This window comes from Carya illinoinensis, chromosome 5 (genome assembly GCF_018687715.1).
Source record: "Carya illinoinensis cultivar Pawnee chromosome 5, C.illinoinensisPawnee_v1, whole genome shotgun sequence".
Classification (NCBI taxonomy): Eukaryota; Viridiplantae; Streptophyta; class Magnoliopsida; order Fagales; family Juglandaceae; genus Carya; species Carya illinoinensis.
Window position 1 is genome coordinate 35,971,827 of NC_056756.1, and position 72,089 is coordinate 36,043,915.

Consider the following 72,089-nt stretch of genomic DNA (forward strand, 5'->3'; position numbering starts at 1 on the left):
ACCCCGAAATCATACATAGAATCAAAAGTGTCTCCCATTTCCCCCTCATTTCTTTTTATTTATTTATTTTAGTTGCTATCATTGTGATTGTATTGTTTGTGTCTTGGGTTGTTATCTAATAATCTTATTTGCCTAAGAAAAGACATTTAGGTTGTGTTTAGTTGTTGAACTAAATTCAACTCATCTCAAACCAACCATTAATGAGAGTTACTATTTTTTCAACTTCTTATAAAAAAATGAAACTAATCTCAACCTATTTTATATATTTTAATCTAAAAGGTTACACACATGATCTTAATCTAAAAAAAAAATTAAATATATTTCAATCAGACTCATAAAATATTACTATTTACAACTCAACTCAATTCATCTCGACATCCCAACATAATCTTTGGCTTCAATGTAATTAAACCAGCATCGATCAGGACCAAAATGGGGCAGTTATTATGACGCAGCATGCAAATCAAGATCCGAGATTATTACACCTCATTGAGATCATATATTGACTCTTCAGTAAATCACAAAAAATTCAACCCCAAGATCATCACAAAGATAAAGAAAAATCCTCTCACATTAACGTATTTTCATTATAAAATTAGAATACTAATAATTAATCAGCACACTTTTAAGACATGACCGATGATGGGAATGGTCGTTATATAGGTTCACAATCAAAGGAATTAAAAATAATAATTTTAAATGAGTAATGCTTATCCAACAGATAAAAGGCATTTGTCGCCACTAATTATTATCATTATTATTATTTTTTATTTAATGATTAAAGAAATATTTTTTTAAAAATATTATAAATAAAATTAAAGATTTAAAAAAAGTATAAGAAAATGAAAAAAAAAACTTTACCTAATTTTTTTAAAAAGAAAATCAAAGTCATGCTATATATAAAGCAACTGAAAATAACAATTATTTCGTTTCTAAAAAGTCTTAATTATTTGACATACTTGTTACAAACTAATTATAACTAAGACATTACTAGAAATTAGAATTAAGAAATGGAAAAATATAGTTGCAAGCACAATTATGTACTAATCTGTGTACTAATATGATGTGATTGGTCAAAAAATAGATTTTATTGAAAATAGTATTAATTTAAATTTTAAATATGAATAAATCAGTATTAATATACAGATTAGTGTACAACTCTTAAGAAATAAAACAAATTTAAAAATGGTCTCCTACGCTACGCATTTAGCTAGCAAAGTAAATCAGTCGCAGGTTTTCCTCGATAAAATAGCATGCGAGTGTCTGTCTAGCGAATGTTATTTGACACAACGTACGAGCTAGAATCAAGTAGAGTGTGGACTAAACTGATCTTGAATTGGATTATTTTTGTACGGTTTTATTCTCTTTTTTAAGTATTTTTCATACTCTAAATTCCTTTATGCTTTTGATAGGCATACCACCGGCACCCTTTCCATTTAAAAAAAAATGGCTTCCATATAAAGGCAATCCCCTTCTCTATATGCTTTCGCATTGGCTGACGAGTCAAGAACGGGGAAATAGAAACCTAACCAGAACTAGACATTTAAAGCACAAAAATGGAATGATTCCATTGCATAACACTTTTTTTTTTTAAATATTAGTAAATTATTTATAAATAATAGTAAAATAATCTGAATATATCTAAAAATAATTATATATATTACCAAACAGACCCTAAGACGCAATAGTGATGGGACTGTACTGTTGAAGGATGGACGCTATATATGCTAAACATCATATTAAGAGCACTAGTAATGGGATCAATAAAGTTAAATTATAGCCAAATAATAGCTAAAATATGAAAAATTATGCTACAATAGGCTCAATAAATCTACAGTAAATTTGGCCATCAAGTAGATGGCTAACCAAATTTGTTGAGGGAAAGACACTAGCCAAATATTATTTTTAGGGTAAAATACTTCTTCCAGTTCTCTCCCGCAATAGCCGAATATTACTACACTTCCAGTTCTCTCCTGCAGTAGCCGAATATTACTGCCAATTTGCCGTCTGTTGCCCAATTTGGATTTTTGTTATAATTTTTTTAATTTTTTTCAAATAAAATAATGTTATATACATTACTTTCATTTATAATAATTGAAAACCGGCTAGCTAGATAAGAAGATTAATTAATATTTAATATAATCATATTCAAATTATAATTAGAATTAAAATATATAAAAAGTTCAAAATTAATATTTTAATAAAATAGTAAAAAATTTGTTGAGCCTATTATTTGGTATTGTAAAAAATGACTAGCTAAAATTTATAAAAGTAAATTTTCTAACTAAATTTTAGCTAAAGTTTGTTGAGCCCACTATTAATACTCTAAGACTCCGTTTGGATAACGAATTATTGTGATAATATTTTATTATTTTTTATTAATTATTATTATTATTCATTACTATTTAATTTTTTATTATTATTTTGTTACTACCATTCACGAAATATCTAAAATCACCTAATTATTTAAATACAACCAAAGTCGCTTGAGCTAAACAATTTTTTATAGAAGACAACCTATTAGCAACAATGCACATGGTGTCAACAATCCAAAAAAGAGAAGAAAAAGAAAAACACTGCACATGGATCATTTCTATCCCTCTTTATTTTTATTTCTTTCTATCTGGGGGAGAGGCCACATGCCGCACTTTGCTTTTTAAGTAGACTATATGTGAGTTGTAATGATAACGTAATCTCTTCTCCAAAAGCTTTCGTAGATCACAGATCGATGACAGATCACTGTGAAGACATCCAAATTACCGTTGTTCTAACAGCAAAGCATCATATTTTATTTGTTAAGAAGAAATTAAAACTTGGCTCTCTTTTTTACCTATTAATCACTTAAATACTCGCAAATACTTCCTCAAATGAAAATTATTATTTATTTAATCTTAGAATATTTATATTAGACTGAACAAATTATTTGCATAGATTTACTCAAAACTCATATTTTCTTATTTTAACAACTCATCTTTTCAAAATCTCTCACATCTTTAAAATAATTTTAAAATGATCTTTTTTTCGGTATTTATTTTTTTTGTTTTTCGATAAAAGAGTGGAAGAAGATTTTTTAATTTATTTCTTTTAATATTTTCTTAATTATTTAATTATTTTCCCAAATGGTCATTTAAAAAAAATAGATGATCTCAATAGTAACATTTTTTATGAATTTCAACATAACAAATATGAATATAAAAATAAATATACTAAAATAAATATCAAGAATCAAGAACCATACAATATTTTACTACCTAAACTAATCTAAATATATTAATCAATAATGAAAATTATATATAATTATTAAATGTCAATAGATTCCTAAGCTTTGGTAATAATAATCTATAACAAGCAAGCATGCCATACAAAAGCAAAGATGCTGGTATATTTACTGCACATATTACCTGTAAAGGCACTCACCATTTTTCTTTTTCTTTTTTCTTTTTCTATTTTTCTTTTTTATAAGAAAAGGGCTTCTCAATTACCCAAACCTTCAAATTTCCCACTTTTTTTTCCTCTTTTTTGATAGATTCCAACAAGGTACCACAATGTCCAAAATACATCACATTTCATGACTTAAAAAGTGTCAGAAGAAGAATAAATGAATATGTAACAGCCACGATGAAAAAGTTATATAAGAATCACCCTTTTCTTTTTGATTTCTAGAGAGAAAGAACGAGAGGAAGAGGACTCTAAAAAAAAGGGGGTAAAAGCCTAGGCAGCTGCTGAACAATTTACATGCAATTACAGTCACATTAAACCCACTCTCCACCTTACAAAGTTACAACACCCACCACAGAATTAAAAAAAGACAGAAAAATTAAAGAAAGTGGATAAAGATAAGGATAAAGTTTAACAAAAATTAATTAAAAAAAAAGCAATCAATTAGCGGAGAACTAATACGCCTAATACGCCTAAAAAAAAAAAAAGAAACTAACTGTCTCTCTCTCTCTCTCTCTCTCTCTCTCTCTCTCTCTCTCTCTCATTTTGATCTCTGAGGTAGCTCAACACCCAACCGGCTCCACGGCCGGCTTCACCTTCGGTGGCCTTCCTCTCCCTCTAGGAGGCCCACCAGACGGAGCTGCAGCCGAAGCCGCAGCCGTCTTGGCCTTCTTGGGTGGACGACCACGTGGCCTGCCACTCCCGGAGGATGCCTTCTTTGCTTTGGGTACCGGGGGCGGCGCGAACGGGTCCCTCGGCTTTGGAGGACGGCCCCTGGGCCTGGGTGGCGAGACGACTGTTCCGGGTGGGAGCGGCGCCTTGGGCTTTGGCGGGCGGCCTCGTCCACGCTTCGGAGGCGCGTTGGGGTCTGGCTTCATGTAATTGTTCTTGACCAAAACGAGCTGGCCGCCCTGCTTTAGCTTGCTGAGGTGGTGGGAGAGGAGTGTCGAGTGAGCTGCCGGCAGATCCGTGTAATTCGACTCGATATACCTGGAGATAGCCGACTTGTTCAAGCCGTTCTTGTCGTTGAGAACCTCGATCGCCGCCATAATCATCTGGAAATAAAAAAGGAACTCAAAATCATCAAACCCAGCTGAAATCAAACACAAATAACAACCCGCCGAAAGCGTTTGCATGGTGAGAAAAGAAAGCTCAAGAAAATGGAAGAGAAAACGTTGGTACCTCGGGGTACTGAGGGGTTGAGGAAGCTGGGGCAGGAGGCTGAGCTGGAGGAGGGTTATTATTTTCTTCTGTAGCCATGGGAGCCTCGAGAGAGACAGCGAGAGTGTGTGGGTATGTGTGTTAGAGAGAGGGGACTGTAGGTTTGGTGGGAAGAGGAACGTAAGTAGAGTGGCCAAATGGGTTGGGATTTAAAAGGGTGTTTCATGAGGTTCGGATCGAGGGAAAAGGGAAGGCGATGTGAGCCTAAGGTGGGGGGATCGGGCGGCTAGGGATAGTGAGTTCAGATGAGAATCAAACGGCTGAGCCTTCATTTTTATGGGATCACACGGATCAATGAGGTGGGCTGGGACTAGTTTGGGGTTGTCAAATTCATTGGATGCGAAGTTACGATCAAGCCCTTCATTTTGAATTGTTCCCGAGCGTTACGAATCATTTGGGCGGAGATAACACGGGGTTTAGCCTAGCAATTGCTAACACGTTGCAGAATACTATTGGTACGAAGATGGAAAGTATAGAAGCGGGAAATTGGATTTTAGGAACTGACGTATGAAATATCGACACGACATCAAGTACATGTATGCTTGAGTTCGTTATAATTTTGGTTGTCCGAGATTCAAAGGGCTCACACAGACGGAGATTAGCATCCGAGTGCGAAAAATGGGACCCACAGGTAGGCAGGGAGACAGAGGTGCGGTTTTTTGTGTGTCGGATGTGTACGTGAGCGAATTGAAGAACTCCGAGTTAAGAGGATGAAGGGTTATATACTGAGAGTCTGAGTGTTGAGTTGACTTTGTATCATGGAGACGTACACCAAAGAAGTACTACATCACAGCCCAGCCCCGTCCAGTCCAGCCAGTAGCTGTGGATCGTAACGAAACAATCGAAATCCGTAAAACATCCCCGCACTGTACTTTCTGTCTTGATGGTGGCACTGGTGGTGGGCCCTTTGCCCTCGCCCACCATGTTGGGTTAGGGACATAGAGAAATTTATTTATTTTTAATTTAAATGATTTATTTATTGTTATAAAATTAAAAACATTTGAAAAATTACAATGTAGAAAACAAGCCCTTTGGCTCAATATTATTCACCTCAAGTTTTTTATGCTACAAATAATCATTCAGATACTCTTTTATAGATGAAAAAAGCTATTTATTATTATAATTCTTATCATTTCTTCATCGTCATATGATGTGACATTAAATGATAAATTTACAAATAAAATATAATAAATAATCTCTAATCATTTAATGTCTAATCAAATAATGATGAGAGGATAATGAGAATTAAGATGATGAGTAGCATTACTCTTTTTTTTTTAATTTTATATTTAGTCCATTTTAAAAAAGTATCTTTTGTAAGCTTTCAAATTTCATTTTTTTTCAAAAAATCAAAAATCAAAACTAAATCATTTATTGCTAATTTACTTCTATACTAATATTTAACTTATTTTGATATTAGATTTATACTATAGTGTCTAATTACATATTATTATATTTTAATAAATTAATATTGTGTGTTATTAACTTATTATACTAGACTTATTAGTTATTTCTATTAGAGATGGGCTGCAGGGTCCCCCACCGCGCTATCCCGCCCCGCCCCGCCCCCGCATGGCAGGGAGGGTAACACCGCCCCGCATCTAGTACCGCTAGCGGGGGCAGGGAGGGCCCAACCCCACCCCGCCCCCTATATATGTTATATATATAAAAACATAAATATTTATATATATAAAAAAATATAAATATATTTTTATATTTTACAAATTGTGTATATATAAATATATATATTACAATTTGTTAGATTTGTTTACAAAGTATGCTTGGTAAATTTAAAAACTATATAGTTTAAAATTATACACTACAACTTACATAAAATATGCACTAGTAAAATTAAAAATTACATAATTTTTAAATTATAGTCATATTTACAAAATTTAAATTTATAATTTGGATCTAAAAATATATTTTTGATTACTTTTAGATCTAGAAATAATTTTTAAATATAATAAAATGTAGTTTATATTTAAAGTGAAAATGAGGCGGGGCGGGTATCCGCTCCACACCTCGCCTAGCAGGGTGGGGGACGGATGGGAAAACCCCACCCCCGCACCGTATGGTACGAGTAGCACCCCTAATTTCTATGCTAGTATCTAATTTATTTCTACACAAGACTTGTATTATAGAGTCTAGTTACATTTTTTTTTTATAGAGCCTAGTTACATATTATTATATCTTAGTATTACATGTTATTTTACTAATATCTAACTTATTTCTAACTTAATTATATACTAGAAATTAGTATATATGTTATGAACTTATTATATTATACTTATTTAAATTCTAGTGTCTAACTTATTTCTATATTTGATTATGTATGATATTATGATATTTATATATACTAAACTATCAATAGTCTATTTATATTATTTTATAGGAATATTATTTTATAATAATTAGTTCATACTAGTATATTATTAAATTCAACTATATAACTTATACTATTATATATAGATAAATAAATAGTTTTATAATATATGTACAATATCAGAGTCGGATATAGAGTTGAAGAGGAGTTGGATTGGATCATAGTCGGAGTTGGTCCAGTGACATCTCCGACTCTGACTTTGACTTCGATTGAAAATAAAAATAAAAAATAAAAATCCAACTTTGACTCTGTTTTGTCGGAGTCGGAGCAGAGCCAATTTCGAAGTCGGATTTTTGAATGGATTTTCAAATTTTTGCTTAGCTCTAGCATATGATGTGAAAAAAAAAAATGAAATGATCATATATAGTAATGAATCTATCAACTCCAAGAATTGATACATGAATGAGTTAGACTTATAAGAAGTGGAATCTAAATAGTCATCCACTAAGTTCATGTATGTATTTATAATACTTCCTCTTGGATGATCATATACAAAGAACATGTCTTGTTAAAAGCTTGCCAACGAAAAGCTCGATGGGAAAAAAAAAAAAAAAGGACCAATGGTGAAGGAAAAAAAAGTACAATATTCTTGTATACATTGGAATACTCTAAGATTACCTTGTTAAAACTTCTTAAAGGTTGTAGTTGGTGATGCTTTAATGAATAAATCCATCAAGTTATCACTTGATCATATTTGCTTGACATCAATATCACTAATCTTTTGAAAAAAAAAAACCCATAGCAAAAGAAAAGAATACATTCCGTATGATCATTTTTCCCCCCTCAAAGTAGTTGATGATGCTTTAATGAATAAATCAGTCAAGTTATCACTTGATCATATTTGCTTGACATCAATATCACTAATCTTTTGAAGAAAAAGCCATAGCAAAGGAAAAGAGTACAATTCATGTGATAATTTCCCCTCGTCAAACGTATGTAAGTTTCCATAGTTTATGATGAAAGATCATTGAGTTGATGCATTCCAATGTTGTATATCAACTTTTTAAAGGTTGTAGTTGGTGAGTCTTTAGTGAATAAATCCATCAAATTACCATTTGATCATATTTGCTTGACATCAATATCACTATTTTTATGAAGCTCATGCGTATTAAACAATTTTGGTGAAATACACTAAGTTCTATCACCTTTAATATAGCATCTCTTGTTTTGCGTAATACAAGCAACATTATTTTCATATAATGTTGTCCGACTTTCTTTGATTGGATAAACCACACTTTTATCGAGTGTGATGAATTACTGATCTTAACCAAATGCATTCCTAGCCTACTTCCTGAATTGTAATAATCTCTAAGTGATTGTAAAAAGTAACAATTAATGTTTGTTTGATAGATCTCCATGAAATAATAGCACCGACACAAGTGAATAGGTATTTTTATTTGTGATCCTTATTTATGGGGACTAAAAGTGTGTCCATATTGTGGTGCCCCTGGCCCCCGCTTGTGGTTTGACAGTAGCGACATAGAACCACAATCAAAACTACAACTCAAGCCCAACACTTCGCATAATTACGCATATCACAACAACAAAGCCCAAGTCAAGATTTCACAATTCCAATGACAAATATTTCAAGCATAGTCTAAGAACCACTTCAGTGTGGAGGTGAACTTTCTGGATGATCAAAGTGTCCCGAGTTCTATTCCTAGTCGTGGGCATTCTTGTTAGTAGGTGGCACAGAGGTCTCTAGGGTGGTGGTGTGGGTAACTCGGGCAGAGGTTGAGACCGTGTGTGTGTGGTTGTGTGTGTTGCTAAACAGTGGAACAGAGAGTAGGAAAGAGGGATAGAGGCCACAAGAGAAGTAAAAAGAGAGCACAAAAAGATAATAGGTGTGAGGGAGAGCAATGAGCACAAGAAAGGGGCAGTGGAGATTGGGTGGCCAATGGCTTGAAAATTTTAGGGAGGTAGCAAGTGGTGGAGATAGTGGGGAAAAATAGAGGGTACGTGTAAGGGGGAATGTGGGGTAGATAGAGATAGAGAGATGGTTCTCACTTAAAGAACGCCGGATAGGGAGGGGTATGGTGGGGGCTACCCACAATTAAGGCTAGGGTTTCTAGTCCAAAGCTTTGGGCTTCAGGACTGATAAAGGGTGGAAGAACAAAGGTAGATAATGGAGGCAAAGAAGTGGTCAACACTTACCCCGTGCATATGGGTGATGATGGCGGCTGGCGTGGTGTTGGACTTGGGATGTAGCACACGACAGCTATGAAACAAATGGTAAGATGAGGGAAGGTTGAGATGGCAACGGAGTGAAAGTAAGAAGTCAATAAGAGAGAGGATGGCTAACTAGTGTAGTGGGGCACGGTGGCGATGTGACGGAGGGGCTAGACAAAGCAACTTGCAAGTGCAAGGGGAGAGAGAGAGAGAGAGAGAGAGAGAGAGAGAGAGAGAGAGAGAGAGAAATCGAAGGGGTTGCTCAACACATTGGAAAGGGAGGCTAGCGTGATGAACATAGTAGTGGAAAGGGAAATAGAGAAACAGAGAGATGGTTGGGAGAGAGATGGGCAGGGGTGTTTAGTGCAGAAGGGAGAGAGAGAGAGAGACACACACACACACACACACACATAGAGAGAGAGAGAGAGAGAGAGAGAGAGAGAGAGAGAGAGAGAATGGTAAAGAAAATAGGGTTTAGAGTTTTTTGAGATCCAAAACAACATCATTTTGGTGCGGCCTGGGCTTTGCCTCTCTTATAGGTTTTCGGCTGAAATGGGCTAGGCTTCACATCCTCCCCTTTTAGTAAATTTCCTCTTCGAAACTTGCTTCTCGTAGCTATAACTAATCCTCAATTATTGATGAAGTCAATAGTTTCTACCTCTACTTCCATAAGTTCCTCCTTTATGACCATAACTAGTTCTCTCAATAGCACATCACACCTAAAATTCCAAGGTAGATCATGTAGTCCAAAACCTCTAGTTCCAAAAAGGCATTTTGTAACTCTCCAGTCCTGAAGAGGTTAGAGAGTTGCTTTTGTCACTTAAACTCACATTTCACAGTGCAAATATAGACCCTAATTTCTCAATCACACATAGATGTCATTGTTTCAAATCAACTACTCTAATATAAATAATCTAAAACACCAAAAAATCTAAAAAATAAAAGTCGACATTCCAAAATGCCAAGTCATCAGAACATGACAAGATTACTGGATAAAATCCTCCAATAATCATGGCAACCATCTATGATTAATTTACCATGCTTAACTCATCTCACCCATGCTCCATAATCTTGACCCTCAACTGAAATATTCAAATTGTCTGAAAAATATTGTGGATATAAGGTGTGAGTTATGAACAATTTAGTAAGCAGGAAACATATACTAATATGTAAACATGAGAATTTGCAGATTTTAGAATGCAGACTAAAACATTTTTACTTTCATAATACAAAATCAAAACATGTTATAAAACATATCAAAGTAAAAGTTCAGAAATATTCTTATTTGAAAGTGTCATTTGGCATAGCATAATTGAGCATCATCATCATTATATCAAAGCATCATATCAAAACAACAGCCATGTTTAACCCCCGAGGTAAGTTTGTGCATTTGCGGATAGCTAAGTAGAACATAAATTACTTTGTCACCAAATGGTGTGCACTCAAACAGAAGCCACTACTATAACTCGTGACAGTGTCGTCTACCACTATTATCATTCATGGCAAGGACGTATACCACTATTATCACTCGTCGTAGGGCCGTATACCACTACTATCACTCGTGGCATAACCTTAACAGAACAGAATAGAAACAAAGTCAAAACGTTATGCTAAAGGCTTTTCAAATGCCACATCATATCAAAACAAAGTTTTGGATAGATTCATATCATTTTCATGTAATCAAAAATAGATATAGACCACTTATTCATGCAAAAAATTTTAGATTTCTTATTCACTACTTTTGCAAAGTTTAGAAACAAAATGTCAAAATAAGCTCATGTCTACACTTGTCGTGATAAAAATACTTTTCTCTTATACGGGGTTCCATGAGTGATGCAGATGAAATGACCGAGGTTGTTTTCAAGTTTTCTTTTTCATAACAAAACATGCGTATTTTTTATAGAATCAACCTTAGTCAATTCGTTTTATGCAAAGTCTAGCAGAGGAACCCCACTTATCTAGGCTCTTTAATTTCTCTAAATTTTCTCATAACAGTGCCAAGGGAATATTGATCATCACCTATAAAATAGTCACGCATAACTTTCGTAAATTTTCAATAGAAGACATACTTCATAATTAACACCCAAGTTAAACAAAATATGTATTTCCCTATTGTCTAAAAATCCTTGAACCCTAAAATATTGTCACTCCCCAAAATACTTTGATTGTCACAAAATTTTTCCAAATGATCATGTGATTAAACTCTAAAATACCTATAACTTCCAACAATTAATTCCTCTTAGTTTTATCACAATAATATTATTATAACTAATAAAAAATGAATCACTTAGTAGGGGCATAAATGTAATTTACTTTCTAAGGGGTTTAACATTTTAACAAGTGAAGTGGAAGAGGGAGGCTTATGAGTAAAGTATGCATGCGGCATGATTCATGGGTTCAACCGTGAACCTCTAGCGTGGGTGAGCAATGGTGGCTGTTCTGGGCAGAAGAGCATGAGAGAGAGAGAGAGAGAGAGAGAGAGAGAGTATGTGTGTGTGCGTGTGCGTGTGCGTGCGTGCGTGCTATGAGGGCAAAACCAATACTTAGAGAGAGAGTTAAAGTGGAGAGGGAGAGGCTTACCATGTAGTCTTGGCAGTGGTGGCTACCGTGAGAGTTAGTGTGAAGCCGTGAGATGTGGGGGTTGATTTTGGTGGCTTATGGTAATGTGGATGTGGTGCAACACTAGAGATGGTGGTAGTTTCAAGTCTGTGGTGTTCTGCTTTCTCTATTCAGGTTGCTAAAAACAGAGGCTTGTTGAGTTCTTGGTGTAGGTAGTTGTGTAAGCTAGTGGCTATTGGTGGTTGGCTTTTGGAAGTGTTAGCAGACAGTGGTGGTGAAGCATTCGGTGTGAAGCTAGCTTCCACCGATGTGGCGATGGAAGAATCACAGACAACATACGTGGGAGTGGGCCGTGTTCTGCTGGGAGACAGTGAAACTCACAGAAAATAGAAACGCCTATGTTGGGTGAGAAGAGAAACAAAAATGTGGTAGAGAAAGCAACGGGGAGGAGCAACCCTTGTGTGGGTGTGGGGTGATGGGTAGTTGGACAAAATATGCCATGCAAGGAAAATCAAGGGAGGAAGAAAGTGAGAAGGTGAGTTGCGGCTTGCTGTGTGATCATTGTATTAGGCAAGGAAAATATTTTGTGGGGTTATGCGTGAAAACGTCCTTAACATGTATATTTATAGGTAGCTAAAAACTGTAATGAAAGAGAAAAATCCGTGTGCGTGCTTTTTATGTGGGATGGAAAATCACAATTGAGCTTAAGCCTTGGGCCACCTACACGGGTTTTTGGTCCTTTGGGCTTCCTAAAAATTTAGCCCATTAATACCATCTCAAAGTTAATTTACTAAACCTTAATGGGTCTTAAAATATATATGTAATACCTAGGCCCAGTACCAGACCATAGGCCCAAAATTTCGTTTGGTGGTAAATGGAACTTTTGAGCATAAACTACATTTAACTAGCTAATATCTTGGAAACCTCATTTGAGATTGATTGGAAATTTTGTATAAGTATGCGAGCTATAATTTTTGAGTTAGCTGAGATTTTAATTAGGCTCGAGAGTAAGAAAAAAAATTATTTTAAGACTTGTTAAGGTTTAGTAAATTATTGCTGAGATGCTATTAATGGGCTAAATTTTTAGGAAGCCCAAAGGACTAAGAACCCGTGCAGGTGGCTCAAGCTTTAAGTCCAATTGTGATTTTGCATCCCATGTAAAAAGCATGCACACAGAATTTCCTCTTTCATTAGGGTTTTCAACTACCTATAAATATACACATAAAGACATGTTTTTATGCATAACCCCACAAAAGATTTTTGTTGCCTAATATAGTGATCACATTGCAAGCTGCAACTCACCTTCTCACGTTCTTCCTTGCACAATATATTTTGTTCAATCCCCATCGCTTTCTCTCCCATATTTTTATTTCTCTTCTCACCCAATGCAGACATCTCTATTTTCTGAGTTTCAAAGCCTCCTAACACCTCCTTGCACAGCCATGTACAATTGCTTCATGGACACATCTCTGCACTTGCAACCACGTGCCACCCAAAACCACACGAGTGGAAACCAACAAGCACCATAGCTAGTCCACTGCACCAGACCACCAGTGCACAAAGTGAGGACCATGACCAAGCCAAGTAGAAAACCACCAAAAGAAAACCTTCACCAATGCACATCTTACACACCCACGACATTCCTACACCCACAACACAGAAGCTTCTATTTTTAAGAAAGAAAAACAGAGCACGACCCACTCCCACATACGCCGTCTGTGATTCTTCCATAGCCACACCGGATGCTTCACCACCATTGTCTGCTAGCACCTCCAAAAGCAAACCACCGAGAGTCACTACCTTACACAACCACCTGCACTAAGAACTCAACCAGCCTATACTTTTTGCAACCTTAATAGAGCAAGCGGAGCACCATAGACCACCAACTGCCACCATCTCTAGTGTTGCACCACACCCACATGATTGTAAGCCACCAAAATCCACCCCCACATCTCACGGCTTCACAACTCTGGCTACTGCTAAGACTGCACGGTAAGCCTCTCGCTCTCCATGTTAACTCTCTCTCTAAGTATTGGTTTTGCCCTCATAGCGAATGCGCACACACTGTGACACCCCCAAACCCCCCACTCAAGATGTAATAGAGACTTGGAGTTTCGGCACATGCAGCACGAGGTTACATACCCCTGTTCATGACATTTAATATGTAATGCATTCTAAAATACAACTAGCAATGTGTAACATAACAGAATAAGGGGACTAAATAAAACTCATGCTAGAATGAACTAAAACATCCCAATATCATTAATAACCATCATAAGTTTAAACCATAAGGTAGCATATCCTTGATACAAACTAATTTCAATAATAAGTCTCCATGGTTAGATCAATTCCTTCATATGCTCTAAAGCATGAAGGGTTAGAGTTATCAACATCAAAATTAGATCTAATCTTCGATTGAGGTCCAGCTCTTCTTCAATCAGTCGGATCCACTGGTCCATCCTGTCTATCCTGGTCGGGTCTTGATACAACTTCTATCATTCCAAGTGAAATGATAATGAGTCCATAAGGGGTGATATTTGCTTGAAATCTTAGTAAGTTAAACAACCAATGTGCACAAAGGTAAATTATGCATGATAAATGATAACCATGAAATGCATGCTATGCAAAAAATCTGTATTTGTCTTCCATCTAGATTCCTCAATATTTTCAGAAAAACTTTGATGCACATTTTCTTACAAAGAATATTTTTCTATCCAACTTAAAAAAAACATAACATTTCATCATTGTTAGGCATCATAATTAACAAATCACATTAATATTAACCATAACATTAACACCATATCGTATGGTATCATCATAGCTCCTCATATATACTGTAAGTACCTACTGGTGACCGTAGAACAACTTATATTGAAACTACATTTTCTGCAGACTCGTTCTCAATGCATTGGTAACATAACATTATAATTATCCTCATAACATCACAGCATCATAACATATACACCCACAGCCCTTAGGTGTCATAAAATTTGACTTTGCCTGGGCGTACTTTAAAAATAATCCATACGAAACCCGTTAACTGTTGTTTGTCAACTCAGGGGTTACCATTCTATTTTTACTCACTCAAGAGTGGAAAAAGGAGTTTCAATAGGATAATTCTCCATCCTAGCCTTTGGGGTCATGAGAAAAATTAAGTTTTCATGCTATGCTTAAAAATATTTTACATGACATGCGTTTGTAAGTATGCTTTATGTGAAAATGACAATTTTGTTTGACATGCTCAAAAGATGGAAGTTGCTCGTGTCATGTAAGCAAGTAGTCATATACTCAATGTATCATATAACATGATGTTTCATACTCAAATAACATTCATCTTATGAATGTGGCAATTATCAATAAATCATAAATAACTTATCAAGGTGTAAGTTAGATGCCAACTTACAAATTGTCTGAGTTTGAAAAAATTGTAGCGGCTGTAAGCAAGGTTAAAATAAGTTAGGATTTGAGCTTCTAGGGAAGATGTTCATAGTCAAATGGGTTTAAATATTGGTATTCACAAAAATACCTCTAAACTTTTCAAAATTGCCACTGAGGCCCTAAATTTTTACTATTTGCAAATGAGCTCCAAAATTAACCAAACTTCATAAACCTCATATTTTTTATGTTAAAAAACCATCTATGCCTTTAAAATTTTAAAAATCAAAGTACAACTATGATAATCACATTCAACCCGTGGCATGCAGTCTATAAATGCCCAAGTATGATTTCAACTAATTAACCCCTATGGATGCTTGTGTACTCAACTTCATCAAGTGCCAATAATAATTATAACCTTATATATAAGTTAAAAACTTAAGTTCAGGTCATACAAGTTCATCCTAACACTTAAACATGGCTCAAGAACTTAATCACCATTAAATCATTTATTATACATGCATGATGTTTCTAGCTTTATTCACCAAGAGATGTTTCAAAAACTTAATCAAATCATGCATTTTCATTCTTATCCCAATCAAAAGGCTTTTATAAATGCAAATTATTCAATCCTAGGTAAATTAATCAAAATTTGATAAGTTAAGCATAATTTAATCAAAACCGTGCATGCTTAGATAATCAACGCAAGATAGAATTAAACCCTATTATGGCATGCTTCTAACTTCAAAATTGAACCTTAAAGATTCATTCTAAGAAATTTTTGAATTATATAAAATTAAATTAACATATGCCATAGTTAAAAGTTCAATCCAAAATAATTTATTTCCTCAAAACATAAAATATGTCTTAGTTTTGATATAAGCATGATAACTTCATCTAAACTCAATAAAAAGTATTCCCATGGCATTATTTAAAGCCTAACGTGCTATGCTAATACTAGATAAAGACTAGGGCAAGGTTACTTACAAAAATCTGTGTCCCTTAAAGCTCCCAGCACAAAACCACTCAAGAACCTCACTCGTTTTCACTCTATTGCTCACTAAGGGATGAAAAGCTCTCAAGAACTCAGGAGGAGGTTTGGAGGAGAGGTGCGGAGAAATGAGGAAGTGAGGCAGGTATTTATAGACCTCAAGAAGGGAGGGAGATGTTGGCCTTGGCTAAAGGAGGGCTTGGTGATTGGTTGAGTGGGGGTGGAGTGTGGTGGTGAGATTTCCAGCTCGTGTCATCACTTGTGTAGGTGAATAGTGCCCTCACCCCTCATGATTTCTTCATTTAAGGTGACGCAATGCGCTATGTGGGTGAAGGTGCTTCCATGTTGTGAAAATAAAAATAAAAAGAGAAAAAAAAGGCATGAAGTCATGCCATGATGCTGTCAGGTAGTAGACTAGAAATCTGGACAGATTTTCATCTCTTACTTGCATCACTTTTGTTTCATCTCCATGGATAATTTGTGTAGGTATCAAGACACTCCTTGAAAGCTTTTTCAGGTGGTATATGGTGGAGGATTGGCTGCCAAGTGCTCAAATGTGTGTAACTCAAGGAAGAGGCAGAGTGAAGTGAGGTTGCCGAGTGATGTTTAGTGCAAAAGCCATTTGGTTTTGGCTCTTTTTGAGGATGACTTGAGGGGGCTCTTGGGGATTGGAAGAAAGGGATTGTGGCATGTTTGGATGGCTCAAACAAGAGCATAAATTCAAATAAAAATACAATGCCACTCAGTTGCTTCAACTAAGTTTTAAATGGAACTGGTTGGGCTATGGTTTGGTTACTTGGGGGAATTTCGCCCAAGACTTGGTCTGGTTCATAAGAAATGAGATGATGTGTGATTGGTGAAATTATTTATGAAAATATGATGGAAATTTTGTGGGCTAGGGGGTTGATTTGATGCAATGCACATAAAGGTGCACATGTGTGCCGATTGGTGGTGATTTTGCATTGACATGTCTTTGCCTCTATTGATATGTGTTGGATCAAGATTAAACTTCTAGTTTGGTCTAAGAATGATGAAAAAAAATAATAAAAAAAATAAATTCCAAATAAAAAATGAGAGAGATAATTTAAAGGAAAATTAAGCTTTAAACATAGTTTAGAGATTACTAATTATGTGTAAGTTGATTAATGCCCTTAACTCAAGTTGAAAAATTAATTATGATCAAATGGGAAATTTAGGGGTGTGTGACACTTCTTAGGCTTTAGGAAAACTAATGGTATGGTGTAAGTAGACTTTAATTAGAAGTGTAAAAATGGAAGACAAGGCTTCTGGACCTTGCTGAAAATGTAGGGCTTTTTGCGTAAGTCTCTTGGATGTAGGCTTTTGATATGATTTGAAGAGTGGACCTTATGTCCAGATTTGAGGGCTCATATAAAGCTTCAAAGGCCAACTAAAATTGGGTTAAAAAAGCATGTCTTTCTAAGATTGTGCCTAAAGCATGTACTATCACCAAGTTAGGCTCAAAGCTTCAAGTGTTTCTCAATTATTCCTTAACTATCGAGAAGTTGCAAATAAACCTCTAAACTTAAAAAATTACAAATGGACCCCATAATTTACCGAAATTATGTAAATTTCATTCTGAGTCCATCTATAGATTTAGAATTTACAAAAATGCACAACTAAAACAAGGAAACCAACATGGCCTAAACTACCTTAGCCTTTAAATCAAACTTGGCTTGCTTTTTGGCCCTTAAAAACATCATCATGCCTAATCCAAATTTAACAACTTATTCACATATGCCAAGACACCTAAAACATGCATTTCTCAAATCCATAAACTTGACAATTCAAATAATCACACAAAACATCAAGATTGGGTCAAACCAATCCTAACATTGGTGTCTTTAGCCTTTCACTTGCATTTTGACACCAAAGACTCCAAAAGTTCACAATTCCTAACCTTTAACATGCTAATCACTCAAAATTAGTGGATAACACCCATGACATAGCAACAAAATCAATTTTTTCATGAATAACAATTGGGTTGCACATAAATCCTTGAACCCGAACCATAAACATGCTTGACCTTGAACAAAATGGCTAAATCCCTAAGTCTCATGCATATATTCTAGCAACAACACATCCATACATTGCTTACACATGCCTTCACTTGATATAAGCACCATACTCAACATATCTTAGCAAATCCCAACATCAAAGAAACCAAATAGTCAAGAGCCTCCAAAGTATGCATAAAAACATACCTCTTCACATGTTTGTCAAAATCTAACACGGACCTCTGTCATAAAGTTTTAAAAATCCAACTTAAAACATAAATCAATGCTCTAAGAGAAAGAGTTTATAAAATCAAAACCATGGATTTAATTTTCTAAATTTAGAATGACAAACTAAACCAAACAATCTCATGCTTGAAGGGTTTCAGTTATAACACTTAGAGGATCATTCAACTATATTCTTTTAAAACCTTATATGTCATAAATCATGCCAAAACATTAGATAAACATCAAACACTACACCATAGAACAAAAATATTTAGGATAACTCATATTTTCATCACTAAAGCCCAAGGCATACCAAACTTGCTCAAACCAAGAAGCTTATCACCAAACTAATAACTTTCAACCTTTAAAGTATGAATAAAAGTTACAAATATACTACCAACAAACTCAAGATTCAAAGCATCAAAACATAAAAGGGATTTAAGTTAGGGGAAGAGGTGTGAGGCGTGAGGCTACAGGGGAAGAGGTAAGGGGCTGACTTGAGTGGTTGGAGGTGTGACAATTGATGGTAAGGTTGCTTTAAATAATAGTGAAGCTTTGATCGATTTTGATCTTGTTTTTGTTGAATGTGAGTGTGTGAGGTTGCATTTTTTACTTGTGTTTTCAAGTACACTATTGGGCTGAACACAAGGTACAATTTTGGTCAAGAGAGTGTTCATTAATGTCAGGGTTTCTTGTGAAAAGAGCTAAGGGGAGTGGGGGTCTCTAGGCTAGAACTTTTTTCTCAAAACAGAGTGGGCTCAATTTGGAGTTTGGGTAGGGTTTCATTTAGGGTTTCAAGTCCACTTCCAAATGGGTTGGTCAAATGAGTGTACCTTAGTGCAAGGGAGTGTATGAGGGTGTAAGCAATAGTACGTGAGGTGATGGTTGCTTGTGGGATTGGTTTAAACAAATGAGAGAAGCTTGCCTAGTCAAACCACATAGCATCACTTTTGGGGTTTGAAGGTTTTTGGGTTTCTGCTACTCCACATTGGTTTGGGGTTCCATTTAGAGTTTTCAACCATCTTTGATGGCTAGTAATGGCTTTACTTGGGTGGCAGGAATAATGTGATGGGTGTAAAGGAGCATGGTCATGTAAGAAAGTAGGTAGGTTACTTGATTTTCACTCCATCCACCTTACACATTTTACTCCACTTAACAAGTGTGAAGTGTTCCCCAAATGAAGGGTTGTGTTGGTGCCATCTATCCAAAAAGATCTCATCATGTTCCTAGGCAGACTTGGACATCCTACATGGCAATGTGACGGTTGTTTGGTCTAAGTGTCGCACGGTGCTCTCTGATTGGCCTACTTTTCATAAAAAAAGTTTGAAATTTTTTATTACACCATAAAATTCTAAAAATTCCTATGAATCTAATGGTGCAATTCGTTTTGCCAAATTATTCTCCTAGGTGCTTCAAATAAATCAAAAAGGCAATTTGTATCGAATTTATTTTGGGTCATTAGATGCTTCTTTTCTAAAAATATGATTTCATCCTCAAAATCCAAGTGTATGTACAAAGATAACTAAACTAACACGTCAAAAGCGGAAGTTACCCACATGACTAACACCCAAACTAAACAAGTTCTTGGCTAACCACCTATGATATTGAATCTTTCCCTATGCGAAGCCACTACTTTCATTGATGCCTGATGAGTTAGGTACTACAGATATTTTTATCGATGAGATTTTGCAGTTCCTTAACCTTTGTTGTCTCCATTCAATAATTTGTACTGGAATCATTCCATAAGGTAGATTGGGTCGTACCAGTATACCCTTTGAATCTAAAACTTAAGGTGGTTGACCTCCCAAAACTCTTCCTTAAAACGATACACATGAAACATGTCATATGTCTTTGGAATTCAATTGCAAAATTTAATCCATATGCAACCAAATTCACTTTCTCTACTACCACAAAGAATCCTATCTACCTTAGACTAATTGTCTTCTTAACCAAAACGAATCACCCCTTTTCGTAGGTAGCACCTTGATAGGCATTCAATCACTCAATTTAACTCAAGGCTTTCTCTTTTGCAATTGGCATAGCTCTTCTATTCATCATGAGCTATCTCTTATTCTGACTCTAATTAAAAGGATTTGTTCCTAATTTGCTCACAAAACCTCTTGGACCAAACTTTAATCTCTCCATATTCGTCTCCAATATAAAGGTGTCCTACATTTCAACTACTATAATGCTTCATTAGAGGCCTCTTATTGACAATTGGCAAACTACAATTATAAGCAGATTCTATTAGGGCAATTGTTTCTCTTAATCACTTTACTCTTCAAGACACAAGCTCTAATTGCATCCTCTAAGTTTGGATAGTTCATTCCTTCTATCCATTCTCAAAACCAAATCAAACTCCAACAAGTGAAACACCATTTCATCAATCTTCAATATCCTTCCTCTTACTTCTAAAGGGTATTCTATACCATACCTACTTGCAAATAAGCAACAATGCCCTTATCAAGGATTGTTACCACTACCTTTTCAAGGTAACAATTCAGTTTACAAATTTAATATTTGTGCAATGCCGTAGACACTAAGGACAGTGACGGTGCTTGAGTCAAATAGTGTACAAGCAGTAACTTCAATGGCTTGACATTACTTCACAATGATAATAAAGCAATACTGCCACTAATTGCAATTCAACCAGTCTTAAATAAGCTTAATGATATCGAGGTCTTAGGAAAATACCAGTGATGATGCCAACTTCTAAAGTTTTTGAAACGTCAACATCTACATGTCCAAGAGTGACTGCATACACTCAAGCGGGTACTTGAGCCTATGGCTTTGGTTTATAATCTCCATTGGGAGAAACTCCCTTCCTTAAAGCAACATTGGAGCAATCTTTGATCATATGACTCGGTCGGCCTCACCTTAAATAGGTTCTCATAGCGAGTCTGCACTTGCCTCTATGATATTTACCACATTTTCCCCAAAACAGAAATGTGATTGGCATCTGTCCCCCGATCACAATGCCTTTTCCCTTATCTAATCCGGAAAATGCTCTTCTCTTTTCTAGATTTTCCTTAGCAACATACAAAGAAGATCTCTTCCTCTCAAAGTTGATTTAGGCAATCACCTCCCTCTGTTCAGCCTCTGCTATTGCTATCACGTTAACCATCTCTTGATAGTTTTCAATTTGGAAGCAGGCCACTTGTCCCCTTAAAACTTCTGGGCCTACATTCTCTCTGTTGAAATTAGGTGAGGCGCAAACCTCCCTAATTCCATAAATCAGGCGGCGTAATGCTCGACCATCATGCTTCCTTGTACTAGTGAAGTGAACTCTTGTGCCTTTTATTGCTGGCCGATTATGAGAAAAATCAATTATTGAAACTCCTCCTTGAATGAAGCCCAGGTCAAGATAGCTAGAGTTCCCAGTTCCCAGTTTTGTTGTCAACAGTTGTCGTCTGGTATCCCACCAAATATTAGCATCACCTTGCAATAGAAATCTAGCATACGACACTTCTGGTCTTCTGTACATTCGTAGATCTTGAACATTTGATCCAAATCAATCATCCATTTGTTTGCCCTCATAGGCCTGTCGTTGCCCGTGAAGTTTGGGTAATGGTATACTAGAAACTTCTCATGGGGACAACCTTTAACTTCGAGTCGGTGTCTCTACACTTTCTACTATTGTTGTTGCTATCTTAGTGCTTCCGTTGGTAGATGGATAGCCTCCATCATGGCTCACCTTTCATCCATAAAAGGATTCTGTTCATCCTAGTTATTGCCTTCAACCAGGTTTCTAGGCAGTCTGTCAAGTGCCATGTGTTCCGTCCTGAGACACACAAGGCCACATGTATTAGGTTGGGAATCCAACAACGCATTTCTATAATTCAAGCCTATACCAGTATTCCCATCTTGAAAATAAGTAATACTCTCCAAAAAGTTCGACACAATTTACCAATAAAGATGAACATATGTACACTCCTTTTTCTCTTAAAGGCTCATAATCTATATTCCTACTAACATTTGAACTCTAGCAATATTACCCTCAAGGACAATTGAAATATACCAAAATCATATCTGAAGCTGACTTGGGCTTTGGCTAATCCATCCAGGCATACTCCCAACTTAGCTTGATCACTTCTTGTACCATCCAACGTAAGATACGATTTCCATCAGTCTGATGGTTCTATGTCCTTAGAATTAACAAAAATTGGTTCCTAGAGCTTGCATCACCTACCATTTAAAATCTATTAAGAATCACTACCTAAAGTCTATCAACCCAAGAATCTCAAGTCGATAATAATCAATTTGAAAATATGCAAATAGAAACTTCTAGATATCATAGAGAAAATCCACTTCTTAAAGTCTCCAAAATTATAACTTAGATTTGATCCAAATTCATGTGCTAATGGTTGTAGACTTAATAACTCTTGTCTTACTCAACCTCATATACTAAGTTTGTCAAAGTCAAAACATCAACCCTAATATAAATCACTTTCAGAAAGTTCCCAAATTCCAAACCTTAAATCTCCATGGGTGATCTGGAACTATTACCATAGTTCAAGACTTCCGGATTTTGTCTTGCGATCAGAACGGCTAGACCACACCATCTCCTCTATGTACTAGATGTTGACATGCTTTCCTACTAGAATACATCAATTTTCCTATAGGGTGAGAAGCTTTTCACACATTGGTATCCACTAGGGCTCTAGATTCCCCTCCAAAACTCCTTCGATACCTCTAACCAATAGCATAATAATCTCCATATAGAATTCTATCAACGACAAACTATTTCCCACCGTGAACTCACTTTCACTCAATTGAAGCCATTTGGCCAACGCCAATTTCACCCGTCCAATCTGGTTCCATTGGCCCGTGTTATAGTTTCTACCATCCTAGGAGAAATGGTAATTGAGACTACCCAATTTTTGTTCTAGCCAACCGTTTATAGAAGTCAACTTGAAACTATTGGACGTGATCGTAGATATTATGGGAGGTACATGATAAGGATTAGGACCTTGTAACATGTACTATGTGCTTCTCTTTTGAGGTTTAAAGGGTCCATGTCTAGGACCCTACTTTTGTTATATGGATAGTTTAACTTAACATTTTGGATGAATGATATTTTTTATATATGAATGGAGTGTAAGAACATTTTGGGATTATTATTATGGTACAATGTTGTTGATAAATTTTTTTTTATCTACTACATATTGTTAAAAGCATGCTATGAGCATTGCATTTAATCTGTCATGAACATAGTATGTGATCTTGTATTACATGTATCGACACTTCATTCTCCATCAAATCCCAAGTCTGGTTTGTTTCTAGATAAACCCATAGGTCCCTAGGAATTGGTACCAAAATAAAGGATTTAATCTTACCGTTTGGTTACATAGATGAGATGAGATGAGATTAGATAATTTTTTAAAAGTTGAATAAAATATTATTATAATATTATTTTTTAATGTTAGTGTTGTTTTAAAATTTGAAAAAGTTGAATTGTTTATTGCATTTTGTGTGGAAATTTGTAAAAGTTGTAATTATAAAATAAGATGAGATGAAATGAGATGTTTTGGCTAAACAAACTTAGTAGATTCTAAGTTTGAATTGTATGTATAATTAGGCTTGAGCCTATGATCTCCTAAGCTTATAGGAAAGAGGAATTCTAGGGGCAACCGGGGTCGCGTCCCCGCCGCGGCCACGTTTGCCATGTCAGCCAACTTTTTTATTTTTTATTTAAAAAAAAAAAAAACCAAAATAGATGCCATGAAAGCAGGAAATGAAATAGTTTCCCAGTTCAGAAATTCAGTTTCGTCTTCGCCACTCCCAAGCTTCGTCTTCTCCCAGGCTTTGTCTTTCTAGTCTGTGGCTTCTGTGTTCGTGCGAGAGCGAAACCGATTGTTGCAGTCGCCGTCGTGGGACAGTCCAGATCTCTAAGTCGCGGTCGTCGTCGTGGGTGAGAGAGCAACTGGTCTACATCTGCTATTAAGGTACATTGGATCTGTAGTGGCTAGATCCAGTAGCTAGATCTTCTAAAATCTCACAAATGATTCTACATTGAACTGAAATTTTCATTCGAGAAGATCTTGGTTCCCAGTGAGAGGAGGACCACGTTTGTTTGTTGTCAGTTTGGCTTCCCCACGTTTGCTTGCTAAAATAGCTTAGAAAAATTATTGGCTTTGAAGTTAGCCAAAGAAATTGTTGTTAACTTCAAGGTCCAAGGTTAAAAAAAAATAAAAAATTTGAGCTTCCCCATATGTGCAATCTGAGAACATGCAGATTTCTTCTTCGACCTTTTTCTTAAGACAAATAAAGATATAAGCAAAAATGCTATGAATTGAGTAACTACAGCTCTGCACATTGCTGCAAACCCATATTTCTTTATTGTTCTTCGAATTAACAAGAACTGCCTGCAATTCAACATTTGTATAAAGTCACTTCTATAGGATCTCATTTAAATTAACCGTTAAATACAGTCTAAATAGACAGTCATTTGGTCAAAAGTTCCATGAGTATATATGTTGGATGCTTATTACTAATCTTCGGGCTAAATGTTTGTTTATAAAACTCTAACTATTGATAGATTAAAATAAGTAAACACTAACTATTGATTTATAAAACTACTCAACAAAAAATTACAGAAAATGATGTGAGTAGTGAGTACTTGGGGACAAAGAAATAAGAATTTTAAAGAGCACAAGCTTTAAAAGCATGCCACTATGCCAGTATTGCTGGTAGAATTAAACAAAAGCAGCATATAATAATAGGAAATCTAGATTTTACCCAATAAACAAAAAGTTGAATTTTGGGTGTTTTTAAGGTGTATATCTGCATGTTTATATATATTTGTTTCGTGCCTGCTCATGCTTGAAGATGTTTTCTTGGGTCTCGATGAGTTTCTTCTAATTTGCTTAACCTCTTTGTTTCCTACCGTGATAATAGAACTTGGTTTCATGACTTACAAAAAAGAAAAATTATAAATATTGATGATCCTCTGTTCAGTTCTTGTTTTTTGCTCCTCATGCATCATATGGATGTCTGGTATGAGCTATCAAAATAGTTATGTTACCATATCAAAGATCTGAAATCTCTCAAGATGGAAAACCAATGAATATTCAAGAATTTTCCCCCAAGGGAGGACTGCATCTTTGCACAATTGATTCAATTTTTTCCCCAAGGGAATTTTTATCCTGCTGGGCAGTGATGGTCTCCCTCTCTTTTTTCCTTTCTAGTTTCTAAATATATCTGAGTTCATTTTTCTAAGATAATGTTCCTGATTACTAAAACCTTACTGGTTTTTCTAATTTGTTATTGTTGTTAGAATACTCCTATATTTCTTTGGAGGCATATCTATAGCTGTTGTATTTCCTTGCTCCCTTATTTGCATTTTTAGGTGCATTTCCCCCAATTTTGGGTACACGTTATTCCCATGAAGTGATCGTATATATTTTTAACTGGAAATTTTGTCCTATGTTTTTAGTTTATTTGAACTGATTGACTGGTGGCAATTTATCCACCTACCACCTTGAGGAGGATGTTCTTTCTAGTGAGCTGAACGGAGGTTTTTATAAATTTACATGATAACAGTTTGAGTTAAATATTAAAATTCCATTTTGTTTCATCTCTACTTGATATTGTGGGACTTGACTTTGTTTCATCTCTAGTTTATATCTGCTAAACTTTGTCATATTATCTTGACAGATGCATGTTGGGGCGATGGATGGAAGACAGCCGGATAATGAGAATAGAGCACATAAGATTTTTAGGATTTTGGTTTATGATTTCGAGATCTATTGAGTGTATTTTCTTTTCTGGTATTGTGATTGTAAACGATATGTAAGCAAGTGATTGCAATATGTGAGTTGAGTAAGTGATTGTAAAAAAGATGCTGAATATTTTGTTATATAAGATTTATCAGTTTCTACAAATGAAAGAAGCTTTTTTGTGGTTCTATAAATCAACCTGTGTCCAGTAACACAATTCTCATAGTACACAACAATATTCCAAATAGTTCCATAATACACAGCATTCCAAATAGTTATATAATACACAACATTCCAAAATTTTTTGGTTGGAACTCAACAATGCTGTAAATGCTAGATAGCATGGGGGAGCCCCTCGTCCAAAACCATGAACTTCCCTTGAGGAAAAAACCAAGATTTGATGGCATGACCTTTAAACAACTAGCCCCCCACCCTCTGTAGAGTCCCATCAGGCCTTTCTCCTTGATGACTTCCGAAAGTGCTGCTGCCATGTGGGGTGAGCACTTACCCTCTAGAGCTCCCACCATTAGCCTTTTCCTCGCCACCTCCAATGGAAAGCTAATTGTACTAGCTAAATGAAAATTCATCGTCACAAGGCATGCACAAGAATTCTGATCAATTAATAAGCAAGTAGTTCCAAAACCCAATTAATATGTTATATTGAAGCGCTTAATGGGCAAAGAATCAGTTCTAGTTCAGACATAAGATACATGCGATTAGTGGTGTTGTATTATAGCAAGTTGGCAATGGTACATTGACTCCAACAAATTAAAACAAAAAGCAGAAGAATGTAAAACCTTTAGAACAACAATATTAACGTAATTAAAAAAGCCTTTACTTTGACCCACCCCTACAAACAAAATTAATGTCAATATATAGCCTTGTTTAATATTGAGGATGAAAATCGTGAACCGATTAGGCCTATGCTGAAAGGTGAGCTAAAGCACAATTTGTTTTGGCAACTGCATTCTGCAAAGTGCAGGGAAGCTGAGAAATGAGTATAAACTATGGATGGGCAGATTCAGTTGTCCGAGAAATTGCGGCTGTTTTCACTTCTGATTGCATCTTATGTGCAGTATTTGCTGCCATAAATTATTCTTGCCCCTTAGAAGTAAAAAATTAACAATATTCAATAGTTACTAAAGCTATTCAGTTTGCAACGTTGTTCCCAAGTATAACAATATTCGGTAGTTATTAAAGCTATTCATAAAGTCATATATATATCATTGACGAAAGGGATTTTTTAAATCTCTATCTATTTAATTAATATTAAGCAAGGCTATTCATTGACAACAAATATTAAAAAAGAATTGGGAATTCTCCAAGTGCTCACAAGCTGCTTGAGCAATGAAAGCCCTCGATAATGAATATTAAACAAGTCTATATATTGACATTAATTCTCTATCCAACACTAGTTTCCAAGACACCCAAAATCATTGTCAGCTTACAACAAAGGAATTTTCAACACCAATGAAAGCCCTTGATAATGGAGTTCATCAATCAGTCGACACATCCCAATTGAACATATATCTAAGTGCATCTTGAAACATCAGTACAACCTAATAGCTATGGCACCCAACTAATCATAAGACAAATTATTCATAGAACTTAGCTCATAGCTATCAACAGAGAAACAATAAATCCTACAAATGATTAACTATCTGCGGCAACTGTGATTCCACCGAATTATAAAAAAAAAAAAATGATTGCACCTGTACCGGGACATATATTTGAGCTGTTCAAAGACTATGATTCAAAAACTATGATTCCACCGAACATATATCTGAGCTGTTCAAATAATTGAAAAAAATAGTTGTTTATATAGCTGTTTATATAGCTAAGGTTTGTTTGTAAAAAATAGTTGCGCCAAAAAGGAGACAAAAATAGGCGAACGGACATGGAACCTTACCTGGGAGAACCTGTCTTCGTGCATTAGCTCCTCTGTTCACTTCGACAACTGTGTCGCTGCTGTGAGTGTATGGAGTGTGTTTGAAGTTTTGAACTTATAAAGGGTACGAGTTAGCTCGTGGGTTAGGGTTTCGGGCCTCTGTGGGAAGTTTGTTTCAGATCTGGGTGGAGAAGAAGAAAAAAGGGGCTTCGTCGATTCGTAGGTATGGCTCTATGGCTTCGTGGATACGACAAGGAGAAGAGACCCATCGTGGGTTCAGTGGTGTTTGTGGCTGTTTTCGTGAGACAAAGCAATGAAAGTGCCGTGTGTTCGTGGGTGAATCTGCAGCTTTCTCGAAGACGAAGGGAGAAGAAGAAGATGCCAAGCGGTCGTGGGTATCGCTGCGGCTTCCTCGAAGACGAAGATGGACTGCTTTGGGTTGGATCACTCGTGACAGAAGGGAGAAGAAGAAGAAGAAGATGAGAGAGAGAGAGAGAGAGAGAGAGAGAGAGAGAGAGAGAGAGAGAGAGAGAGAATGTAGGGCGAAATGGGAGAGGAGAGAACCGAAATGCAATGTTAGAAACGACGTCATATTTAATTTTTGCCACGTCAGATGCGATGCCGCAATTGGGACGCAGGGCGGTTGTATACAGAATTTTTGTTTTTTAAAATCTCATGAGGTTACCATGATAGTTTAGTCTTATCTCATAGGATTACCATGATAGCTTAGTCTTATCTCGTAGGATTGCCACAATATCTTATCTCATGGATTACCATGATAGCATATCAATGCCTTCTTGACTTAGAAAAAGATTTCATGATAGACTTGTATGCTTCATGACATATGGCATATATTCATGATCAATGCTTATCATAACATGGCATGACATAAATATTTCAAATAAATAGGCATAAAATATAACATGAATTTATTGCATGGATCTTACCATCCCACATACATAAATACACTATAAGTAAGTTAGAAGTTAACTTACAATATCCGTGCAAAATGAAAGCATCGCATTGGATGAAACAAGAGACGTTCTAGAGTTAGAAATTCTCACTAAACCACATAAAAACAGAATTTACTATTTTAAAACATAATTTGCAAAATTACCTGTTAACTCTCGGGAAATTGCATATTAACTCCTAAACTTTTGAAAATTACAAACAGGGCCCAATATTTTCATACCTCATGTAAATTCTAGACTTAGAATTTACAAAAATTGACATATACTACAAGAAAACCACCATGCCCACAACGACCTTAGCCTTAAAATCATACTTGGCTTTCTTTTTGGCCCTTAAACACATCATCATGCCTAATATGAATTTAACAACTTATTCACATCAAAACCCTAGTTCTAATAATGTGCCAAGATACCCAAAACATGCATTTCTCAAATCCATAAACTTGAAAATTCAAAGAATCACATGAAACATCAAGATTTGGTCAAACCGAACCTAATCTTGGTGTCTTTGGCATTTCACTTGCATTTTGGACTCCAAAAGTTCATACGTCCTAAAATCTAACATGCTAATCACTCAAACTTATAAGATAACATGCATGACTTAGCAACAACATCAACTTGTTCATGAATAACAATCGGCTTGAACAAAAATCCTTGAACCTGAAACTTAAACAAGCTTGAACTTGAACAGAATGGCTAAATCCCTAAGTTTCAAGCATATATTCTTGAAACATCACATCCATACATATCTTATACATGCCTTCACTTGATCTAAGTAGCATATTCAACATATCTTAGCAAATCACAACACCAAAGAAACCAAATAGTCAAGGTCCTCCAAACTATGCATAAAAAACATATCTCTTTGCATGTTCATCATAATCCAACAAAGACCTTAGTCATAAAGCTTTAAAAATCCAACTTAAACCATAAATAAAAGCTTTAAGTTTCTAAACCTAGAATGACAAACAAATCCAAGCAATCTCATGCTTGAAGGGTGGTTTCAATTCTAACACCTAACATATTCATTTAAAACCCTATATGCCATAAATCCTACCAAAAAATTGTTTAAACATCAAACACTACACCATAGAACCGAAATATTTGGGATAACTCATCATTTCATCACAAACTCCCTAGGCATAACAAACTTGCTCAAACCAAGAAGCTTATCACCAAACTAATAACTTCCAACCTTCAAACTATGAATAAAAGTTACCAATATACTACGAACAAACTCGACTCAAATCATCAAAACATAAAAGGGATTTAAGTTAGGAATATAACACTTACAAGCTTGAATGTCCAAAAGAACCTAGCACCAAACTCTCTCCCAAAACTCACTTTGTTCTCAAGAAAAGAAAATGAAAAGCTCAAGTGTGGGAGGAATGAAGAGGGGCATGAGGCTATAGGGGAAGAGGTAAGGGGCTGACTTGAGTGGTTGGAGGTGTGACAATTGATGGGAAGGTTGCTTTAAGAAATAGTGAATCTTTGGTTGATTTTGATCTTGTTTTTGCTGAGTGTGAGTGTGTGTGAGGTTTCATGTTTGACTTGTGTTTTCTAGTACACTATTGGGCTGAGCACAAGGTACAAGATTGTTCAAGAGAGTGGTCATTAATGTGAGAGTTTCTTGTGAAAAGAGCCAAGGGGAATGGGGTCTCTAGGCTGGAACTCTTTTCTCAAAATCAAGTGGGCTTAAGTTGGGGTTTGGATAGGGTTTCATTTGGGGTTTCAAGTCCAATTCCAAATGGGTTGGTTAAATGAGTATATCTTGGTGCAAGGGAGCGGATGAGGGTGCAAGGGAGTGGATGAGGGTGTCAGGAATAGTACATGAGGTGATGGTTGCTTGTGGGATTAGTTTAAACCAATGAGAGGAGCTTGCCTAGTCAAACCAAGTAGCATCACTTTTGGGGTTTGGGAGTTTTGGGGTTTCAGCTACTCCACAAAGGTTCGGGGTTTCATTTAAGGTTTCCAACCCTCTTTGGTGGCTGGTCATGGTTGTACTTGAGTTGTTGGAATAGTGTAATGTGCATAAGAGAGCATGGTCCTATAAGAAAGTAGGTAGGTTGCTTGATTTTCACTCCATCCTCCTTACACATTTGTACTCCACTTGATAATTGTGAAATGTGCTCCAAATGAAGGGTTGTAATGGTGCCATGTTTCCAAAACATTTCCTAGTGAACCTAGGCTGATTTGGACATCCTACATGGCGATGTGATAGCTATTTGGTCTTAGGCACCACATGGCACTCTCTGGTTGGCCTATTATTCACCCAAAAAACTCGAGACTTTTTATTGCACCATAAATCTTAAAAATTTATACGAGTATAATGGTGCAATTCTTTTCGCCAAATTATGTTTCTAAGTACCTCAAAAAAAAAAAAAAATCAATTCCCTTAGCAAATCGTAAATCCTATACACTAACAGACGAAAACCTAATTGATCGCTTGACTCGTATTCGTGAAAGAGTTGGAGCTACGTTTACAAGAACTGAATTTCTTGTTTTCCTCATAATATTTATGTACTATTGCCCAAAATAGATATTTAGATTGATTAACCCCATGACCCCATGAATTGGATCCAAACAAGTATTGAGTCAAGCCAATACTAAGAAACTGTCCTCTTTTATGCTAAAAGTTTCCTTGTCTTGATTTTTTTGTTGTATTTGCTTGTTTTGGTTTGGGAGAAGTAAGTACTTGAGATTCTAAGTTATCATTCAAGGATGGCATGAGGTAGTCAATGTAGCTTTCTTCCCCCTCTTGTAAGAGGGTAGTGAAGACAAGAACTCCATAGAATTGTTAAGCAATCCTTCAAAGCAAAAAATAAATAAATAAATAAATAAAAAATTTGGGATCATGCAACTCGATCAAACTCAATTAAAAACTTTGTAAAATTATGTTTTGATAAGTACCATCTGTTTTAATAAAAACTCAAATCAAACTTAGATATTTTGATGTATTTTATGATTTAACAATAAAAGAGATGATTCAAATACAAAAGGAAATGTAAACGTGATATGGTGATGGAAAAGAAAACCCCATAGGATACCCTTTTAGTTTTTGACATGGAATAGTTTCTAACACCCTAAAGCTCTTCTTCCACGGATGTGGCTCTTATATGGTTCCTAGCACCCTAAAGCTCTTATAGGTGATAAGTTGTGCTCAGGTTTTTTTCTTTTCTTTTCTTTTCTTTTTTTCTTTTTTCCTTTTTTTTTTAAGCTTTGGTAGTAGTTGCAACTTTGCAATTGTAGCTCGTTAATTTCAATATTACAGAAAATATTTAGTTCTTGAGTAACTTTATGATAACTTGAACCTTATCGTGAAAGTTGTTTCTGCAAACAATATAAAAACTTTCTCTAGCTTCCCATGCTGATCTCTACACAACTTTCTATGGAAAAAAACTATATATCTATTTTCTAGACAGCTTCTTGTACTACTATAACCTTTCTAGATACAATATGCTTATCGAGCATTGCAAGTTTAAAATGGGGCATCTCATGCATGAAAAACTAAATTGCCATATATTAGCTAAATGTCATGCTTGCTGAGAATGGTGGGATCAAGACTTCATATGCCATTTGGGGCACGAATGGAAAATGGAGACTTCATAATCATACTCAAACCAGAAACACCTCACACTCAAAAGTAGCAACACTCATATATTCTTCCTTTAGTTCATTGGGAAGATGACAACAACAGACTCAAACCAGTTTTTGAAATCATATATGCAATTAGTGGATTTTTTTTAATTGAGAAATTGCATCTCAAGACTGTAAACAAACATAAATCCAACAAAGACGTATATGCAATCAGACCCAACAAGTGCTGCGAGTTAGCTACAAAACCAAGGAAAATAAAACAAGAATCTCTAAATTTGCGACCATCCCCAAATTTGCACAAGAATTCTCTCCAAAAACATACCAAGATGCTCGAAAATCTCAAACTTGGTCAACTAAAAATTTTTACATAGCTAAAGAGCTGGAGAATAGAGAGATTGAGAGAGAAGAGCTTGAAGCATACACAAACCCATTCGGAAATGGAGGAGCAACAAGAAGTTTTCAAAATGTTTACCTCAGCCGAACAACGGACTGCTTAAACCGGAGAGAGCAAAGTTGAAGCACAAGAATGCAAACCGATGGGTGATGGAGTCGACGAGCGACAAGTAACTAAGAGAAAGATTGCGCCTAATAAACCACCAGAACGTAAATGAAATAAGCTAAACCACGACAATGGGGAAAAATGTACCTAGGAGAGAGAGAAGCCATGTAAAATTAATTACACATGTACACAATGCACTCCAGATGTAGCAGTATCACTGTAGCTGACTGAAAATTATAGATAAAATACAACATCAATTGGATGCCCTTTTTGAACTAATTTCTTTATATTTGACGGATAATTAGGTTTTACATCATCCATCGAGGATGCTCTAAGACTTGGGATCAAACTTGAAGCCATTGCCAAGCCTTATCTTATCAAACTAGAGGAGCACAAATCAAATAACCTAAACCTCTACAGTGGGGAAAAAGTACCTAGAAGAGAGAGAAGTCAATTAAAATTATTTACACATATGCGCAGTGCAATCCAGATGTAGCATTATCACTATAGCCGATTGAAAAGTATAGATAAAATAAAACATCCGTTGGATGCCCTTTTGAACTAATTTCTTCATATTTTACAGATAATTAGGTTTTACATCACCCATTAATGATGTTCTAAGACTTAGGAATAAACTTGAAGCCATTGCCAACCCTTATCAAATCCATTTTACTTTACTGGAAATATTAACAACGATGGGAAAAGAGGGTCCAGCCCATAAAGGGAGTAAAGGGTTATCTAGAAATGGGCCTATTCCTAGGCCTAACGTCACTACAAAGGAGACTCATCGAGTCAATGTGACCTATTGTCAGTTCAATATTTTGGGACTTCAAAGTGGATCACGGGCATGTCCCAACAATCTTGTCCTCAATAATGGCAGCCGCAGGGGCTACCAACAGCCCAGTACTCATTCAATGAGGTTCGTGTCGACTCAGAAATGACCCGAGCTCATATGACTCGGTACAATACGAACTAATTAACAACCCTAATTAATTTTGTAAATGTTTTTGTTTTGATAAGAACAAAAGCTCAACGTTTCAACTGTCTTGTATAGTCTTTTATTCCCACTAGCTATTTCTTTCCTCCCAACCTCTGTTAAGCCTGTATCGGAATTCTTTTCACACTGTTTTGAACATCTCTCGATCTATCACATGCATGTTAAACTTGGCCAGAGTCTCACTTGATAATGAAATATGATCGCTATATTGAATGATCTATGCGTGTGGGGACTCGAAGTTGTTAAGTCAATGAGAAGCACGTGGAAGGGTGTGCAATAGGTGATATGTGTTTAGAAACAATACAGTCTTGGCTAAGTGAGCAAAGTCAAATATCGGTAACTAGTCAATTTTCAAGTTGACTTCAGCAAAAGATAAAAGTGATTTGCATTGAAGTAGTTAAAACTCCATTACTTCAATTTTGAGTTAATTCTATTTATTTCTCTAAATTTGCTCAGTTACTATTTATCTCTAAAATAATATTTTACACTAAAAATATTCTCAAATGTGTTTGTTAGATAATTATGTTGAGAAAAAAATAGTTAAAAAATAATAATTTTAAGTAAAAATTAAATTATTAATTAATATAGAGTGTATTTGCAAAATATAAAAAAAATTTAAAAAATTATTATTGAAATATATAATGCTTTATGGTATGACTATCTTGGAGTTAGTGGCAAGTGAGAGAACAATGGAAAGAATAATCTCAATTCTCACCAACTTTCATATATAATAAACACAAGTAGAAATGAAATATGGCAGAACCTCACGCCAAGCTTGTTTTCATTCTTCTGTAATTAAAAAACGAACAAACAAAATTCCCACTATAGGATAAAATATACATATAAACAGACCAGATATTAACACATAATTCACAAAGAATGAACAAAATCTCCTATCATTTTGGCCTAACTTTGCACCGGACGTTTCCCATGAGGATCTAATCTAGGCGTAGCCGAACTGGTTGCCGTTGCGCTGTTGGTATTAGAGGTGGAATCAAAAGTATGTGTATCTGACTCCCCGGAAGTTCCGGCGGAGGAAGACATTCCAGGAGGCCTCCGAGATCTTCGGTATCGGGATCCCGGCACTCCTGGTCTTGACGGTTCTTCCAAATTGCCATGTTTCTTTGATAGCGACACTACCACACGACGCATGTTGGGTCGTAGCTGCGGATCACCTTGTGTGCATAGCAGCCCTAATTGAATGCACATTGCTACTTGCTCTGTGGCTGCAGATGATGCTAACGTGGGGTCCATGAGCTCCAAGCTCCTACCTTTTTTATAAAGCTTGTATGCCTGCAGCAATAACAATTAACAAACAGCGATGATTCTCAGAAATTAAATAATTAAAAAAAGTTATCATTATTATATTATTTGGATAAGCTACAAAAGAAAAATGTTTCATAAACTATTGGTTAATTTGAATGATTTTTCTCAGAACTTGCGTAATGTTTCATAAACTATTGGTTAATTTGAATGATTTTTCTCAGAACTTGCGTAACTAGAATGAGAAATCGAATTTCCCTAACGAGATTTCTCCGGGAAGATTCCTCTGCACGAAAAGTTCAATTTTTTCCCGTACGAAAGACAGCTTATGTCGAAACGCAGGATGTGGACAGGACTGCAATATAAAAACTAAAAAGGTAGCCCGCCAAGTTTTAATTGTTCGTCATAAATGAAAAAATCAACTGTTTAATACTTGACTTACCCAGTCCAGTAGATTCTGTGCGTCCACATTTAAGTTGAGCGAGTTGTTTCTCTGCCCGCTGATTAGCTCTAAAACCAGGACCCCGAAACTGAATACATCGGCCTTCACCGACAGATTTCCATGCATGACGTACTCCGGGGCCATATATCCGCTATTTTCATGAATTGGAAGTAAAGAGTTAAAAATTATAGAATAATATAAATAAAATAAAATAAAATACTTGAAGTTTCATAGTACTTCTTGAGAAAGTGTTAAATCAATAAAAACAAATTTTGACATAATATGTTATATTGTAAAGTCTCTTTTGCTGTATTTAAATCTAATATATTAAATTAAATCACGTTAATTTATGAATTTATTTTTATAAAATTATTTTGTAGATTAACAAAATATTTTTCAAATAATAATGTATGCTAAGTTGCATGACAACGTACTTGGTACCGGCCACACGGGTGTTGACATGCGTTTCATCTTCTGGGAAGAGGCGGGCCATGCCAAAATCAGCAATCTTAGGAACCCACTTATCATCAAGTAAAACATTGCTGGCCTTGATGTCTCGGTGGATGATGCAATTATGCGAGTCTTCGTGAAGGTAAAGCAAGCCCCGTGCAATGCCTGCAATTATGTCGAACCTCCGCTTCCAATCAAGTTCCACTTTTTTGTTGGATTCTGTATTTAGACATAACAATCACCATCAATGAGTACAAAACACTTTGGCACGTTATTCAAGTATGGGAAAATTAAACTACTGAATGATCACCATCGTCTCAATATTTTTATTGTTTAATCAACTAAGTGATTTGAACCCTATGGATTAAAAAATGGCTGGGTCTCCGTCTCTCTTCTGAACCGCCACCTTTTGCAACAAGTTTGATCAAGAGAGAGCTGTGCAATTCAGAGACGAAAATTTGGTGGCTTAGAACAGAAAAATTCAAATTATACACGTAAGTCAAGGTCGCAAGAGCCGTCTCCTTCAGAAGATAGATCAAGACGAAAATATCAAATTCAAGATGAGAAAGAAGTGCAAATATATAATTTTTTTATCAGTATTCATACGGGGAAGGAACAAACTTCTTAAAACCAAGATAAGAACATTGACTGGCCATCATCTCAAAATATTTAAAACGCCATAAAAAGTGGGGAGCCACGCCCACACCCTTTAGGATTTACGCTTCATGAACACAACCATTGTTTTAGGAAGATATATATTTTCTATCAAGAAAATCAGAGACACCCATATCATATGTTTACATTATTTCATGAACGGATGTATTAATTGTCAAATTACTGCCATTCAAACATAATTTTGAAGATATAGTTACTTCTTTTAAAGAAAGTACAAGTTTTTTTGTTCCCTAACGGTTGATGCATAAACCTGTTATAAGTATTTAAATCACAAATCAAAAAGCTAAAAAAGACTAAGCTAATAGGTCTTTTAAGTAAAAAATGGTGTTTTAAAGAAAGCATGGCTATTTCTATAAAAGAACATTGACGCATAAACCAGTTAAATGTAACACTTTTGTAAGAGATGGTATCACAGCATTACCAACCGAAGAAAAAAGGCTATACTACAACATTATTTCTGTTCTACATTACAGTATCTTCAACATTTTCAGCATGTCTCATTATGAACATCTTCAACACTACTTATTGCCCAATTGGCACTGGAAATCCCCTTCTTAGTAGTATCCTCTTGTCCAACTTAGAACATGCCTTTATAAAGCTATAACAGAAAAAGAAAAGCATTTTGAAGCTATTTAGCCTCATGCTTGTCTGTAGCTTTCCATTTAATTAGAGGCTGCTATCATTTTTCTGCATTTCCATTTAATTAAATACATCGTTATCCTTTTTTCTTATGGATTAAAAACTGATAGTGGCTTTTCTAATAAGGTTGAACATCTTGGATGATTGTTATTGTTCTGTTTGTTGTTTCTGGTAGCTGATACAACATAGCTTGGATAATTTTGAACAGATAAGTTATGCCTCCAGTTTTTCTCAAATAAAAAAAGTTATGCCTCCAGTCGTCATCAAATGTGTTTTTCTTTTTACTTAGTTGTGCCAAGAAATGCCTGGATTTTTTAGCTCAAAAATTGGCTGACTGTGCAAGAAAAGTTGGATTATTCTGTGTAGTATACCTGACAGGGTTATGTTGACATGATACTTTGTAACACCCGTCCATCCTATATTCAAATCATATATAGTGGGTAAGTTAAAAAGCTAGTCATGCGTGCTAAGTCTCTCATTGTAGGTGAACTGGCTTTATAAACAATCATAGGGAAGCTTCAAATTGGCTAGAATTTCAGGAGTTGTGGTGCAGATAAGATTAGCGTTTTCCCTAGGTCGTTTAATATGGTATGTAGCCACCCAATAAGGCCAACCATGTAATAATACTAGAGCACTGTGTATCATGACCTTGATGAGGACATTAGGAATTTAAAAGGGGAGTTTGTAACACCCCAGTTCTGCATTGGAAAAAGGGCAAACTCACAGAGGTTGGCTAAGTTATAAAGGTAGTCCTAGATGCTGTCTCATATTGGCTAATTAATGGGTGAGACTGAGCTTTATATGTGATTTTAAGGGAACTTCAAATTTACTAGTTTTTTGGAGTTATAGTGCAGATATGACTGGCATTTTCTCTTGGTTGTTACATACTTAAATAGACATGAGTTAAGTTAAACATGATTAGTCACTTTATTTCTAAATTTTTTTCAATTAATATGGACAGGTTTTACAAGGAACCTACCCAAAATATTAAGCAAGTACTTCCATGACCTACATAAAAAATTGTTCATCCTCAGACTCAGTTCCTGTAATTTAGACTAACATATTGCAGGCTACAGAGAGTAAAGCATTACACATAGAAGCAATATTGTGCAGCATAAATTTTGTACATGTGAAAAAAAGGTAGAATACTGCATAAAGATTTTATCTTGGATCAAAGACCATAAAAGTATTAAGCAATATAATTGGCAGAACTTACTATTACTATGCAGCTGTATTACCAGCAATGCACTTAGAACCTAAACATATGACATTTTTCATTGTGTTTCACTCTGTTACTAGATAGAAATCTCCATAGTTAGTAAAAAAGAAAGAAGAAGAAGAGGAAAAAGAAATCCAAGACAGGAAAGCAGCTCAGAGTAACACAGAACTTACTGAATATGAATTTGTCAAGGCTCTCATTAGAGACATACTCATAAACGAGTAGCTTCTCCTCCCCATGAACGCAATACCCCAACAAATTCACAACATTCCGATGTTGAACACGTGCCAACAACTTAGCTTCATTCATAAATTCTTTCATCCCTTGGTTTGAGCTTTGTGAGAGCTTCTTCACGGCAATCTCCCTTCCATCATTCAACTTCCCCTATTCGAAAAACACCCCATTTTACTTGGAAGAATTTTCAATCTCTCTTTTAGGTTTTACCAAGATACTAAAGAAACTTTCTCCCTTTGGAACAATGGTCTAGCCAAAAACATGGTAAAGCTTGGTAAATTATTACCTCTTGGATGGAAACTTGAAAATGAAAAAAATAGGATTGAAGATTTAACAACTTAGCACACTATAGAAATACACCAATGAGGGTAGTGGCTTTAACAACTTAAAATATGCATTACCTCATACCTGTAGATGATATTAGTGATTCATATTATCGTCTGAATGTGGTTCTAAAATGTTCACATACATGTATGATACTAGTGGTTATAAATTCTATTCAAATTTTCCATATAATTTTTTCAGTCACCACCACCACTAATCCACTATTTATAGAAACTCACTCAACCGTGGAATTAGTTGCTCAGGAAATAGTGAAAGATCAATTCGATTGTGTGGTACCCAACTAACTGTCCAAGGTGCATTTATCTCAATCTCCGAAACTATTTCTCTTTCATTATCAGAAAAAGTTTGTTTCACAATTTATTTTTTAAAACATATGTGCGTCATTAATTTTGTGAAAAAATTGTTATACCCACCCAACAACTTGCTGAACAAAATGTGCAAATATTATGGAGGAAATGACAGTTTCCTTATTTTACTCTGTGTTGTATTTCAAAAAAAAAAAAAACAAGTAACAATGACAAAAAATGAAAAGATGAAACATCATTAAAGCAATTTCCAATATATTAAACTTCAGATATTCATGTTTCCAGTAACAAAAAGAAAGGGAAAAAATGAGCAAGACGCCAAACAAACCTGTAAGAACAGTAAATCTGACTTTGCCCTTAAACTTTCTCATAAACCAAACAGACTTCAAACTTTTCCGGGAAGCTCAAATCACACATGGATCGTAATCTTACCTTGTATACGGGTCCAAATCCACCTTGGCCGAGCTTGTGAGTTGGGTGAAATTCTTTGGTGGCAGCAAGTAAGGTCTCATATGGAAATAGCTTCTGCTCCTGTCGAGCAATCCTCTCCAAATCTTCTTCATTTTTTCTGTCTGATAGATCACAACAGAAGAAGAACATAGATCATTTCGTGATCAGGAACGTAGCAAATCAGAAACATATGCAAAAAATAGGAACTGGGTTTTGCCATGTTGCCTTTGCTTGAATTGAATTTGAAGGGCTTGATGAGATGCTGAATGAAACTCTTCGACTTGTCCATGGCTTTCTGTGGTTTCAAATACTAGGCCATAGAAGATGATAAAAATAAGAAAAGGCAAAAAACAAGAAAACTTCCTCGAATTTATATCTGAAAAGTAGTTTATTTTCCTTTGGAACAGGTTCTTCAGGTTCTTTGTCCAGCGGTAAACAGGGTGGGGATGAGTGATGATGAACGATTGGTTTATGGCTTTCAACAATGAATATGAATTAAGGAGCAGAGCAACATCTGAAACGAAATGAGCGTGTTGACCCAGTTACACCCATCTTGACTTTCGGTTTCTAATTCGAAACTCTCTTTTATTTTTCCTTTTTCTAAGCCATCATCTCTTTTCACCAGCAGCCATTAAATATTTCCACGTGCTTTCTAAAAAATAAAAATAGTTACAATTATAACTATATTTTAATACTTGTATTAATCATATTTAATTAATTAAAAAATAAATTTTATTAAAAATAATATTAATTTAAATTTTAAATATAAAAAAATCAATATTAATATATAAATTATTACAAAACTTTTTCTAAAATTCCAACAATTACTTCTAAGAAGCCAAGCAAAATCCCCTGCTTTTAAATTATAAAATTTATTAAAATATCTCATATTTTATATAAAATAAAAGTTTAGTATTTTAAATGAAATTGAGAGAATTTTGTTCCTTTTGTTTTACTTCTAGGTAGATGGAAATGTTGAAAAGTTTATCAATAGTAAAGAAAAAATAATAATTAAATATTAAATAATAATAAATAATAAATAATAATAAAGTAATAATAATAGTAGAGATATTTTTGATATTCTTAAAGTACTATTATTAGAATATATAAATGTAAAAATATTATACTTAAAATTGTCTACATTATATTAGGCAAATGGTAACTACAGTAATTCTAAAACTAAAATTAAATTTAATAATTACTTTACACACATTAAATATTTATTTTATTATTTTTTTATAACACTCTCTTTTTTCTCTATTTACATCCACAAACTTTCCTCAATTTTTTTAAATTAAATAGTAAAACATGATAAAATAAAATAAATTAATAATTAATAATTAAAATATGATAAATTAAAAATTAAAAAATTAAATTTTTTTAAATTATTAATTACTCATTACTATATAATAAATAAATAGATAATTTAAATTCATCTTATATTATTTTACTATTATATAATAAAAAAATTAATTATTCTAATATGAAAACTTATATAAATAGAATAGCTAAAATTTAAATTCATCTTATATTCATCAAAATATCTTTTATATATGCATAATCTAATAACAATGCTCTTAATACCCAAACGTAACTACATGTTTAGATTTTATCAATTCAATTAACATCAACTTTGTTACGTTGATTTAGATTGAGAAATATTTTTAATTTATTTTATTTTATCTTATTATTATTATAATTTTTTAAATTTTTATATAAAATATTGTAAATAATTTAATTTTTTTAAAATTTTAATTTAATTTTTTAAAATTATAAAATAAAATTAATATTAAAAAATAATATTTTATTTAATTTTTAATTTTTAAAAATATTTGCATTTGCGGCATTTTCATCTAATAAATTTGAGTAGTACGGGATGTGGGTTAACTCTACTCTTCTGGACTTGTCATCATTGTGTTACGTTAGAAATTTGAAATTGACGTTTGAAATTTCAGATTCGCTACATGTCATTTATCCTTGCCATATATTATTTTATTTTTTATAAATTAATTAAATTTTTTCTTAGTTATATTTCACATATTTTAATAAGAAAAAAATAAAAAAAAATAAAAAATTATATATCTCTTATATATTAAAAGTGGGAATCGACGTGCTACAGTATTAAGAACAGTAATGAACTACAGTGTAAGAACAGTAATTTTTTCCCTCGTTTTTTGCTTCCGTGTTATTACATAGTTATTTATTTAACCTTTTGTTCTTCCTTTGTATTGGTTTCTATGAAGATGTTTTGGTATTTAGTGAAATTGTATCAGAGATATTTTTTCAGAAGAATTTAGACCACAGAAATTTTTCATTCTCGGATTACTCCCGAGCTCTCTCTCTCTCTCAGACCCATTCTCTATCACTATACCTCACGACCCTCGATTTTTCTTCATCTTGCTGAAATCCAAATCACCAAAACCGTGAGACCCAGCCCCAACACCTGCGATTTCTTTCATTTTCGGCTTCGTATATGGGGGAAGGGTCGAGGCGGGATGACGTGGAGCTTGGATTCAACGAAGACGGAGCCGGAGGTGATGGAGCGGTAGAGCGGGACGAAGGCCGTACCAGTGGGTGAGGTTAGCATCGTGATAAAGATAAAGAAGAGAGAAACAATGGAGCCTATCGCTCTTCAACCTCTTCATTTTTGTGTATTTTGAATTGTGATTTTTGTTAAATATTAAAAAATTTAGAATTTTTGAGATTTCCTTTTGGTTTTGAAGGGGCTATGCCGGCTGTGATGGTCGATAAGCAGAGGAGTTCATTCTCTTCGTGGAGTGTATACCAAAAGCGTAACAACCCGGTGACGACCTTCAAGACCTCGATATTGTGGTGGATGATTCTCTCACAGTCTGCTTAGGTTTTTTTTTCTTTTTTTTTTCTTCTGGTTTTTGAGTGCTTATTAACTATACTATCTACTTGAATTAGTCAGTAAAGCTTCAATTAGTTCATGCTGTGGTTGCAGCTTTGTTGAACTCGGGTGTTTACTTCAATTAGTTCTAATCAATTACTGAAAGTAGTTTACCTAGGGTCTACTCAATCCCATTCATACCCATGGGTAGCTTAGCTTTTTATAGGTTTTTGTTTTTCGTTTGGGTCTAAAGCAGAGGAATGAGCCTTTTGATATAAAAGAGTCAATGGCAGTGCACTGTGGGTAGGTTTAGCTTTTGTTCCTATGGGCTTTATTGATGTTTGTAGAATATGTTTCTCAAATGTTTTGGCTTTGTCCAGAATGATTAGTCTTCACCTTTATATATAGATCTTATATGATAGTTCTTAATCACACATTTTAACTACCATAAAACCATCTAGGATACAATGGAGTGAAGGGATTGAGTGCAATGACGATTTCCTAGTTGAAACTCATGGACAAGGAGGATGCTTTTCATACCCTTGTTTGGGAATGATTGATTAAGTGCCTCTCATAATTTTTAGCAGAGTACTGTTCAAGGATGTCTCTTAATTACAAACTGGCAGACATCTTCATCTCCAAATAAACTCATCCATACCATGATTGAGTGCAGATGTAGAAAGTATATAGCTGTAAAAACTTAGTACTACTTGAGATCACAAGGTCACTTCATCACACAGTTTCTTTAAAAATACTAGATTAGGATGTAAGCTACTTCATCACAGTGATCACACAGATTCTTTAAAATTAATTATTTAAAAAACTGATTTTAAATAATTTATTCAAGTGCAGGATTTCACAAGTGGGCTAACTTCATAAATAAGATTGGAGTGCTCTTCCATAAATTAATAACTCAAACATCTATTTAATTGGATCAAATATATATAATCCATTGGAATCATCTTATTCACTTTCTGATTTCTGTTTCAGATGCTTCAGGGATCTTCATGCAATAGCAACAAATAGAGAGAATATATTGTGTTCTCTTTAGGGATGAGAAGACTTCTGAAGATGAAACCTATTGAAATAGTTTAGCAATGGGTTAAATTATGTTGAGGTTAAATTTTTTTTTAAGAAATTTTATTCTCTTGAACAGCATGAAAGTATTAAAATGCAATAAGAAGAGGAAAAAAGTTAAATATTTTGCTATTTTTATTTTGTTATTTTATTTTATACCAAAAATTGAAAGGTTCTTTTATTGAAAATTCTATATGGTACTTTTGTTAAAGAAAATACAGAACAAAAGTAATTTCCACTGTATGGTTTGGGGTTGATGATGCTTTGAGTTTTTTTTTTTTTTGGCATGTCATCATTTTTTTTGCTTTAATTAATCTAATTTATTGGTTTGTTTCTTGCAGGAAATCTGCACTTTTTGGTAGGGAATATGCACTTTTTGGTTTGGAGTTGATGGTCCTTTGAGGTTTGTATGTCTTTCAGATTTTTCCCGGTTAAATTATGTTGAGGTTAAAATTTTTTTGTTAGAAATTTTACTCTTGTGGACAGTATCAAATTAGTAAACTGGAATAATAAAAGAAAAAAGTTAAGTATTTTTCTATTGTTATTTTGTTATTTTATTTTATGAAAAAAAAACTGAAAAGTTCTTTTAGTGGAGAATTCTGTAAAGTATTTTTAGGAAAATACAGCACAAAAGTAACTTGCACTATATGGTTTGGGTTGATGATGCTTTGAGGTCTTTTTTTTTTTTTTGTTTTGCATGTCATCGTTTTTTTTTTTTTCCTTTAGTTAATCTGATTTTTTTGTTTGTTTCTTGGCCAGGAATTTGCACTTTTTGGTAGGTAATCTGCAGTTTTTTGTTTGGAGTTGATGGTGCTTTTAGGTTTGTATGTCTTTCAGATATTTTGTTTGGAATTGATACAATAAGCATCGTAGATATCAATTGGTGTGATTCAGCTACTAATTTTATCTTCTTGCTCTTTACTTTTTGGCTCAAAATTGGTTCTATTTTATTGGAAAATGGCATAACAAGGATTCTAATATTTTTAAATAAACAGCTGTTGTGGTAACGTGCAATATAATATAACAATTTATTTATACTAAAAGCTGGAATATGAGCACACCAATACATGGACCTGAATTTAACTGCATAAATAATCATTAGTCTCTCATAACTTACCTCTCTCTCTCTCTCTCTCTCTCTCTCTCTCTCTCTCTCTCTCTCTCTCTCTCTCTCTCTCTCTCTCTCTCTCTCTCTCTCTCTCATAAGGACTTTCCCTTGGTTTGCAAATCAACACCTTTTGCAAGACTTGGTGATTCAGATGAGTAGTTCTATTCTTATAACAATTTGTTTGTTTCGTGGAGTTTGTGTATGTTGTAGATGAACCTTTGTAGAAGCTTTATTTTGTATGCAGAAAACTTTCTATTTCGTTTGGAATATAAATTTTTCACTTCGGGGTGGAGGTTCTGTTGGATGTTCCATGATTTATTCAGTTTCTGTCAAGTACAGCTTTTACCATTTGTAACATTCCCATTTATATATATAGTAGATATATAAGTTTGTGTTGTGGAGGTGAATTGTTATGTGGTGGATGGTATATATATGGGTTCTAAAGTGGTAGGAAATTTCTATATCTCTCTCCCTCTCTCTTACTCAGTTACTCGTCGAAGGAAGAAAATGCTAATGCCAAAAAGAAACTAATTAAAAATGAGAAAGATATGTTATGTTTTCAGTCACATTCTATTATCTATATCTAATTGATTTCATTTTTTATTACTTTTTCCGGCTACCATATATGCAGGTTTACTAGGGAACAAGTCGAACAACTTGACAAGAACAAGCAATGGTCCAGGGCACTTGATGGTTCTGGTTACCTTCCAAGAATGGTACCTATCTTTAGGTAAGATAATTATACTTCTCCTGATCAAAGTTTCGTGGCCATGGATCTGTAAATGCTTGATTATTTGCACGGGCTTGTTTAATCGAAATGAGTGATCATTTGATTTTTAGTTTCCTTTTGTAGGTTTTGTATACAATCTTGTTGCTTTATTTTGCAATAATTAAATTCTTATGACTTTTGGCGTGGTTTCGCCAATTGAAGATATTTTTTGAACTTCTAATTGTAAATAATTTGTAGCTAGCTATTTCACAGAGTTCAATTAAATGGTAACATTGTCTGTGTGTGGATTATAAACACTCTACTATCCAAAGCAAAAGTAGCTTTGATTTTTGCTATGATAAAAGATGATTTTTTTTTTTTTTTTGGTGGAGAACTACAATGCTTCTGTGCATTTTTAGCTGATAGTCTGGAATGAGATGCTCTAAAATGTAAAATGGTCATGAGGGAGCAGCCTCCAAAACAGCTTCGGTAATAATGGTTATACTATCTTTCATTATTGCTGTTATGGAGGGCGTTGTTTTTTTTTTTTTTTTCATTTCTTGCTTTTGAAGAACTTAAAGAAAAGCCTGCTGTGGAGAGCATTGTTTTTTAATTGGAAGAATGGTCTTTGAGGCTGTGGGTGTGTGTGTCTTGCCACACTACCTAGTCAGTTTGACAACCAATTTTTACTATTTTGGCGTAGAAGGTAGGAAGTTTTTTGGTCATCTCAGAAGTAACAATTTGAGGTCATATTCTTGTCTTTGGTCTACCAAGGCAGTGATAATATTTTTGGGTTGATTCTGGTGAATATTGCTACCTTGGTAACTTGTGGCCTACAGTTGCTGACAAGGAACTACTTGTCAAAGCAAAAAAAAAAAAAAAAAAAGAAAAAACAAAAACTATGGGGCGATCCTTGCTACTTCTGGTTTGAGATGCAATTTTTTGTGTATGTATCTTATTTCTCATTTTCATACTCACCTGGACAATCTCCCTTTTGAGCACCTTCATAAAAGAATCAAAACTGAAGTCAGTGTTCTTAATTATAAATAGTCACACGAAGCAAACTTTTTGTTGATTTTCTTTTGAGTCTAGCCTCAGGCCCATTTCAGAGAACCAGTTAGATAAGCAGCTTTAGCTGAGCTAACATTCTTCATAGATGTGATTTCAGATATAGGTTTTATTGTTTTACTTGGTTAATAATATTAGGAATGATTCTATTCTTTTATATGGAGAATGTTTATTCTTTTAATGGAGAATTCTGTATAGTACTTTTGTTCAAGAAACATGTACATGTACATGCAGTGTAATTAATTGTTTGTGGACATGATCAAGTGATGGGTTGCAGCTGTTCATGCTATGGTTGCAGCTGTTCATGTTGTGGTTGCAGCTGTCTTGAACTCAGGTGACAAGTTGGTATTTGGAGCAAACCATGCTTATGTATCCTTTTATTTAGGTTTTGGGTGTTTACTTCAATTAGTTCTATGGTGTTGAATCTGGGTTAGAGCATGAGGAGAGCAGTTTAATAAATGGGTTTAAATTTTTGTTTCTTTGCATGTCATGGTTTTCTGCAGCATTGGGTTTATTTTTACACATATTTCCTTCTAAGACCCTCATTTCTTGGTTTCTTTTAATTTTATTTTTCGGGGGTGTCTACGAGTGGGACGTGAAGAAAACCCTCAGTTGATCTCCATTGCAGTAGATATCCGTCACTGGTTGCATATGGGGGCTAACCTAGAGAAATTACGTTAAGGAATAAAGTCTCCTTTGATTTCTGGCGGAGCTTGACTGGTACATCTTCAATGTGTGAAATTAAAAATATGGGCTTACTCTGCAGCAGAAACCGTCATTTCAGAGGAGTAGAGGCTGAAGAGAATGCGCACACGTAAGTTCTCTCTTTTTTTTATTTGATTTTTTATGTTTGGTAAAAGACATCCTTGGTTATGCCCATGTATGAAATAATAGTAGAGCAACTTTATGTGGCATATAGCTTTATTTTTCTTTTCAATGTGTCTTGCAGGATGCAGAAATTGAAAGGAGAATTGAGGAAGAAACAAGAGCTGAAAAGCATATCCAGAAACTTCTATTACTTGGTACACATAACTTAGACAGTAACACTGGTTACTATTTTTTCGTTTGTATCCACCAAAATTATCTACTTGTTAATTGAAGCTCATGAAGAAGAAAAAAAAAAAGGATCCTATTTTAATGATCGAAGACAGCACAGGGCCTTGTACATGGTTCTGGTGGTGGTGCTTTGCAAAAACTAGACAGAAATAACAAATGTGATTTTTTATAGAATTTGTTTGTTCTTAAATGTTGTTTTTATTTTTATTTTTTGGTACATATGGCTTTAAGATGAGTTTTGGGAAATTAAATTTTTTCTTTATTTTATAAAGGACCAGTTTTTCTCTTTTGTGGGATTCCCATCTGCCTGTTGGTATCCTTTAATAGATTCTGCAAGTTTGGCTTATACACACATCGTTATATAAGTTACTTTACAAAAATGCTTTCAATTTAAAACATAGTTATATGAATGGTTGTAAAAATGTCGAATGTCTATTATTTTCCTAACTTTCATATATCCAACCGTTGCCATAGGCTATTACCTTTAGTCCTGGATAATCTTTTGTATGTCTGCCCTTAGCTGGACAATCATCAATGTAACTTTCACTTGTGAATGGTTCTACCAGTACTTGATTTTGTTCGTTTCTCTTAAAGGCATGCTTGAGTATAGTTGGTTTATTAGGTTTGAAGTAATGATAGCTACTCCAACACTCCAAATACTTGATATTGCTACATCCATTAGCGATCATTTCTAGATGTTTTATAACTATAATTCATTAAGAAATCAAGGAAAAATGGTTGAAAACTTGAAGAACCAGAGAGAGAAAAGAACTTGCTGCAGTCTGTTACAGTTTTTGCTGGTCTGTTTCAATTTTCTGTTCTATTTTGGATTTCTGTTGCCCATTGTTTGTGTGATTTTGTGTGGCTTCTCTGACTTGCAGCTTCCATGGAAAAGAAAAGAAGAAAACCATGAAGAAATCTGGAAGTTTGGACTCTCGTTGGACTGGAAAAGAAGTGAAAGAGCAGCAAAGGAAATTGAGTGTTAACTAGACAAAAGACATGTTACTTTTATAGCCTTCTAAAGCAAAAAAAGGATTACTTATAGGAGAAAAGAAATTGAGTTAATAATTTTAATTGTTGAGAAGTTTATGTGGTTTGTTCACTGCTGTCAAAACATTGTATTTTTTTTCCCCTTTTAGGATTAATTAACTTGGTATGTGTGTACTGCTGAAAAAATAGAATACGTTGCTGAAAACTGTGTTTTTCAATGTATTTGTTTGTCTATAGCTATTGGTATTTATACATGATGTAAAGGAATAAAAACAATTGAGTTGGTTACAAATCACCGTAGAGATCAATAACAAATTTGTCTACTGTTAGCTTTTAAAACTTGTACTCGATTATGCTGTGCTCTGCTGTTGAGTGGTACCCGTGGTACCCTTTTGTTGTAAATCATGATCACTCTATAATTGTCCTCCGTTGTTTGCTGTAGTGTCATGCGGAGTGCCCTCATTCTGTTTGTGAAAAGGTGGCATAGAGTCTGTTATTTCAATATGTACTACTAATAATGTATTTAGCATATCATTTTTACAGGTTGAGGGTGTTAAGCTCAATGTAAATGCTATGCTCCACTTGAATTATTAGAGTTTTTTTCCCAATGTTAAATTTTTGATTAGGATCAATTTTTTATCAAAAATAATATTTTTTTTCTAAAATAACCAATTGACCTAACTAAGCAAACGTGCATCGCACGTTGCACCTCAACTAGTAATATATTATATGTGAGGATAATTTAAAAAAAAAATTCTTCAAAGTACTATGGTGCCATCGTTAGAGATGGTGACAAGTTGTATTGTGTTGTAGTTTAAAGAGAGGGGAAATACTCGGGCCGTCGCTGGTGGAGACCGTTGGCCCTTTTTGTTTTTTTTTATGTTTTTAATAATTAAGAAAAAACTGTTTAATATTATTATAAATTTTTTATATATATTTTTTAAATATTTAAAAGTATTAAAAAAATTTTAAAAAATAAATTCTAGAGCCTAACGTTGAGGGGAGCCACCAGCGATAACTCTAACATGACTCTTAAAGAGAGTCCTACTTCTTTATCCCCGTAACTTTTTGTTAGGAAAAATGGTAACCTGGTTATAACATGCATCGAATACCACAAGTCGACAGTTGCCAACACGCATTATCACCACACATACACTGCCACATGTACACTGAAGGTGTTGCGACAAGAGGGAGTCCGACTCTAATTTTGTCGGAGCTCGAATACAAATCTCGATTTTGACTTATGTAAGCTCCAATCTTACTCCGATTTTGTTAGAGTTGGAGTCGGATTTATACTTTCAGCTTTGAAATTTTTTAACTTTATATTTAGCCCATTTTAAAAATGAATTTTTTGTGACCTTTCAAAATTTTAATATTTCTAAAAACTTTAAAACTAAAACTAAATTATTCACTGCTAATTTGTTTCTATACTAATATCTAACTTATTTTTATACTAGACTTATATTATAGTGTCTAATTACATATTATCATACTATAGTATTATATATTAGTTTTAATGTCTAATTACACATTATTATACATTAGTATTACATGTTGAAATGTTATTATACGAATTTCTAACTTATTTCTACCTTAATTATATATTAGACTTTCTAGTATCTAATTACATGTTATTATATTTTAGTAAATTAGACTTAATTAAATACTAGTATCAAATTTTTTCTATGCTTGATAGTAATATTATTATGTTTACATATTCTAGTATAAATAATAAATATATAGATAAATATATATTTTTATGACATATGTACAATATCGAAGTTAGATTCAGAGTCGGAGTTGGAGTTGGAGGATAAAATCGAAACCAAAATATAAAATCAGAGTTAGACCGGATTGGATCAAAGTCGATCCAGTGACACCTCCAATTAAAAAAAAAAAATCTGATTCCGACTCCTTTTTCTACGGATTGACTGACAATTGGAAAATGACCAAGTAAGGCGCAACAAATTGAGCCTGCACCAAGATTGAAGAGACCAAGCAAAGCAAAAAAATCATAAAATAATATATGAATATTGTACAGAGAGTATGGAAGAGTGAAAGGAAGTATGTGGCGTGTTGAGGGTTTAATTAATCTGAAGCTAGAGAGAGTTTCGATCTCTTTAGGAGAGTGGGTAACCCTTAAGATTTTTTTGTAGAATTTTCCTTAATTTATTGGGTGGTGTGCTCCATAAATAATGATCAATAACGTGGCCTACCCTATAAATACTAAATGAAGCACAGAAGAGAGTATGTAAACTTGGAGCTGTAATTTTTAAAGCTACACGGTAACTGCTGAGCGTTTTTCCATACCCATCCAGAGAGTTCTCCCATGTACGTCCATGGTCAAGAGTTGCTGCCACTGTCCATCCATGTTCGTTGAAGATCAACACTTGCTACTAGAACCTCCTTCATTACCAAGATTTGTGGTTGTTTGTCCTCTTAAGCCTCACCTATAAGAGGAGGTCATTTGCAGTGCAATAGTGAGAGCCAAAACACAAGAAGATCTCAATGAGAAAGAGCTAAGGCATAGAAAGAGAGAAAGAAAAAGAGCTTGTGTGTTTTGTTTAGCTTTTGACCACCACAATTCCAAGTGGTATTAGAGTATTTTTTGTTGGGTATTTCCACGTATATGTTCAATTTGAGCATACCAAAGTCCTTTTCTCATGAGACGAGAAGAATCATGCAAATCAAAAGCTGAATCGACAACGGACACTCTCCTACACATTGCTTAAAGCACCAACAGTAATCACACTTGTGACACACGCTACACGTGCCATATAGAGGTTGAAGATGAGTGGGACTCATTCTCCCCATGCACCATCATGCGCACTAGCCAAATCAAAGATGCGTGAAGGTCATGCGCCTAGACGCGCACGTAGAGACTCCGGCATGTGAAGTACACACATGGCAGAGCAGAAGGTGCGTGACGTGCATGTGCCAAACTTCTACATGCGTTACATGTGTTGCGATAGTCAGAGATGAAATATTCCCCTTTTGGATGAAATATTCTATGATAGAGGAAGTTTGCAAGTTTGCAAACGGATCTTTGAAATTTCAAAAATTAGGAATTTTGGAAATTTTCAATTAAACCCATCTTAAGGTTTTACCACCTTTTGAATACAACCGTCGTTTTGCACGATTCCACCTTAAAGATCCTATACAGCCATTTTGAACTTGGAATCAATACCTCGTTTGATTATACATATAAAATGAGATGAGATGAGAAATCTGTAAATAGTAGTGAAATGATTTGAATTACGATGTTTTACAAGATTTTGGAGAATGACAAAGAAAAAGTTAAATATAAAAATTATACAATTAAAAGATTGTTATAATATCACTTTTTTAGTATTATTTTGCTTTGGGATTTGAAAAGTTGATTTTTTTTTTTTTGAAAATTTGGAAAAGTTATAATGACTAGATGAAAAAAGTTAAAAATTTAAAATTGAACAATGTTTATATTTGAATGGTATTTAGATATTGAGATGAGATAAAATGGTTTGAAAGGTTTGTCAAACCAAACCAAACCTAAGACCATGAAACATTAGGCACTCTTTCGGGAGATGTGGTACTCTCCACCAATAATGAGATGTGTTTGCACACTGCAAGCCACGATGTTGAGTGGGTGGTAGACATAACAGCATCATACCATGCCACTTCCCACAGTGAGTTCTTCACTACATACAAAGCTAGAGACTCCGGTACAGTAAAGATAGGGAAAGCTAGTTCCTCAAAGATCATGAAATTTGGCGATGTGCATATTAAAACCAACATTGGTTGTATCATGGTGTTGAAGGATGTTCGACACATTCCTAACCTTCAGCTCAACCTTATTTCCAAGATATCCTTGATCGACAAGACTATGACAGCTACTTCAAAAATGGCACTTGGAAGCTGTCACAAGGTGCCATTGTTGTTGTTCAAGGACACATTTGTGGTACGTTGTACAAAACCTATGTGAAGATCAATTCTGATAGTCTTAACATATTGGAAGCCAAGGCATCACCGAATTTATGGCAAAAGAGACTTAGACACATAGGTGATAAAGGTTTGGGTATGCTTGCGAAAAAGACACTCATTAAAATTGCCAAAGATATTGCATTGACTTGTGATTATTGTTTGTTTGAAAAATAACAAAGAGTCTCGTTTAATTCCTCTGTCAAGAAAAGATAAGAGTTGTTGAGTCTGTTACACTCTGATGTATGTGGTCCCATGGAAGAAGAGTCATTGGGAGGTAAAAGATATTTTGTGACATTTATTAATGATGCTTCACGAAAGGTCTGGGTGTATGTTTTGAAAATAAGGGATCAGGTCTTTGAGCACTCCAAGAGTTTCCATGCCTTGGTGGAAAGAGAGACAGGAAAGAAGTTAAAGTGCTTGCAATCAAACAAGGGAGAAGAGTACACTTCCAAAGAGTTTGATGCAACTGCACTGATCGCGATATCCAACATGAGAAGATAGACCCATGTACCCCACAGCATAATGGTGTAACCAAAAGGATGAATCAAACCATCATAGAAAGAACAAGGTGCATGTTCAGTGTGGCCAAGTTACCAAAGCCATTCTAGGGTGAAGTTATTCGTGCTGCTTATTACCTAATCAATAGATCACCTTCAATACCATTGTAATTTCAAGTTCGAGAGAAGTTGTGGTCTAGAAACAATATTTCTTACTCTCATCTGAGAGTGTTTGGGTGCAAAAGTTTGCACATGTATCCAAGGAGTTAAGACAGAAGCTTGACGTCAAGTCAACTCCATGTATCTTTATTGGTTATGGAGATGAAGAGTTCGAATACAAGTTATGGAATCCAGTGACAAAGAAAATTATTCGAGGCAAGGATATTGTGTTCCTTGAAAACCAGCTGTATACAAACTTTGCCCCCACAAAGTCCAGTAGTTCCAATGATGTAGGTCCTATGCCATTACATTTTGCCATAAATGATGAGGACATTCAAGATCAAGTTCCAAAAGCAGAAGACGATGCATAGGGTGTCAAGTGGTGGAAGCAAGCACCCTCTCAACCAAAAAGTATAGTACCACCACAACAAAGATGGTGAAGAACCTCATTTTATTGATGAAGCTCAACTAAGAAGATCAGCAAGAGACCTCCTATTGATTCTGTCAAAGAGATATCCAGAATCAGACTGCATTTTGCTTATTGATGAGGGGGAGCCAAAGAGTTTCTAGGAAGTTAAAACTCATGCTAATAGAAGCCTATGGATGCAGGCTATATAAGAAGAGATGAGTTCCTTGTAGAAAAATCATATCTATGAGCTAGTGAAGCTTCCTGCAGGAAAGAAAGCACTAAAGAATAAGTGGGTGTTCAAGCTAAAGAAAGGAAGCCAAGGAAAGCTAAGCTTGTAAAGCACAAGGCCAAATTGGTAGCCAAATGGTTCCTACAAAACAAAGGAATTGACTTTGACGGAATTTTTTCGCCGATGGTGAAAATGACCTCAATTCGAGTCTTACTTGGATTAGTAGCTAGCTTGAATTTGGAAATCGAATAGATGAGTGTGAAGACAGTCTTTCTCCATGGAGATCCATAGGAAGAAACCTACATGGAGCAACTAGCAGGTTTTGAAGCTCCAGGAAAAGATCACTTAATCTGCAAGCTAAAGAAGAGTCTCTACGGGCTCAAGCAAGCACAATGGCAATGGTATAAGAAGTTCGACTCATTCATGATGAGTCATGGTTACAAGAGACTTGTTGCAAATCCGTGTGTCTATGTTCAAAGGTTCCTGAATGACAAGTTTGTTATAGTCCTTTATGTAGATGATATCTTAATCATTGGTGAGGATAGGTTCATGATTAGCATGTAAAAAAGAAACTATCTAAGTCCTTTAACATGAAGGACTTGGGCCCAGCACATCAGATTTTGGGCATGAAGATTGTTTGTGATAGGAAAGTCAATAGATTGTGGCTATCACAACAAAATTATGTAGAATGGGTAATCAGATGTTTCAACATGAGAGATGCCAAGCCATTCAATACTTCACTAGCTAACTACTTCAAGTTGAGCAAGAGCCTGTGTCCCTCTTCAAAGAAATAGATTGAAGAGATGAAAGCAGTCCCCTACTCGTCAATAGTAGGAAGCTTGATGTAAGCAATGGTGTGTACAAAACTAGACATTTCTCATGATGTAGGCATTGTTAGTATATTCCTTTCAAACCAAGGAAATGATCATTGAGAAGCGGTTAAATGGATTCTCAAGTACCTAAAAGGTATGTCGAAGTTATGCTTGTGTTTTGGGGAAGCTAAACAAGTTTTGAAAGGCTATGGTGATTCAGATATGGCAGAAGATTTGGATAGTAGGAAATCTACAATAGGGTTTCTCTTCACTTTTGCAGGGGGAGTTGTCTCCTGACTGTCTAAATTGCAACAGTTTGTCGCTTTATCTACAACAAAGGTAGAATATATTGCCACAGCGGAAGTTGCAGAAGTTAAGAAAGAGATATTGTGGATGAAGTGGTTTCTCCAAGAACTGGAGTTTAGTCATGAAGACTACAAGGTACATTATGACAGTCAGAGTGCTCTAGACTTGAGCAAGAATTCAATGTATCATTCCCGCACCAAGCATATTGCTATCCTCTATTATTGGATATGAGAAGTGATGAAACAACAGTTGTTAAAGCTTATAAAGATTCATACCAAATAGAATCCAGCAAACATGCTAATAAAGGTAGTTACGAGTTAGCAGCCCGAGCTATGTAGAGACATAGCCAAGATGGATGCTAACTTAGTTGTCCTCTAAAGTCTCACCTATAAAAGGAGGTCATTTGCAGTACAATGATGAGAGCTAGAATACAAGAAGAGCTCAGTGAAAAAGAACTAAGGCAGAGAAAGAGAGTAAATTCTGAGTTGAGTGTGAGTGTGTACTCCTCCTCCTCTTTTGTATCAGTTTCCACTTAATAGTAAAGTCTCTCTTGTGTGGACGTAAGTAAATTGCCAAACCATATTAAATTCTATGTCAAGTGTGTGTGTTCGTGTTTTGTGTAGCTTCTGGGCCACCACAGTTCCCAACAGAAATTAAGATTGAATGAAAATAAAGAGACACTAGCATCAAGAGAAATAAAATTGTGAGGTAGCTTAACAGGCAAGTCAAATATAATCTTTTTGTATTAAGATACTAAAATTATAAATGAGAGAGCATGCATAAGTATTTATTAAAATTTCTTAACACTTGTGCCATAAAAATTATAACTTAAAATCTTTATATATGATCTAGACCACTGTCATGTCTCTCCAGACCAAATCTTGTCTTGGAGCTCTATCGTCATAATTATCCTGACTTTGGGTAGTTTAAAAATATAAAAATAAACTCAAATAAATCGATGACTCAGTAAGAAACCCATCATAATGTAAACATACTTATCATACGTATGTTTATGACATGCGTGACTTGTCTTGAATTATTTGATTTATCATACTTATATTATTGGCCTAGATACTTAATCTTGTGTGCAAGGTTGTGCACCGGCCCCACATCCAGCGGCTATAAGGGGAGCCGCTAATAGTATTATAGTATATTATGGTAGACCACACTTAGCTCCGTGGCTTGCACATCTACTTATAAATCACATTGGTACCATGCATCTTAATGGTCATCTGATTAACTTTTTTGAACTTATTTTACACTTGATCTTATGAAAACTTACGTGTCTTGTGCAACGTGAGTGCATAAGATGGATAATACATAAATAAATATAATATGCAGAATGAAACATAATGGATGACATGCTTGCAAATATCATGACATGTGTGATACATAAACAATGGCTTCCAAAGAATTGACTTTAATAATATATATATAGCTAACATATACTAATCTTAATTTATAATTAAGTTACTTACCTTGTAGTATTGCTTCCTAAAAGTTTCGACACAAAATCGATCATGGTGCTGGTTATGATTTTTTTTCAAATAACACATGGAAGGGAGATATTTATAGAGAGATTTAAGAGAGGGTGACGACTAGTTTGAGTTGGACTCGGTCAATACATGTAGTGACACTAATCTACTGAATACTCCATCGTCAACATCTAAAAAAAGAGTTTGAATTTAAAAACATGATATAATAGTTCATTAAATGTATGATTAGTAGTGACTGAGACTGTATAGGGGATTTCAACCAGTGATGATTTTGAACTGAAATAAACTTCTACTGGCCAATATTTAAAATTTAAAAAGAGTCTAACTTATTCAATAAATAATAAATGAGATTGAACTTAATTATTGAGCCTGGTTAAAATTCATAATCAACGTCAATAATTTATCACTCGTGGGCTTATCTAATATGACCCATTAATTATAATTTTTGCCCAATAAAAATTTTCAATATTCCGATCTTAGAATCATTAGACCGAGTCATTACACATTTTCAATTAGTTCATTCAGATATTTGGGGACCATTTCATTCCCATAGTTGCAGGTTTTCAAAATTTTCTAAAATTTGTTGATTACTATTTACATGCATGTTCTCGAGTTTGTCATGAATAACTTTTATGCTTCTAAATAGATCATTCATCAAGCTGTTGTGTAGAAACCCATCAACAGAACTCCATTGTAGAATGTAAATACCAACACTTGTTTAATATTACTCATGCTTTTAGATTCCAATTCAATTTGCCTTTATCCTATTGGGGTGACTGTGTATTAACAACAACTTACCTCATTGGCATACTAGTTTCTTATCTCTTAAACAATAAAACACCTTATGAATTTGTTTTCAATCAAACACCTTCTTACAACCATTTACGTTTGTTTGGATGTCTCTATTTTGCCTCAACTTTAATTTTTCATTGTTCCAATTTTGTCCTCAAGCTCGACGTTGTAATTTCATTGGCTATCTTTTCAGGGTCAAAGGCTATAAATTTCTTATCTTAGACACTCTTACTACATTCATCTCTCATAATGTTCACTTTCATGAACATATTTCCCATTTCATTCTTTTTCAGATCATCAATCTTCTTCTCCTATTAAATTTCTAAATGTGGTTTGACCTCATATTATTCTTGATCGTGAGCTCTCTTCATCTATTACTATACTTGTTGCTATATTTACATAAACACAACTTCATTCTATTGACCAACAACCTTCTAGTTATCCACAATCTTCAACTAATCATGCATACATTACCTAGGTCATCTCGTCCTCAAATCCCCTGGCTACTTGCATGACTATCATTGTCATTTGGTCTCTTTTTCTATGTCTATGTGCTTACACAATTTTCCCACAGCAATGGTCCAAGTAAGCCTTATAACATTTCTCATCATCTTTCCTATTCACAATTATAATCCATTCATAAAAACCTTGCTTTAGCTATTTCTACTCATTTTGAATCTACCTTATTCCATCAAGTCATTAAATACCATAATTGAAGTGAAGCTATGCCAACTGAAATAGCAACTTTGGAGAAAAAATAACACTTGGGCATTAACTGAATTGCTTGCTGGTAAGTCTGCCATAAGATGTGTAAATGAGCGTATCATATATACTAAGTATAAGTTTGATAGTGCCATTGAACAATACAAAATCCAATTAGTTACTAAAGGGTACACACAACAAGAATGCTTAGATTATTTGGAAACTTTCTTGCCAATTACCAAAATTATGATAGTTCAATGCTTCTAGTTCAATTGGACGTTAACCTTTTCTACATGGAGAGCTTACCAAGGAAGTGTATATGAATTTGCGTCTTTGATTTGGTACTAAAGGGAAGTCTCAGATATATCGATTACAAAAATTATTGTATAGCTTAAAACAAGCCTCCAGACAATGGTTTTCTAATTTTTCTTCATTTCTAATTAAGCATGTTTTCACCCGTTCAAAATTTGAGTACTCCCTTTTCACTAAACTACAAGGAAATTCTTTCATTACATTGTCAGTATATGTTGATGATATATTAATTGCTAACAATGATGTACAATCAGTTTTTGCATTCAAAGTATTGCTGCATAATGAGTTTCAACTTAAAAATCTTAGTCCCTTAAAATTCTTTCTTAGATTAGAAGTGGCTTGATCTACAAAGGGTATTTCCTTGTATAAAAGGAAATGTGCCTTGGACATCTTAGAAGATACTAGTTTTTTGGGTGCCAAGCCCATGTCATTTCCCCTGAACTAGCACATGAAACTTAGCAAAACTGGAGGTTTTCTACTCTCCAATCCATCTGCCTAAAAACATTTGATAGGTCGCCTGCTTTACTTGACACTTACACGTCTAGATCTTACCTTTTTTGTACATACTCTTAGTCAATAGCTGGAAGCACCTCATGAACCTCATCTCTATACAGTCCATCATGTTATTCTATTTATAAAAGCTATTGCTGATCATGATTAATTTTTCCTTGCTAGAACTAGTCTCCATCTTAAAACCTTTGTTGAAATTGATGCAGCCTTTTGTCCCGACACTCGCCAATTTGTCATTGGATTTTGTGTCCTCCTAGGAGAGTCGCTTATTTCCTGGAAATCTAAGAAACAATACACATCTCTTATTCATTTGCCGAAGCAGAGTATCATTCATTGGCTACTATCATTTGTGAGCTCACCTGGATCGCCACTTACTTCAAGATCTTTGTATTCCACAATCTCAAGCAATATTACTCTTTTGTGACAATAAATTTGCACTTCATATTGCTACCAACCTCGTCTTCCATGAACACACAATGCACATTGAAATCGCTTCTCATCTTGTCTGTGAACAACTCCAAGCTTGTCTCATTTGTACTTTACAAGTTCCCTCTACTCAACAAAATGTAGATCTTCTCACCAAACCTATGGGATATGTTTCGTTCTCTGCAATATTAGGCAAGTTGGGTCTTATAAACATTTATTCTCTCTCTTGAGGGTGAGTATTAGCTGTAGAATGTTGTATGTTACGCGAATAGTAGAGTAAATAGTTAAACAATTGTAAGTATTTTCCCACTTTTCGTCCTTTGTTCTCAACATATAAAACAAAGCTCTATGTAATCTAAAACTCATTTAATACAATACAATTTTTTCCCAAACTCTCTTTTCACATTTCCTCCGAGGGATTCAAAGGAATATCTATCGAGAGAGGTAAAGAAGCATGGGACATTTTAAAGGTCACTCATGAGGGGGCCAGATCATTGAAAAATTCTAAACTTTTAATGTTAACTACTAAATTTGAGGAAATAAAAATGCTAGATGATGAGACATTTGATGATCTTTATGCTAGACAGAATGACATTGTCAATTCTTGTTTCCTACCTGAGAAAAATTCATGAATATAGAATTGTGAGAAAATTCCTTAGATATTTCCCAAATAAATTCAACCAATAGTGTGGACAGAAAACTCAAACCTACAATATAAAAGGAGCCTTATGCACATGAATTTGATAGCGTAGCTAGCGGAAAAAATAATCCAGTAGATTAACTAACGGCAAATATCAATTGAAAGAAAGAAAGAAAATATTTAGACCAAGGGCTTGAGAGAAATTAAGAAGTGATGGGCACCAAGGACGAGTTCCTCAACAGATCTAGATTTTTTATTTGACTTGATTTTGGTTTTCTTGAATGAATTTTCAAATTGATTGTGGGTTCAAAAGACTCCATTCTTGTGGGTTCATATCAAGAAGAAGCTTTGAGAGAGATTAAAATTGAAAGTTAAATAAAATATTATTAAAATATAATTTTTAATATTAATATTATTATTTTTATGAGATTTAAAAATGTTGAATTGTTTATTGTATTTTATATTAGAAGTTAAGAAAGTTATAATAATTATATGAGATGAGTTAAGATGGGTTGATAAACCAAACACAACCTAAATTGCCACCAAAGTTATGGTTCATTCGTGAGTGCTACTATAAAAGATGTGGAAGTTTAGTGCTTGCCGTTGACGTAGAAATCGAGTGGGTCATTTGCAAGTTAGGTTTAGAGTCAACAAATATTGTTTTGTGTGTGCACTTAAAATTGCTTATAATAATTTATTTCTATAATGGATTTATAGGTACTAGTGGTTAAGCATTCGGCGTGGTTTTAGATTTTAAAGTTCTTCATACATGTTTTCACTTTGTCAACAAATATCTGGAAATACTTATTTTCTTGTTTTCTGTATTCTGATATTTATTATATTTGGTTAATTTTTAAATTCCTTTGTATTGGGATAAAATACCTATTCATCCAGCTCCGATCCATAATATTTGTCATTTTCAAAACTTAAAGTGTATATTCAAGTTTGAAGGTCGAGCAAGAAAGATACTCAAAATTTGTTTCATAGAATTTATTGATATTCTTATAGATCTCTCCTATAGTATTAATTAATAATTGTTGATAACTTTATTTATATGTCTATCTTTTTGTCAGTCTAAATTCTAATATAAAAATAAAAAATCAAATGATCGAAATTCATTTATGATCATAAAGCAACTAGAGAAAATGGGATTTTTTGCTACAACAATGAGCACATCCTGGTATTTTGAGCAATGGTTTTAGTATGGGTTTGGCTTATGTTGCCCCTTCAAGTCAAGCCCTTAAACGATAACCTATTTTCGAAGTTTTTGAACAATTCCAATTGTTAATGCTAAAAATCTTATTATGGATCAAAATGAAAGAAAGAGTCATTTTCAGCCCACAATGGTGGTCCCAGTCTCGATGAAGTGATTTGTAGCCAAGCGATTTGTAGCCCATGGTGGTGGTTCGAAGCTTCGATATGGTGCCTATACGTATATTCATAACAGTAAATAGAAAAATAATACTAGAAATGTAAATAGAGATTGAGTCATATAGATTTATATAGTTCAGTATAGGGCCTACATTCACGGGTTGTTTGGAGAACAAATTTACTATAATACGAGTATTTTAGAGTCTCTCGTTTCTCTCTATACAATGGAGGTTGGAAATCCCTTTTTCTAGGGAAGATAATATATCTAGAGCTCTCGTGCTGAAATTGAAGATGATCCTACATTCCAGTCAAAGTTCCCCCTTTCATCCTATTAGATTTCCTTTTATTGAGGTCTCCTAAATGACTGCCCAAAGGTTCAGCTTTATGTTAATTCTTTTTTTACGTGTTAGATTTGCTTTTCACTTTTGTCTATTTTTTTGTCAGTTCTCTCTTTTTCTCTAACACACTACTTTTCCTTTTTGTCTTGTCCTCTTCCTCTATTTTCCCTCTTTTGACTAGCCATATCATATGTTATATATGTATTTTACATATACTTTAAATAAGTTGACGGAGATCACTTAACTATTTTTTGGCCATTTTGCATTTATAGGATACGTAAACTACCTAAATCATCGGTGAATGTTTTAGTAGCTTTAGGGTGTGTTTGGGTTGAGTTAGTGCATGTTTGAGATTACGGTGAAAAATATAGCTTATAGTTTTAGGGTATATAATTTATAGTTTAAATAATAAGTTCTACTTATTTATTATTTGATAACTATACGTTTAAAACGCTTTCAATCAATTATATTTTTTTGAAAATAAATTTAAAAAGTACTTTCTAAGTTAGAAATGATGATTATTTGATTTTTTTAAATGATTATGACTATATAATTGAAAGTTTGAAAATTGTAACTATCTTAAAGCTGTGTGAGTATTTACACCCATTAACAGTTTTTTTAAAATTTATTTTGATGTTTTTCTTCATATGTATTTTTTAGCTTATTTGAGATTAAAAATTAAATTAATATGTAATATCCAAACAGCCTATTTTTTATTTATTAAAAAACTTTTAATGTTAACTCTTAACACAACCCCAAACAAGTCCTTAGAGATCTTTAATAGTGCTTATATAGCTTTAAAAGTTGTTTAATAATAAAATTAAGTGCTTTGAAAATTACCTATTAAATTACTTTTTACTCTCAAATAATTTAAAAAGCATATTTGATACTTTTCTCCAAACATACTTTTTAGGATAATGCAAAAAGTAGTTATAATTTAAAACAAAATATATTGTTAATGGACAACTATACCCATATAACTTTTAAATGATAACAGTTTTGCTCTTTTATCTTATCAGATGCACAACACTATATCAAATGACCTTTTATGTCATTTCTAGCTAAAAAATCACATTTTTTTTTTAATTTTATATCTAAACAAATGTAGTATGTTCGAAAGTGCTTTAAGAATATTGTTACAAAACAGTAAATAGTTTTTTAATAATAGATCAACTTATTACTGAAATGTTACAACTTTAAGCCTTAATCTAAAAGTTATATTACTCACCGTAATTCTAAACATGCACTTAGTATAAGAGAAATACTTTAGACACAAAATAATTTCATAAAAATAATTATATAAACTGATATAACTTGATATGATATTTCATATTTTACTTTTATTATAAAGTAGAATTAATGTATTATATAAAATTGATTTATAAATTTATTTTTAAAAAATTTATTTATAATTATAGCATTTATTTTTTAAAAAGTAAAAAGAATAATAAGATGATGAAAAGTAAAGGAGATTGACATCACAGTATTGGGTAAGCTGGCCGTATGCATCATGCTTTTACAAGAATGATGCAATTAGTTTAATTATTATAATTGCTTTTGTTTTGCTTAAGGAAAAGATTGATTTCACTCTCGTTGTATTATAGTATAAAAGGCCAAAAATAGTATTTTTGGCCGCCAAATTCCAAACCATTACACACTCGTGATGAGATAAGAGAGAATCGCATAAAGTTGTAGAAACATTCAACTCAGTCATTTTTCTCTCCAATTCCATCATTTCCATGTCTTAATCCTAGGCGTTGGGAGGAAAATCTCTCCCTCATGAGTTTTACTCGTACAGTTGCGGGGAATAAAAAAGTTTAAAAAGTTTCTTGTTCAGTTATTTTTAAATATTATTTTATACAATTTAATAATACAGTATTAAAAAAATTAATATAATTAATTATATTAATAAAATATATAAAAAATATGTAAAAGTGACTATATATAATATTATTTTTTATATAATATTAAAATTTAAGTGCGGATCTTAACTTTATATTCTAATTTATTTAATTAAATATTACATATATTTAATCTATTTATTGAGTGAGAGTTTGATATATTGATATAGATTCCCGATCCAAAGAAATCCAAAATTTCAACAAATGTAACTTAAGCTTTCAATATGTAATCCTAGATTCTGTCTTTTCATTGGTCCACCACTTGTCTACTCTCGTTTAATTCTTATCTGATTTGTTAAATATTTTTTATTTTTTAGCAAAATACAAGGTAAATATTATTAATCACTAAAATCATTCTTACAAAAACTTGTCTTCCAAAACAAAATTCAAGGATTTGCATTGTACCTTCTTCCATCCGCACCTTTATTTTTGAAAAAGAAAGAGCTAACTTAGAAGTTGTTTGGATAGTTATATGAGATAAGTTAAAATAGTTTATGAATAATGATAAGATTGTTAAGTTGAATTGAATTGAGTTGAAATGAGATTTGATGATTTTTAAAAATTTGATGTGTTTGGATTAAGAAGTGAGATGAAATGGTTTTAACTTTTTGGAGATTTGATAAACGTGGATTCCATCAATCATTGCATAGTATTTGTAATGATTTTATTTTATTTATAAATATATTTATAAATAAGTAATAGTAATTTATAAATTGCCTACCCAAATTTAATTTTTTTTTAATATATTTCATAATAATATTATAAGATGACAATATTTTTATTAAATAAAATTATTTTTATAAAATATCAAATAAAATATCAAATAATTTTTTTTACTATATTTGACTAAAAAACTGCAAATGGAGTTAGGAGCTTGAGGTAAATGAACTATAGGAGACCGTGCAGGAAGTCCCTATATAAAAACACATGGGATGGATTGAGGAGTTGTGGTTATATTAAAATAATTCAAACCAACTTTTAGATCTTCTATTGACCATTTGAACATGAGATGATTTTTCCGTACATAATGAGGTGTTTTCATCTCACATCTGAATCCTTACCCAACAACCATATTGACTTCTCTGTAGTTAAATATAACACTCCAATTTGGTCTTCTAATCAGCAATCTTCTACGATTATCAATTAAATGTCTATAATCTGTCCAAAGTTCTTTGACTCTTGGTTAGTTTGATCGCTGTACGAGAATCTCCTTCAAACACCACATTTGAAAAATTCAACCCATTGCCTTTTCATTGCAAGAGTATGATAGGTTTAAGTAGGTGACTAATATTGGTGCATGGAGAGGCCAAAATAACCCCCGTTGCATCTCTAATAATTACTCCACTTCTCACTTTTCTTGACTGAATATTAACAGCTGTATTCCAATTAATTGTTATCTTTTTTATGAGTCTGAGCTGAAATAAATTCCTCTAGTCCTTTACTTGCAGCATGAACCACCATTGTCGGGTCCTCAAAATCATTTTTAAATATTAGAGCATTTATTTTAGGACGGTGCTACAGAACCTCTGGTGGTTTCTGCTGAAAATTACTGTTAGGTAATTTTTTTAATTATTTTTTAATATTTTTAAAAATATAAAAAATTTATAATAATATTAAACAATTTTTTCTTAATCATTAAGAAAAAAAATTGGCCAACAGTAGCTACCAGCACGATGACTATAGTGTTTTCCTTTATTTTAATCCGAATAATCTCATTTGAGTTTTATTTTTACTTATTTTTTTATACATTCTATTAATATAATTGATTAAAATAATTATTTTATATAAAAAAATAATACAACTAATCATATTAATAAAATATATAAAAATAATTATACATAAAATTTTTAATCTCATTATATATACATATCACCAAGTCTACTTCTTTGGACTTCTGCTTCAAGTTTAATTTCAAAGAAATCTATGATTTCTAGGTTGTATTTTTAATCAATTTCAAAAAAATTCTATAATAGTTTAATAAGAAAGAATTATTCATTATTTATAAACATACTCAAAATCTTATCTATAATTATTTATAAATATATATAAAATTATATTTATAAATAATTTAAGATTTATTTTTTAACACATTCTCTCTTATAAGTTAATATTTTATTTATTCTTATCACAAAATAAATAATGTAGATTTCTATTTATCTTATAGTAAACTCTGATGCATGTTAGAACTCGCGAACGTGTTAGAACATTGTTAGTTTGTCAATACAATTTTTAATTGCTTGTAATTGTCTTTAAAAAGTTAAATATTGCGTGAATTTTATTTTTTATTTTATTTTTGTGTGTGTAAATTTAATAGAATTGACGTGTAGGAAATGTCAGTTGAGCCTTTAATTGCATGCCGTGTAGACGAGGTAATAAAAAGCGTTATCGGCTTCCCATGAGCCAAGAGAGATGGGCCCTACCGCCTGCAAAGCAGTAGGTCCCATATGTATCTGAAAGTCGTGCCGCCAGGGCTGGCGAAAAGGGTTGTCCTGCGGCATCAACACGTTCGCACAAGGCCATTGGGCCGAACTGAACCCATTTTCATCCCTTGATTTTGAAGTCATAGATTCACAAAAGCTTTTTACTACAAGTTGCATGATAAGAGTAATATATTAAATTATTTTATATTTATAATACAATTTATTTTATAAATCTAGTTATAGTCTATTGATGCAGTTCTAAATGTAAATGTGCATTTAAGTTATTTTATAAATTTAGTTATAGCCTATTGATATTATTATAAATGATTGACTAAACGCAAGGTTGGCTTGAAATAATTATTAATATTTTTTCTTTAAATTTTCAATGGTACTTACAACTGAGTTTAAGACTTCATTCGTAGAGATTTATGATCACTGCCGCTCTTTTTTTTTTTTTTCTTTTTTGTTTTTTTCCTACAAAGAAAACTCTTTTGTAGGAGTTCGAATCCTTGACTTCACCCTCCCCCCTTGGTTACTACAAAGAGAAGACATATCTATTGAATTAAAATTCAATAGGTAAACAGTTACCAAATTAACTTACTATAATTTTTATAAAGAGTACATATCATAATAGTATTTCTCTTTAATTAAGGAATCGTAGTACTAACTTATAACTTATAATATGTAACTATAAGCCATTCAGCTCTCTATTGCTTTAGGTAGCGAGTGGTTGTCGGTGAGAGTGTTGGACGAAGAATATTGTTCATGTATCTTCTTGACTCACTTCTTCGCCGTTATGTTCCATTTGTGTTACTATGTGTCCTTACTACTTGTTTTTGTTGCCTCTCATTGCGCACGTTGCCTAACTCTTGTCGGCCTTGCTCCAACTATACGTGCTTATCATGAATCACGATGGGCCCATTGCTCGTGGTGTTCCTCTCTGTCTGCTAGTTTCTTGTTTATGTTTATTGTCTTATATTTGTAGGCGAGCAACTTATTGTAGAGGGCTAAGTTCCTACGGGGAGATAATCTAGCAGAGTTGAAGTTAAATTAGCAAACGTGATGACCAAAGCTTTTGTGGCGAGCAAACCTCGAAAGACAAAGTGAGGAAGTGTCTCGTGGTGGTCACTTTTGGCTAGAAATGAGTTGTGTAGATGCTCTTTGTGTTTATGTAGGGTACCGTGGGGAATGGAATCAAACATCCAACTAGCGTGGTTTTTAGGCTAGCCCATAGTGGTGCAACATCTAGTTGCGGTGGCTTGGGTTGCATGCTTACCATGTGAGCATTTGGCTATGGTGGCAAGCTTGTTGCTTGCTCTCTAGTGGGGTGACAAGATATGGTCGGCGGGGAAGGGGGACCTTGCCTGCAGTGTCCTCTAGATAACAAGCCCATTGCTCGCCAACACAAGCCCAACATGGCTTGTGGGTCCCTGCCCACCACGGGCAATGTTCATGTCGAGATTGTTGCCCACCATAGGGGTTGCAAGGAACCGTGGGCAAGCTTAGCTCTTGGCCGCAGTGTTCTCCACCTCCGTGTAATGGCACCAGTGAAATCAATGACTGTTGACGGTCTCTGCTCCTGTTATGGTGGTCCCTTGGGTGCTATGACGCCGTGTCGCTGGTTGTGAGTGTGAAGTGGGAGTGGCGAGGAATCGTGGGCAAGCTTGGTTCTTACCTGTTGCTCTCCACCTCTATGTAAGCCCACTAGCAAAATAAATGACCGCTGGTGGTCTTTGTCTCCTCTCATGGTGGGCCAGTGGATCCTCGTGTCATTGGTTGTGAGAGTGAAACCAGCGAGAAAACTCTAGTCGGCTTCATCTGGTTGTCTGTCTTGGCAGTCGGCCTGGACCTATTGTGACGCCCCCAAATTCCGTTTGGGATCGGACGGACATTTGAAGCGTCGAGACATGCAACACAAGGTTACCTGCCCCCATTCATGACATATAAGATGCAATAATCCTAACATGCATCTAACATTATGCAATATTCGCAGCGGATAAAATTTTTTTTTTCTTTAGCAATACTATGCACCAAACTGAAAATATCCCAATACTTAAAACATACTTCATACATAAAGATCCATTGAATAACTAAAATCACAGCACTATTCCAAAATAGTTATGATCCAAAAGTACTGGAGATGCAACTCCATCGTACAAGTAGTAATTTAACTACTATATTAACATTAACGACGCACCGTCGTTCAGTCGACTGTATCTAGTTGGTCAGCTCCTGATCCTCCTTCAGGTCCTGTAACAAGATCTACCATTCAGGGAGAATGGTAGTTGGGACTACCACAGTGAGATTTGATTACAAATCTCAGCAAGTTAACAAAAAACTTCCATACAGACTAATGATGCATGTATGACAGTAAAAGCATAAATGCATAATCAAATTTATAAGTAATTAAAGCATAACTTAGCGTACAACATAACATAATTGACATAGCTTAAATTGAATCATGAACTGAACTTGACTTGACATGAACTTGATCTGAAACTTGACTTAGCATGAACTTGCTCTGAAACTTGAATTAACATGAAAAATACATACTCCACAGTTGTTGTGGCCCCATGTATTCTACGTGTAAATACATACTCCACAGTTGTTGTGGCCCTATGTATTCTACACAAACTTGACTTAACATTAAAAATACATACTCCACAGTTGTTGTGGCCCCATGTATTCTATGTGTAAATACATACTCCACAGTTGTTATGGCCCCATGTATTCTATACATCACTATGCAGTTAAATACATACTCCACAGTTGTTGTGGCCCCATGTATTCTACATAAACTGAATATACTCAAGATGAAACGTGACTGGAATATGAAAGGACTGAAGCCCTGACGTAACATAACGTGACTTGAACATAATTTGAAATACATAACCAACTTGAGATAGTAACATTTCGTAACATGGCATAACATATAACAAACAACATATTTAGCATGACATATTTGTAATGTATAGTAATACATGACAGAATATATTGTGTAACAGATAAAAATTGATGACAGAATAAATTCTGTATAATAGACAATTACATGATAACTTGGCATGGCATGACATATATGATAACATACATACATACACTGTAATTCTTTTACTTAGCACACATACACAGTAGACTGCTAGTAAGTTAAAAGCTAACTTACCTCGATCTCCGCGTTTCTTATAAAACTTCAAGTGCGATCACGAGGAACTGTAATTAGTGATTCTAAAAGTTAGAACTAAATCACTAATAATTTGAAATATGGAAAATACTAACTTAAAGAGTAAAATTTTCATTTTACTCTCTACATGTGGGAAAATGACCGTTTTACCCATAACTTAAGGATTTTGCATACTAACTCCAAAAGTTTCCAAAATTTACATTCCTCATGTAAATCTTGTCCTAAACTTAAATATCAACTCAGAAAAATTTAAAACAAAACACAACTATGAAGAACACACTATGGTCGAAACATCCATAGGCCATTTCCCTTTATTTTTGTTGCAATTCCTTCCAACTTCAAAACTCATGCTTAAACCAAAATTTTGCAACAAACATCTTCCAATCCTAAGTTCAAAACCATACTTAAAACATCCATTTAAAAAAACTAATAATCAACACCAAACTTTTTTGTAAAAAGATCCAAGCACTTGAATCACAAGTTTTGACCTTAAATCAAAACATCTCCAAGAATTTCAAAAAATCAAATCTTACTTCTAACATATTCATAATATCATCCTAACATCAACCATGCTTTAAATCATCAAACTAAAGTCACCAAAATCACAAAATAACATTTGGAGTTTTTGGTTTTACACTTAGTCCAAAAACATAAACTTTTCCTTCAACTAGTTTTGATAAATCTCTTGATCTATGACTTATAAATATATGATCTTCAAACCAAACCATCACATGGTTTAAAAAGATGTCCTAAAACATATATAAGCTTCTAATTCAAGATCATATGGTTAGAAATTAACCAAAACATAAAGTTAGCCAAGAATATCCACACTTTGACTTATTTGAATATCTCTTTGCATAAAATTTCATATCTTTGAAACTAACATCAAATATCTTCAAAATAATAATATAACATGTATATAAGATGTTTAGGATCCTCCAATAAAATTATCAAAGTCATTAGAATAGGTTTAGACCACCAAAGAGTTAAACTTTCTCAAAACAGAAACTGTTTTTCTTCTTCCAGTTTCTAAGTTTCTAAATCTAAGAACATCTTTCATCAAAACCTTTAATCATGCAAAACTCCTCAACCAATAGTCACATATACATGTTAACAATACTCCATAAAAATTTCGGACCAATATCTATCCATTAGCTTGGTCAAAAACTCCAAACTATAACATATTCTCCAGTTTATCTCCCAGAATGACCTTTCTATAGTTTACACAATATTTGACTGACCAAATGATCTTCAAATGGGGCAAATAAGATATCCATGTAAACTAGACTCAAAAAGGAACAACTTATATGAAGGAGACTTTATGATAAAACACTTACAACAGCTTCGAAATGGGCATGCAAAAGATCTCCTAAAATCTGTCCGAGAGAGAGTGTTTGATAATCTTTTATTAGAAGGAGTAATTGAAGATAAGTTCATGGGTGCTGGCTGGACACATTTATGGACGAGATAAGGGAGGTGATAAGGCTGGAGTTGAGAGTTAAGTGTGGTTTTCTCCTACCTAAAATATCTATAAAAGATTATCTCATAATATTCTATCCAATAATATCTACAAAAATCAACTTAAGATATTTTTATCTAATAATATCTATAAAAATCAACTCAAAATATTTTTACACAGTAATATTCACGAAAATTACCTCAAAATATTTCTTTTTATCCAATAATATCTACAGTTTTGAACAGACGTTTTGTCCGAAAATATGAAAAAAATGTTATTGCGCCATAAGACTTTAAATAACCCTCCGAGTCTAATGGCACAAACCATAATACATTTTGACACTTCTAACTATCTCCAATAATCAAAAATACACTTCTGATACCATAGTAAATAATAACACTAACTATGTAGTTAGACAAAAACCTATACGATTAATGGATTTGTGAAAACTTATGGGTTTTTCACGAGATTCCTAAAGTTAATAGAAATTTCACAATTGAATTTCTAGCGGGCTATTACAATCTCCCCTCCTAAAAAAAAGATTTCGTCCTCGAAATCGAAGTACGTAAGAAATAACAATTCAAAAGTTAAGGAAACACATATACTTTATTGATATTCGAATAACGAAGTACAACGTCTGATATTGTCAGTCCCGTACACGTGAACCACAAAGTATCAATTAAGCAAAAGCCCAAAACAACTCTGCAAGACTGAATTTAGATATCAAACAACTGGGGGTACTTGGCTCGCATATCAACTTCCTTCTCCCAAGTCGCCTCTTGAATATTATGATTTTGCCAAAGTACTTTGACCAATGGGATTTTACGGTTCCGCAACTCTTTATCTTTCCAGTCAAGAATTTGCATTGGCTTCTCTTCATAGGTCAAGTTGGGTTGTAAAGGTATGCTATCGGGATCCACTATCATTGGTGTCTGATTCCCAAAACTCTTTTTCAAAGAAGACACGTGGAAAACATTATGAATTCCATGGAACTCAGTTGGCAATTCCAAACGATATGCAACTACTCCCACTTTCTCCACTATCTCATAGGGTCCCACATATCTCGGACTTAACTTGTTTTTCACTCCGAAACGACTTACTCCTCTCATAGGAGATACCTTCACATAGACCCAATCTCCAACTTTAAAATCTATGCTCCTCCTTCGATTATCAGCGTAGCTCTTCTGTCGACTCTGTGCTGTTTTCATCCTTTCTTTAATCAAGTGTACTTGGTCCTTAATC

At 34.1% G+C, this 72,089-nt stretch overlaps 2 protein-coding genes and 2 long non-coding RNA genes across 4 annotated transcripts; 1 reads left to right on the forward strand and 3 right to left on the reverse strand.

Moving 5' to 3' along the window:
- Positions 1 to 3,692: 3,692 nt before the first annotated feature.
- On the reverse strand, positions 3,693 to 4,807 carry LOC122308995 (HMG-Y-related protein B-like). Its single transcript, XM_043122303.1, has 2 exons — positions 4,621 to 4,807; positions 3,693 to 4,493 (listed from the first exon to the last, which is right to left on the reverse strand). The coding sequence occupies exons 1-2, from the start codon at positions 4,696 to 4,698 to the stop codon at positions 4,002 to 4,004; spliced, it is 570 nt and encodes a 189-aa protein (XP_042978237.1). The 5' UTR covers positions 4,699 to 4,807; the 3' UTR covers positions 3,693 to 4,001.
- A 19,306-nt stretch (positions 4,808 to 24,113) lies between these two features.
- Positions 24,114 to 26,291, forward strand: LOC122310980. The gene is made up of 2 exons (XR_006242711.1): positions 24,114 to 24,324; positions 26,036 to 26,291. It is a non-coding gene; the product is annotated as an uncharacterized LOC122310980 (long non-coding RNA).
- On the reverse strand, positions 26,253 to 33,193 carry LOC122310979. The gene is made up of 2 exons (XR_006242710.1): positions 33,026 to 33,193; positions 26,253 to 26,668 (listed from the first exon to the last, which is right to left on the reverse strand). It is a non-coding gene; the product is annotated as an uncharacterized LOC122310979 (long non-coding RNA).
- Positions 33,194 to 34,748: 1,555 nt separating this feature from the next.
- On the reverse strand, positions 34,749 to 40,641 carry LOC122311002 (putative receptor-like protein kinase At4g00960). Its single transcript, XM_043125331.1, has 6 exons — positions 40,297 to 40,641; positions 40,054 to 40,193; positions 38,911 to 39,121; positions 36,189 to 36,423; positions 35,755 to 35,905; positions 34,749 to 35,342 (listed from the first exon to the last, which is right to left on the reverse strand). Exons 1-6 carry the CDS (start codon positions 40,358 to 40,360, stop codon positions 34,956 to 34,958), a joined length of 1,188 nt encoding a protein of 395 aa, XP_042981265.1. The 5' UTR covers positions 40,361 to 40,641; the 3' UTR covers positions 34,749 to 34,955.
- Positions 40,642 to 72,089: the final 31,448 nt, after the last annotated feature.

Bases quoted from the DNA above. Each gene is read 5' to 3' on its own strand.
- LOC122308995 (XM_043122303.1), bottom strand. From the start codon at position 4,698: ATGGCTACAGAAGAAAATAATAACCCTCCTCCAGCTCAGCCTCCTGCC. The intron at 4,494-4,620 runs GTACCAACGTTT...TTTTATTTCCAG, and splicing joins CAACCCCTCAGTACCCCGAG to ATGATTATGGCGGCGATCGA.
- LOC122311002 (XM_043125331.1), bottom strand. From the start codon at position 40,360: ATGGACAAGTCGAAGAGTTTCATTCAGCATCTCATCAAGCCCTTCAAA. The intron at 40,194-40,296 runs GCAACATGGCAA...GTGATCTATCAG, and splicing joins CAAATTCAATTCAAGCAAAG to ACAGAAAAAATGAAGAAGAT. The intron at 35,906-36,188 runs GTACGTTGTCAT...TCATGAAAATAG, and splicing joins ACCCGTGTGGCCGGTACCAA to CGGATATATGGCCCCGGAGT.